Source organism: Eurytemora carolleeae, unplaced genomic scaffold (assembly GCF_000591075.1).
Source record: "Eurytemora carolleeae unplaced genomic scaffold, Eaff_2.0 scaffold124, whole genome shotgun sequence".
Classification (NCBI taxonomy): Eukaryota; Metazoa; Arthropoda; class Copepoda; order Calanoida; family Temoridae; genus Eurytemora; species Eurytemora carolleeae.
Genome location: NW_019396953.1, coordinates 1 through 72,089, shown reverse-complemented (window position 1 = coordinate 72,089; position 72,089 = coordinate 1). Strand labels below are relative to the sequence as shown.

General features: G+C 32.6%; 4 protein-coding genes and 2 long non-coding RNA genes across 7 annotated transcripts; 4 read left to right on the top strand and 2 right to left on the bottom strand.

Moving 5' to 3' along the window:
* Positions 1 to 38,208: 38,208 nt before the first annotated feature.
* On the bottom strand, positions 38,209 to 40,346 carry LOC111710466 (uncharacterized). The gene is made up of 3 exons (XR_002767055.1): positions 40,329 to 40,346; positions 39,836 to 39,910; positions 38,209 to 38,541 (listed from the first exon to the last, which is right to left on the bottom strand). It is a non-coding gene; the product is annotated as an uncharacterized LOC111710466 (long non-coding RNA).
* Positions 40,347 to 45,333: 4,987 nt separating this feature from the next.
* On the top strand, positions 45,334 to 46,324 carry LOC111710471 (VID27-like protein). The gene is made up of 2 exons (XM_023484571.1): positions 45,334 to 45,977; positions 46,303 to 46,324. The coding sequence occupies exons 1-2, from the start codon at positions 45,334 to 45,336 to the stop codon at positions 46,322 to 46,324; spliced, it is 666 nt and encodes a 221-aa protein (XP_023340339.1).
* A 9,167-nt stretch (positions 46,325 to 55,491) lies between these two features.
* Positions 55,492 to 59,179, bottom strand: LOC111710454 (uncharacterized). Its single transcript, XM_023484549.1, has 4 exons — positions 59,155 to 59,179; positions 57,887 to 58,549; positions 57,374 to 57,812; positions 55,492 to 57,238 (listed from the first exon to the last, which is right to left on the bottom strand). Exons 2-4 carry the CDS (start codon positions 58,502 to 58,504, stop codon positions 55,818 to 55,820), a joined length of 2,478 nt encoding a protein of 825 aa, XP_023340317.1. The 5' UTR covers positions 58,505 to 58,549; positions 59,155 to 59,179; the 3' UTR covers positions 55,492 to 55,817.
* A 321-nt stretch (positions 59,180 to 59,500) lies between these two features.
* On the top strand, positions 59,501 to 60,715 carry LOC111710470 (uncharacterized). Its single transcript, XR_002767056.1, has 3 exons — positions 59,501 to 59,570; positions 60,175 to 60,242; positions 60,671 to 60,715. It is a non-coding gene; the product is annotated as an uncharacterized LOC111710470 (long non-coding RNA).
* Positions 60,716 to 61,915: 1,200 nt separating this feature from the next.
* Positions 61,916 to 66,513, top strand: LOC111710462 (uncharacterized). 2 transcript variants are annotated; one of them, XM_023484560.1, is made up of 6 exons: positions 61,951 to 61,991; positions 62,327 to 62,351; positions 63,179 to 63,384; positions 64,823 to 64,910; positions 65,879 to 65,910; positions 66,341 to 66,513. In XM_023484560.1, the coding sequence occupies exons 1-6, from the start codon at positions 61,966 to 61,968 to the stop codon at positions 66,495 to 66,497; spliced, it is 534 nt and encodes a 177-aa protein (XP_023340328.1). In that variant the 5' UTR covers positions 61,951 to 61,965; the 3' UTR covers positions 66,498 to 66,513. The 2 variants fall into 2 exon arrangements, with proteins under 2 accessions (XP_023340326.1, XP_023340328.1); XM_023484558.1 differs by lacking the exon at positions 62,327 to 62,351 and having other exon boundaries at positions 61,916 to 62,016.
* A 412-nt stretch (positions 66,514 to 66,925) lies between these two features.
* On the top strand, positions 66,926 to 68,245 carry LOC111710461 (uncharacterized; the record flags this gene model as incomplete). Its single annotated transcript, XM_023484557.1, is given in 3 exon segments — positions 66,926 to 67,083; positions 67,703 to 67,751; positions 68,167 to 68,245. Coding segments are annotated over 3 exon segments (154 nt in total), but the record flags the coding sequence as incomplete, so codon positions are not given.
* Between the last annotated feature and the right edge of the window lie 3,844 nt (positions 68,246 to 72,089).

The following is a 72,089-nucleotide window of genomic DNA, read 5'->3' as shown; positions in this document are numbered from 1 at the left end:
AAATATTATAATGTTTTGAACTAGACATGTCACCTTTATAAATAGTGTAATGTTTTGAACTAGACATGTCACCTATAAAAATAGTGTAATATTGTTTTAAACTAGACATGCCACCTATATAAATAGTGTAATGTCTTGAATTAGACATTTCACCAATATAAATTGTGTAATATTGTTTTGAACTAGACATAAGAAAAGCACGTTTTAAACTAGAATTGTCACCAAATAGTGTAATATTGTTTTAAACTAGACATGCCACCTATATAAATAGTGTAATGTCTTGAATTAGACATTTCACCAATATAAATTGTGTAATATTGTTTTGAACTAGACATAAGAAAAGCACGTTTTAAACTAGAATTGTCACCTATAAGAAAAACATTTTTTAAACTAGACATGTCCTATTTAAGAAAAAGAATGTTGTAAACTAGACATGTCCTATTTAAGAAAAAGAATGTTGTAAACTAGACATGTCCTATTTAAGAAAAAGAATGTTGTAAACTAGACATGTCACCTATATAAATAATGTAATGTTGACAGAAGCTGAAGCCTATGGTGCCTGAAAGCGAACATATAAACTTTGATACGAAAATTACATTTGATAAGGCAACCACTTCCGGTTCATATATAGTATAGATAGATAGATAGATAGATAGATATAGATAGATAGATAGATTCTTGAGCTGAGTCGTGAACCATGTTTGAGATTCATCAGCAAATGAATTTATTTTACAATGGGCGCAACTAAAATTTTTGCTAGGGGGTGGGGCGATTTGCTTTACGGGAGAAGTATAATTTTTTCGATTTGATAAAATTTTTACTGGGATGGACCCCCAATTTTTTTACTATATTTAGTTCCTTTCTGATAAATGAGTGAAACCCTGACAACGGAACGATAAAAATAAACGAAGTTGACAAAAGAGCAAAACCCTGACCAACGCTGGCAGCCATGATTTCAAATTATGTTCGCCCCAAGGGAAAAAAACTAATTCTGATAATTTAATTCGGTCATTTCTTTAATGAAGACTTACTTTCACACTTATATAGATAGATTTATCAAAAAAAATGCGGGGTCAGCTCCTAAAGTTTATAGGTTAAAAACTGATGTAATATTAAGGTGTTCATCGTAAAAAGTTCATCAACTTTATGCAATAAATGTCTGCTTTAAGTTCTTGAATCTTACGCATTATGCGCGTAAATGCAGTTTCTTCTAACTTCTTGATATTTATGTGCGTAATAATGACGCCTGCAGTTTCTTAAACTGACGCATAGTAACATAAACTATGTATATTAAAACTACAATTAAATTGTTAAAATAGAATGAAACACGGTTTAGATATGGGTAATGTGACCTTGTACTTTGTGAAAATGTGCATGCATGATGTACAATGTAAAAACAATACATAACGTACGTACATTGTACATAGTTAACTGTAGATCTTAACTAAAGAAATTGATTCCTTGCTACAAACTCTGATTTTCTTATCCATAATTTTTTAACATGAACGATTTACACGATCAGGTTAAAAATTTTGAGTTTGTGGCAAAAATTTAATTCCTTTGGCAATATTTAATATTGGTGTAAAGTCCGGAAAAGAGTAAAGCCCAAAAACTAATGGTCACAGAGGGCAAAAGAAGAAATAAAAAAGCATCAAAACTTAAGATTTTACTTAAAAAGAAGGCATGCAAAGAAGACATGACACGAAGACATAAGGTGGATATTTTGTGCAGGTTTGGGATGAAGGGGGGGGGAAGGTTGTTAGGAAGTTAATTATAGATGTTTTTCTCGTCTACAGTCTTAACAATAGGGTTCAAGTCTGAAGAATAAAGTGGGTGGCGGACAGACAAATGAAGGAAAGATGAATTGTTTTTCTTATTCATTTTCATCTTCCTTCTTCCTTTCCTTCTCATTCATTTATTCTCATCCTTCCTTCTTCCTTTCCTTCTCATACATTTATTCCCATCCTTCCTTCTTCCTTTCCTTCTTATTTATTTATTCTCATCATTCCTTCTTCCTTCCTTCTTCCTTTCCTTCTTATTTATCTATTCTCATCATTCCTTCTTCCTTCCTTCTTCCTTTCTTTCTCATCCTTCCTTCTTCCTTTCTTTCTCATTCTTTCATCTTCCTTTCCTTCTTATTCATTCCTTCTCATCCTTCCTTCTTCCTTTCTTTCTCTTTCTTTCATCTTCCTTTCCTTCTTAGCCTCATTCTTTTTTATTATTTCCTTATTACTTAATTTACTTTGTACTTCATTTCAAACTCACAATGGTACCCTTTCAGCCTCGACTTCAATAACAATTAGATAAGGATATAAAGTTGTTTTTTTATTTTAAAAAAAATCCATTAGGTCAATTGTTCCTTGTTTTCGCTGAGTAGATTTGCTTTTTACTTTACATAGAAACCGCAATTGCTAAATATTAATTTTTTCAGATAGAAAAAATAATATTATTTTTACTCAGATAAAGGTTTAAAGGGTAGCCTTGATAATGGGACATGTATGTTATAACTCTTCCAATAGGGATGCCCCGGTTTAACCCCTCACTAAGGTGCCCCGGTTTAACCCTTCACTAAAACAAAGGTTTAAACTGCATCAACTCATCAGCACTCCATGGTTTCTTCGTGTCTTGTTAAAACATGTATGATCGAACCCTAGGCATGCCAACACATTAAACACTCGGCAATATTTTAAGATATATTGGAAGCAATATTTTATCGGAAAATATCGTTGTACTCATCGTTGTACACAAGGTTGTGCACAAGGTTGTACACAAGGTTGTACACAAGGTTGTACACAAGGTTGTACACAAGGTTGTACACAAGGTTGTACACAAGGTTGTACACAAGGGTGTACACAAGGTTGTACACAAGGTTGTACACAAGATTGTACACAAGGTTGTACACAAGATTGTACACAAGGTTGTACACAAGATTGTACACAAGGTTGTACACAAGGTTGTACATTGTGATAAAAAAGGAAATATATAAATATTTCAAGGATAGAAAAATGAAGAAATGAATGTATGGAATGAAGAAGGAAGAGTCATGAAATGTGTGAATATATAAAAAAAACTCTGAGCTCATGAATAGATCTGATGAGTCTAGTCGTGAGACCTGTAACAGTAAACCTATCCTGGCAAACCTGCCTTATAGTAAACCTATTTTTTAAACCCAACCTAGTATTAATTCCACATCGGGGCCCCTCTCCCCCTGTGAAAACTGTAAAACGAGCAACCCTATCAGCCTTGTCTCGTTTAATTTTCAAAACAATGGCCGTATACGTAAATAAAAGAGTTTAAATGTTTGTCATCTAATACCCCGGGATATAAAGAGTGGTTGTCTTGAAACATAATATGCCTGCTTAGAGCGCTTTCTGCAGTTTTAAAGGATTTGCAATATCATGTATTCTATCACGCGTCCCCATCATAGAACCAAATTCAAGTCCCTAACCTTCAAGGTCAACTAGATAAAGATGGGACGTGTTTGATTTCTCTTTTAAATATATCCATTCACGTCAAATATTTTGTATAATATTATTCGTCTAGACTTTAAATACCCCTTCTCCAGGCAACTGTATTTATAATACTTAGTTTTATTGTTTCGTCTATACAAAAACTTGTCAGAAAATTTGATCAACATTTTTTAAAACTTTTTTATTTATCTATCTAAGCTTTTTTTACTTAAGGGAGCCCTCCAACTGTGAAAAGTTCATACAGGTCAAAAAGCACATTTTTTGGCAACTTTTCACCATTAATATTCTTTAAAATGATTCACGGTAAACGTCTAAAAAATAAACCCGGAGATGAGATTTTGGAAGTAATCTAGATTCTCCGAATTATTATGTTTTTAAACACACTAAAAAATGCACAGAAAATAGGTTGAACATGCACGAAAAACTGGTTAAAAAATGCACACAAAATAGGTTAAAAAATGCACTTAAATTAGGTTAAAAATACTCGATAAGTAGGTTGAAAACGTAAAAAGGATTTCCCATGCAAAATATTTACATGTGCACAATTTAAATTTGTCCTGGAACCATTCTAAAGTTTGGGCACCAATATCCTGCGGCGAATTCGCAGATAATTTAGCGGTAAAACCGGCTAGTTCGCAGCATGGGGAGAATACGCAAATACGCGGATACGCACTTACTCAGGGACGGTCGCTTGGCGTCATTACGTGGGTCAAGGGGAGAGGGGGGGGAGGGTCAATAAGTCAAAGAATTTAAAGAACAGGAATGTCAAAAGGGGGCGGAGAGTTTGCGCTGCATTATTTTTTTTTTTTTTTAAATATGAGGGTTAACATGTAAAATTTGGGTGTTTTGTTTCAATATATATATTTTCTATGATATCATCAGTTCTGGTTTAAATTTAAAATCAGTTTTTTTACTTAATTGGAAATGGCTAAATGTTTAAATAACAAAGAAATAAACTGAACCCGTTCCACAAAGTCCAAAATGACATGAAAACATTTCAAACTTTGATCACTTTGTTCAAGCAGAATGCTTGGTTTGAAATATCAAAAGTCTAACGACGTCCGGTAACAAACATCTCGTGGCATTTGTTCAGTTCTTTTGCAGTTTAGTTTTGATTATGATTTAATTAAACATTATAGGACTTACTTTAGCCGGGACTTTCCATATCTATTTTGTCCCAATTCAACAGAAGTTTCAGAAAGACTTACCTAAAAAAAGAAAAAAGAAATTATTTACTAAAATCTATAGTTTAGGGTTTAGATAAATACCTACTCGTCATATATGTGCATTGAATACATTTAATACATAAAATACATTTAATGATAATAGGTATATTCAATAATTTACAAAGTCGGCGCGAAGCACCCTAGATTTTTAAGCCTATAAATGTATATGGATGATATAAATCTAAGAGGATGTTTGTGCATATCTGATTTATGTTCTGTAAGACCCATGAAGCTTGGCACCAATTTTACCCGTTTAACTATTTTTATCTAAAGTATATTGAGATAACACATAAAAATGTGAGGGTTGAACACGTTAAACGCATTAGGCTTGACAGGGTTAATGTTTACCAAGTATAAGATTGAGGATTAATATTTCAACAGTAGCCTCCATGTTAACGGTAAGTGTTTCCTACTTTAAAATGTTTTGCGTATTTTCCTGTGAGCAGTATTTTTACTGTTTCCCGCATTTCCTGAGCAAATCCTAATTTTATTCTTAGCTCACATTGTTTTGGAATACTAAACCATATTTCAAAAGATACTTTGAAACAAAATTTCCCTGACGTTGTAAAGACGGTTATATGAATCAAGATTAACCCTTTGAAAGAATTTTTTTAAGTTTAAGTTTAAGTTTTAATTTTCTCAAAATCACGGCAGAAATCCAGAAAATTCCCACACGGCCCAAAATTAAAAAAAAAAAATTCTCAACTTTTTTCAGAATTGTCATAAATTTGCTGTGACATCACGGGGATTTAAATGTTCAGGCTTACTAGAAAGTGAGTCTTCATTTTCGAACCTATTAGCTTATAAAAAGAAGAATTATTTTATTTTTCATTTTAGATATGACACATTTTAGGGATTTAAACACAAATTAAACATAACTCTATATATTCCGATAAAACCCGGGCACTTGTAAAATTTCTGGTGTCTAGGATGGTAAAACTAGGAATACAATACTATTTACAAGGTTGAATGATAAGAGGGTTGGATAAAGTGACAGGTGCGCACAGTTCAACAAATAAAGATCTAAGAAAGAATAACATTACTCCGGAGGGGGTATTGGGGTCAGAACGTATAAATGGGTTTAAATCTCAGGGTGTAACTTGAGCTAGCTTGCGTGCGCACACGCAATAATTGATTATTGAACAGAGCGCAATATTTTAACCTAACACACCCACATATTCGCGCACAGACAAACAAGAAACATGATTTGTGAAGATGTTGACGCCCTAGCAATATGGAGAATGGAGGGGGGGGGGGGAGTGGCCTTAATTGAAGGTGGGGTAATATAAAAATAGATATTATCAAGCCACTTGGTTTTCTGAGAAATACACTGGAAGTATGACTCATTTCTTAAATACAAACAATACAAGCAAGAGAAAAGTATAGATATATGTACAATGTACATGTACAGTATATAGACAGCTTATAAAGTATTAATGAACACTGTACACCATATACACTCTCCTGATATATTATTAATACTAATTTTAGCTGTTATCCGTTGCTCTTCAAATCAAACTGGCATTTTTCTTTGTAACCCGTATTTCGCAGATTTATTTTGTATAAATATTCGCATTTAAAGAAATAAAACATTATGGCAATTTTCCCGGGGAAAATTTGTCATCTTTTATAAACCATAAACCTTTCCTGGGGTCATGTTATATAGTTGCCACAAAAGAATTGGGCTCGATCGGCTTAGCCGTTTTGATGTTCATTGGATACAAACAAACTAGATTATATTGATGTATTGAACGTGAGTACCATTCAATTTTGTTACCCACAGAGATAAAGAATTGATGTTATAATCAAACTTTTTGCACATCCTTACAAATATACTTTGTATTCTCTCTCTCGCTCCACCCCCTTTCTTCTTAATATTGCAAAATCAATCAAATTTAGTGTCTGCCATCTGATTAAAAATGTATTTTTTTAACAAGCGTTGTCTTATTTACAATACTTCAGTCAAAAACAATTTTTGTTAAACAACTAATTTTTTTTACATTTGAACATTTATTTTCCAGTTTAAAGTAAATATCTTAATGTTTTCTTAAACCTAAAAAGGTTCATATCTTAATTATGAAAATTGTCATAATTGCAAAATTATGCTCATTGCAATCCTTGGATAATTATCGCAATGCAAGTTTGCAGAAAGCATAAAACCGCTTAACTCCGCCGTCTCCTTGCAGTACTCAAAAAATAAACATTCAGTTCTCATTTTTACTTTTTTCAGGCGAATTGCACCTACGCCTGCACAATGAACGGAGCGGGCAGTTTCAAGTTTTTTAATTATAAAAAGTCAAATGACAACTTTTTTAATTTTCAGAATAACTTAACCTTTCAAATAAATAACTTTTCTCCAAAATCCTTTTTTATCTTTTAATTTTGGATTCTCTCCATAAAATCTTATTATTTAGATCCTTCAATTTCTGCTCATGATAATAAAAGTTTTTATGATGGGTCCTTCCCCCCCCCCCCCGTATCCTGGTCTAAGAATGCCTGTAGCACGGTGGACATGCCTGTTTTAGGTTTCATTGGTCTCTCTGCACCATCAAACAAGAAAAAAATTATTTCAAAAATGCAACCTTTTTTAAATATTAAACTAATCCAATTAATACCTTTTAAACGTAGAACTGTATTATTTTATTATTTTGGCGAAAACATTTTTTATAAATTTCTGGTGTCGGGGAGAGACCGAAATATTTGTCCTTGACTGGTCATACATACGGCATGGGTTTGCTACTTGTCATATTATATACTCATACACAATACTAGCCGCAGGAATACAAACATAATGTACTGCAGTTTTTGGGAGTAATACAAGCAAAATGTACTGCAGTTTTTGGGAGTAATACAAACAAACAAACTAACTTACTGCCAACTACATATTATATACCCATACACAATACTAGCCGCAGGAACACAAACATAATGTACTGCAGTTTTTGGGTGTAATACAAGCAAAATGTACTGCAATTTTGGGAGTAATACAAACAAACAAACTAACTTACTGCCCACTTCATATGCATTGCAGAATTAGTACAATGTACAATGTATAGTGTAAAATGTATATATACCTTGTATATATACTTGGTCTAAATACATATATAATATATATACACGTATTTTGTATTTATGAGTATCTTATCTGTATCTATGTATTTAGACCAAGGGAAGTATATATATATACATGTGTTTATGATATATGAGAATCTAAGTGATCGAGCAATATAAAGATACGAATCATATTTTCAACATTGTAAATTTATCTATGTTCTAACCAACTACCATACTACCTATCCTCATAGATATGATCTTGATTTTAGCTCAGTAGGGGGTTTATTCCACTTTATACTCTCAAATCCAACCATCCAACTATCCAACAATCCAACTATTCAACCATCCAACCATCCAACCATCCAACCATCCAACCATCCAACCATCCAACCATCCAACCATCCAACCATCAAACCATCCAACTATCCAACCATCCAACTATCCAACCATCCAACCATCCAACCATCCAACCATCCAACTATCCAACCATCCAACCATCCAACTATCCAACCATCCAACCATCCAACCATCCAACCATCCAACCATCCAACCATCCAACCATCCAACCATCCAACCATCCAACCTATATTGACCTGTATTGACCTGTATTTAATACACTTGTTCTCTTAATGAGCATCCAAAAACGTTTAAGAGTTAATTGGATGCCTTAAAACACCCAGGGGTATAGAAGGTCAAGGATCTTCTTAATTTCTGAAATAGTTTCAACTTACTCTTTCATACTTTAATCACTTTTTAAATAGATGCCACATGAACACATGATACCTTTTCAGATTTAAAATTTTAAAAAAATTATAAGAGTTATAATAAATGTCTCAAAAAACAACTCCATGTCTCAAAAACAACTCCCCCCTCCAAAAAAAGTAGTTTTTGTAGGTTAAAGAAATCATCTCAGTTGGTCTTAATTATCAGATAATTAGATATTCATTTTATTTTATCTAATAGTTTAGATGAAAGGGGAATATTTAGAGAGGGGGGGAAGGACTTTAGTTTATAATCCCCCAACTATTTGTAAAAGGTTAAGGGGAATCTGGAGTGATCTATTAGATGTAAACTATATACAGGGAATACAGGTTCGAAATATAAACAATCTAATAAATTGTTTAAATTACATCATGTTCACCCAAAGGATTTGCAATATCATGTNGAAAAATGAAGAGGAACTTGAAATTTTCACGATGGCATGACAATAGGAATTAAGGTGGAAGGGAAGGAATGAAAAAAGTCAAGTTATTTTTAAAATATTCCGGGGGAGGGGGACGATGTGGAATATAAGAAAACGTAGAGGTAAAGTTAGATAGATAGATAGATAAATAGATTAGATAGGTAGATAAAAAGATTAGATAGGTAGATAAATAGATTAGATAGGTAGATAAATAGATTAGATAGGTAGATAAATAGATTAGATAGGTAGATAAATAGATTAGATAGGTAGATAAATAAACAATAAATAAATAAAAGCAGTGTTGGGGTTTAAATATAGGGATGGAACAGAAACCTGAGAAAATAATAACGTGCTGACAAGCACAGATAAATTGATATTCTAGAAACTAAATGAAGGCAGTATTCCACACTGTCAGTATTTTTAGTTTTTAACTAGAAGCCTTACGCCATGTTAATTTCATTTATTAAACAATCTAATCAAAAACTATGTTTTCTGAATTTGTATATTATGCTTAAAAGTTTTTTTTCATAAAAAAACAAATTATGTTTATCTATCTGCAATACATGTGCAATATTTTATAACCGTAAACATATATGTAATATGTATTTGTACGTTACTGTATGTTTATAATATTTTAGAGTATGCATGAGCATTCCTTGAGCAATCCTCCAAAAGAGCGTAATTCAGATATATATCTAGATTCTAGATATATACACATCTAGATTCTAGATATATATACACATCTAAATTCTAGATATATATATACATCTAGATTCTAGATATATATACACATCTAGATTTTAGAGGCGAAGGAATAATGGAAAAAGATTTCAAGGGAGAAGGAATAATGGAAGAAGAAGAAGAGGCAATAAAATGTAAGTGGAATAAAAGAAAGGAAGGGGAGAAATAAATATATATTTAGTAAAAAAAATATTGCTTCAAACTACTCAAACCAAACTCTAAATATGTAGAAGGGTAGAAGGGCAGTAAAGTGATTTGCTACGGACCATTAGCAACAAAGTGTGAAGTATAATAGGGGATTATAATACTACACCGCGGAACCTATTAATCCCCCCCCCCCCCCACCTGTCTCTTTAACAAACAAAACAATCTCGGCATCTGTCCCTTTAAACTTAAGTGCAGGTGGCATCAAACATTCTTCTCTTCTTCGAAATCATAATTTTACTTTTAATCCTCTAAATCTTAAATAAAAATATTTAGTTTTTCAATCTTCACATTTTAGTCAAAACAGAATTATACTAAACAAAATGTTTCACGCCTTAGGACAATCCTTGGTAATTAAAATTCTTAAAATAATAATAAAAAATAAAATAAAAGCCCCCAAAATGTCTTTGCTTTTTAGTAATTTATACATGAGATACTACATAGTACATATTGCATGCATAGAACATACATAATGCATAGTACTGTATATAATGAAATTTTTGTAAGGAAATAAGATTATGTATAATTTTACAGTGAAATATTTTGTATCTATGTTTTAAGTAACGTACATTTTCTAAATATTTTAAAATTAAACTGCTTAAAACTCTGTAATACGTTGAGTATTGAGTAAGCGCGCCAGAGCGGTGAACTTGTTTATTTGTTCAATAGAAATAAACATTTCAAATATATGTAGAACAGACATAAATATATGTATATATATGTAGAACAGACATAAAATACAACAGCAATACAATACAACATTACAGAATTTTAAAGAATATGTTATGTGTTCAAACAAATAAATGTTTTTGCATGTTTTCTAAATTCTTCAGGCTTTAGATATGAAAACAATTCAAAGAATTATTATAAATTCAGAATATTTATTTAGAAATTTCACTTTGCTTTAAAGAACATCGAATTTTTTAATTAGAGGGATTAAAAGCATGCAACCGTGTAACACCAGAAGTTCTTTTTGAGATTAATAAAAAAAATACATCAATGTATGTTGTTTTGGAAATATGCAATTGTACATCATTGGTATTATTATTTGAGCATTATTTGCTCAAATTATAAAATTAATTTCATGTACTGTACTGCACTAATACTATACTGTTACTCTACTGTACTGAACTGTACTGTTCTGTAATGTAAGACATTGTACAGATAAGTTAATCTGTTATGTAATCTATGTACTGTGCCATAGATTACTGGTTTTGAGGCAGTACATATAACTATATATAGTTAGTTAAATAGAAAGCCAGCTAGTTGTCTGGTAAATGAATTAACACTGAAAAAGTGCTTGTAATGTCCCATTTACCATCTCGTTGCTATCTTTAGTTTTTGCATTTATATATTTATCAAAATAAAACAGTCGCATCATTTTAAATCATAAGGTAACACACATTTTACAAACACCGACCCCTCTGTTCTTATATAATTCCAATTTTTAACCAAAACCACTCTACCTCCCCCCTTCCCCCCCTCCTCTCCAGCGAACACAGAAATTGAGCGGCGCGGCCCAAAGTCTTTAACTAACAAAATGATGAGTTCCGGTTTGGTTTAGGGTTTGGTTTGGGATCTGAGGTTGGACTGATTATCCGGACATACAGGGTGTCCCGCATCATATTAGACCGAGAACGGGTCTAAATTACGATTTTCGGGACTAATTAGAAAATTTCATTAGAATGAATCATTTTGAAAAATAACATAAGGCTTATATAAGAATTTTCTTGCGGAAAAGTATAAGTTTTTCGAGTATTAAGGGTTTATTTTGGTGTTAAAGATTGGAGATAATCTAATATGATATGGGACGCTCTGTAATTTGACTATTTCTAATATTTCAAAAAAAGGAAATATCGTTTATCCATTTCCCCCCCCCTCTCCCTTCCCCTCCATAATCGTATTTATGATAACAATATTGAAAGGAAACCTTGATTTGAATTAATTAGACGATGATTAAAGGAAATTAAAGACAATTCTGTTTATTGCTGGGGATAATTAAGGCAGGTCAGGGGGTGTTAATACTCTACAATTATGTGGTTACTGCAGTCTAGAGATAATTAATCAATCAATCAATAAGGCCCCTCCACACACCATTTTTTCACCATTGTCTTGTCCGGTTCCAAGGTCAGTCAATGACCAACCTATACAACGATTACCAATCCTAAAAGTACGAACGATGCTACGTTTTAAAGGGACTAGCGACAAATTTGCAAAGGAATTGAGTTTTTGTAACAAAATCAAATATTTAAACCCCAATATCTTTAGAACCCGTTGTTGTAAACCCTTGATATTTCAAACTCTGATTATTTGATTTAAAAAAATTCATAGTTTGAAATATCTAAGGTCTACAACATTTGGTTTCAAAGATATAGTGATTAGAAAATCAGAGTTTGTGGCAAAGATTCAATTCCTTTCCGTTCATTCACATGCTTGATTTACAGCAATACCCTTTAAGCCTTTTTCTGGGTATAAAAATATGATTATTCTTGAAAAATAGTTTATTCTGCCAATTTCCTTTCTAGTTTCTGTCAAATAAATCCCCAAGTCATTTTAGATAAATAAATTTTAGATAAATAAATTAAAAATGAAAATATAAAAGTTTTTTGCTCAAGCGCTTCTTTAGGTTGGAAGAGTTTCGTTGTGTATGGGGTGTTTTTAAATGAAGGGTTATATGAAATTTTGTCTGTACTCCCTTTAAAAAATAACAGAGAGCTCATTTAGATGAAAGCGTGTTCACTGTTCATGCATTGTTAAATACTGCAAGACACCTAAGCAAAAAACGCAATTTAACCATTCTTAGGGAAATTTAATCTTTTCTTATAACAAATTAAAAAACTGAAAGCTTACTTATCAGAAATTCATTAAAAAGTGCAAACTTTTAAATACCGCTATGAGTCAGACGGAGTATATATATAATCTTAGTAACAACCTTGGGTCTAATGCATCATTATACTTTTCTATGTGATATTTATATTGTATAAATTATAATCTTCGTGCAATAAATATTTGATTTGATTTGATTTGATTTGATCATACATAGACTATAGACCTTTATAATTGATTTTCTGCCCTGAATAAAATGGAGTTTACAATGAACATTCTAAAAAATCCTTTCACACGATAATTTTGTAAAGTCAATTGAGTTTTTTAATTCTTGAAATTAATGAATATAGTAAAATTGGGGGTGTTTTAATTATAAAAAAAGATGCCAGGTCGTTGCATACCACCTTCGTTTTCGTTTGGGTTGAAAAACTCGCCAGTGAACGAAGAATTTCTTTATAGCTTTTCCAGGGAAATTTAAGTCGAATGCAAAGATAAACTTTATGAATTGCAATTCTGAAAATGTATTGCATTGCGAATGCGGATAAACGAATATTTAAATTCTTTAAGTGAAAAATGTAAATACAATTTTTAAAAGTGAAAAATGTAAATACAATTTTTAAAAGTGAAAAATGTAAATACAATTTTTAAAAGTGAAAAATTCATTTTTCGTTGGACTCAAGAAAACTGAAAGCACTGCCCACAGTCCAGTTTGGCAACTTGCCAATTTTGAAGTAAATATGTTTTGTTATTTTGAGCATTTTATTTGCAAAATGCTTAATGCACAATTACGTGAAAAATGATCTATCTATCAATTTACTTACAGTTTGTCCCACTGAATATGATATTCCTAACATAACTATATATATACTTTGCTTGTCTGTCTTTCCGTCCGTTTCTATCCTATAAACGTCAAAACGGCTGAACCGATCGGGCCAAAATTTTGTGTGGGACCTCACATGACCACAAAGAAGATTTATGGATGCTCATAACTACTAAAAGTTGTTTCCAAAAAATTTTGATTTTTGTAAAATTTTGAAAATCTACGAAAAAAATTGGAAATCCGCAAAAAATTACTGAAAATACTGAAAGATTGAGCTAAACAAAACAATTAAAAGTTGAAATAGAAAATGGGCGCGACGCGGCCTGAAAGCCTAGTAATCTATATAACTATACATCTATCTATCTCTTTATTTACTTTGCATAGTAAAACTAATGACTTCATGCAAGCGCAATTTGTCTGAACACCCATTTTACTGATGCAGGATATATATAATATATACAATGCATACAAACGGAAAACATTTAATTTTACCCCAAACCTTTAAAAACTGATATTTTTAGATTAAGCAACTTCTTGCGGAAAACCCGGAATTCTGGGAGAAAAAAATTGACCATCAACGTATAAGTTTTCCCTAACTTTTTTAATTTCTTTTTTTTTCAATTCTGATTTTTTTCTTTTGCGGTTGAAGCAAGCATATCCAACATCTGGGGAAAATTTATTTTTAAGAAAATATATACCACCAGTTATTCAATCCCTTTTTATAACAAATAATAAGATTCTTTTTTTTTGACACCAGAACCTGTTGAGGTTAACGCGCTCGCGTGCGCGTATCTGATCCCTTACGAGCGTAAAATTGATTTTAAATGTTAGAGATGATAGATGCATCAGGAAACAAGAGTTCAGATAAATATGGAAAATTATAAAAAAAAATCTGCTTAGTGAACAGTAACCCAGCTTTGTCTAGAAATATTTATAACTCACCCCGTATGTTTAAGACAGGGCTAAGAATATTTCCCCAATATGCTTAAGACAAACTTTCTAATTGGTATATCTTTGCAACCTGATGGTGTAAACCTATTTTATCTGATAGAATTCATAGTTTAAGTTTAAAATATAAAAGGTCTACGACATCTTGTTGCAAAGATATAGGGATGAAAAGAAAGAGTTTGTGACGAGAACATAGTTCCTTTGAAGCAAATCGGTCAAGGAGTTCCTGAGCTGTGATCGGACAAACAAACAAACAAACATACAGAATTGCTACTCAATATTTATTGATGAAGCAACTCTAGAAATTAAAAATAAATACACATTCTATTGAGTCATTCTGATATCTATGATCAATTTATATTAAAATCTGTGCTCCTTATGTTTAATTTTTCACAAAATACCCTGCCCCCCCTCTCTCTCTTTTTCTAATGCATTTGATCGTTCTTGATAAATTCTTTAAATCATTTCCTTCCATGCCGGAGGTTCGGTTTTGTAATTATTTTAATAGCTTTAATATATTCGGCTTGTGGCCTAAATTAAGTAAAATCAAATAATTTCAATTGCCGCCAATGGCATAGTTTTTAGCAAAACATTTGAACAATTTTTAAGGAGTTTTTAGGGGGGGGGGGTGGCGGGTACCAAGTCAGCCTTTCAATTGCTTAATAACCCCCAAGGAGTTTTACCTAACCATGGGGCCGCTATTCTTAAAAAAATCCTGTTTGCATGGTAAAGATACACTTATTTAAATTTATAAATAAAACAACTTTACCCCATCAAAGAAATTGAGTCTTTGGAACAAAATCAAATATTTAAACCTCAATATCTTTAGAACCCGATGTTGTAAACCTTTGATATTTCAAACTCAGATTATTTGATCTAACAAAATTCATAGTTTGAAATATCTAAGGTCTGCGACATTTGGTTCCAAAGATATAGTGATTATAAAATCAGAGTTTGCGGCAAAAACTCAATTCCTTTCTGCATTTTTCCTGATATATAGTATAAAAAAGAAAACTTAAATGAGTTATTCAAAACCATGGCCTAACAATTAAAATTTTGCTTTCCACATTTTCCTATGTGGAATATACCCTGAACTTGTTTGCCGCCGGCGCAGAAAAATAAATAAGAAAATGAAATAATGTTTGAATCCCCTCCCCCCGCCCCCCTCCCTGGCATAAAGGGCAATAACATTTGACATAAAACTGATTTTACTCTGTGTAAAATAAGATATTTCATTTGTATGTTTGCATGCTGGTGATAAAACCAGGAGAAGTCACATTGCTTCTGATAGCCTGAACCGTAAACCTTTCCATATATGGACTTCAGTTAGATAAAGAGACCCATGAAAACTAGTAATGGTCTTAGTCCAAGAGTACGATAACCCCCCCCCCTTGTTTCATTTCTGCACACCAATGATTTTTCAGGGGGGGGGAGGGGGCACAAAGTTAACCGGGAAAAAAATCGAGATATAACTTCTAGATTAAACTTCCAGAACGCCCCCAGAGCAACTATTTTTAAAATCATTCAAAATGAATTAAGTCATGAACTTAACCATATCATTTGTCCGATCATAACTCAGGAACCCCTGGACCGATTTGCCTGATTGATTTGGAAATTAGGGTGAACCACGAGAATGTTCCCAGCTTGGTTTTGAGATTCTAGTTGAGTGAAATAAAGTTTAATATCGAAAATTTAGTTTCTCGGTAAAATCGTTTAAGTGCGGGTAAACGGCGGGAGTAACCCTGGCAGCGCTGGGTGCCCAAGCTAGTACATACTTAATTTTGTATAGTTTTGTTATATTTCATGAATAAATAATAACTTACTTACTTACTTTCTTACTTACTTACTTACTTACTTACAGCTACTTGCTTACTTACTTTCTTACTTACTTACTATATATAAATGAAGACATGCACAATGCACATTGCACAAACATATCCAGAGATGCATGAAATACAGAATTAATGCTTAATTTTTTAAGCAATAAGTCATGGTATCTTGCTTTACACGGTTACCCACACAGGATGAGAATTGAGTGACGACCTATCCATCTTAAATTAAAACTATCTAAAGGATGAACTTTGTTTTTGCCTTGGATTGTTTGTAATTTGTAAAATAAATTAGTTGGCATAGAAAGAAACAAGTTTACAGTTGCAGGGAAACAAAGACTGTAAGAAAAAAATCATTCCAAGGAAAGTCATGATCTAATGCCGCTTAATGTATGGATTAATTAGAACTTATGTCTTAAAACATTTTTTTAGAAAGTGAATATTTGCAAACTATCTTTTTTCCATCTCATAATCTGAGTTCTTTTCCCTTATGTCCATTTGACAGCCCAAATTTTTATTTTGAATAATCTTTTTGTTTGTTTATCTTCTTGTGATTTTTACATTTTTTAAAAATTTTTTATCGATTTTGATGGTTATTATATCGTTAGAACTGACGAGGGTCAACCCAGACCGAAATATATTTTCAATAAATGTGGAACTAACATCTACTTTTTTACTCTACAGAGAAGTCCATCACCATCTCTGAATTTTAAATCAAAACGCTTATGATTTCAAATAGAAGAAACCGAATGCCTTTAACTCTAGTTAGTCCGAGGTGAGAGGGGTAACCCTGTACACATAATACTAATAAATTCAAAGATGGATAAATTTTTGATAAACAATTATGACAGGGGTAATTTTTCATAATATTTACCATGGTTTGAAGCGAGTATAACCTCCCTGCTTGTCCTCCACTCCTCTACTATGTACATTCTACCCTTCCTCATCCTTGTCTATCCTCTATCCTCTATCCTCTACCCATAACCTGCCTCAACCCATCCTCAACCCTCCTCAACCAATCCTAGTCGAGGATCCGCCCTCCTCGGCCCTCAACCAATCCTAACCAGCCAACCATCAGCCTCTATCCAATGAATAAATATCCTCGCACGGCCTCCAACCAATGGGAGGCTGCCGCAGGGCACCCAAGAACCTGAGGACATCTTCTAGATCACGTTTACTATCTTCAACCTCCGAAATATAGAGGACAATTGCCCAAAACTTTAACCCCCATCCCCCTCCCCATATTTCTCCATATATACCTACGTTAATACATCCATTTCCAATATCCTCATTTTCTAATGGTTCTTGCATGTCCCCTCCCCTCCTTTCATTTGTTCAATCTCTCCCCTCCTTTCCTTACTGTGTACAACAAAGGAAAATATTAAAAGAAAGGAAGGAAAATGAAAGAATAATGAAAGAGGAAAAGCAAGCTAAGGATTGGACAAAAATTAAAAAGGTGAATGAATAAATGAATGGTAGAAGAAAGGTAAAAAGAAAGGAAATTAGGTTGAAAAGAAGGAAAGAGGGATGAAAGGTAGAAATAAAAAACGAAAAAAGATGGCTACGAGATAGATAAACATAAAGTATAAAAAGAGGAAGAAAGGGAAAAACATGAAAGGAAAAAGAGAGGTTGGAAAAAAGCAAAAGATAATGGAAGTGAAAACGAATTGAAGCTAGAAGGGAGGGGAAAATGGAAGGAAAGGGAGAAACATAAAACAAGATAAAAATGGAGAACGAAGTATTAAATACAGAACAAAAAGAAGTAATATAGGTGCGAGGAATAGAAGAATATAGGTGCGAGGAATAGAAGAATATAGGTGCGAGGAATAGAAGGAGACAAAAGAAAAAATATGATGAAAGGCTAAATTAATCGACAGCAGAAAAAAGTTTAAAGGAAAAGTTCTATAGTTTTTTATCCTTTATTTTTTTATTTTCATCCATTGCGGTAATATTTCCGAATTGAAAACATGGTTTCCGGATGTTGACAGATGATTTGATAAAGGAAATACCATGGAACGATTTATTTAAGAAAATATGTGAATTTTTAGGACAGATATCCATGACAATTTGTGAATATTTAGGGCAGATATTCATGAAAATATGTAATATTCAGGACAGATATTCAAGAAAATATGTGAATATTTAGGACAGATATTCAAGAAAATATGTGAATATTTAAGACAGATATTCAAGAAAATATGTGAATATTTAGGACAGATATTCATGAAAATATGTAATATTCAGGACAGATATTCAAGAAAACATGTAATATTTAGGACAGATATTCATGAAAATTGTGAATATTTAGGACAGATATTTAAGAAAATATGTGAATATTTAGGACAGATATTTACGAAAATAGGTGAATATTTAGGACAGATATTCATGAAAATATGTGAATATTTAGAAGAGATATACATGACAATTTGTGAATATTTAGGACAGATATTCAAGAAAATATGTGAATATTTAGGACAGATATTCATGAAAATATGTAATATTTAGGACAGATATTCATGAAAATATGTAATATTTTGGAAGATATTCAAGAAAATATGCGAATATTTAGAACAGATATTTGAAAATTTGTGAATTTGGACCTAGGACTTGAGTCTTTCCCAAAATTTAGATATTCAAAACCCTATATCCTTGCAACTTGATAGTTAACACCTTTGATTTTTCAAATTTAGGTTATTTGATCCAACAGAATTTATTGTTTGAAATATCCAAGGTCTACGAAATTGGGTTGCAAAGATATAGGGATGATGAAATCAGAGTTTGCGGCAAGATCTCATTTCATTTCAGTAATCAATTCAGACATTGCTTCTAAATTTCGCGTGTGCACTACTCTCAATCCTTGTATGGTTCGACATAAAAGTGTTGTATATTTTAGAACGGAGTATAAAAGTTTTCAATTATTTAGAACGGATCCTAAACTGTCCTATCCATCAAGGGAGGCACAAAACATTCTAAGTATATGTACATTACATACACTCAAGCTACTCAAGGCAAATCAGGTTAAGATGGAGTATGTTTACATCATCAGAGGTTTATTTTTAAAGAGAAAGTACTTAGCGGTTTAAAATAATTCCCTGTTTATAATTTTTGTCTGAAATTTTAAACATTACATGATTGCATTATATGATTACTGGATAAAAATATCTATCTTTTTTTTCTTATAGAAAGTTAAAAGATTTTAATAAGAGCTGAATAGGATTTTACGCACCATGATAAGAGATATAGGATTGTTTTCGTTGAAGAACAAAATATTGCAAAAATAACGAAATTTTTCGTGAACGATGGTTTCGTTCAGAAAAATTAACGTAAGATGGACGATGGTTCAGCTAACAAACTCATCAAAATTTTTACTGAGTAAAAAAACTAAGGTTATGGTTCGTTCACGAACGATGAACGAACGAATTGAAAAAGGAGCGAGCCCATCTCTAGTAATGAATATTATGTATAAACCTTTTTTAATTGAAAAAGTTTTAGATTTTACTTTGCAGTAAAATCTTTCTGGCAGAACTCTTAGCCCCGGAAAAGTTCGGACCATTGGGTAAAAAGTTTGAATGAGCGTGGAAGAAAAGTTTGTCGGGNGATGGTGGGGTGTGGAATGGATATGGCAGGGTGGAGGGGGGAAATATTATATTTTTCCATTCACCGTTTCCGCCGCCGAATAGCCGGTACGTCCGGCCTTTCCAGACACCAACAGACAAACAGACAGACACTAACATCGACATATAAGATTAAAAGTGAGTGCTTAAATATATTTTGGTCTGGTATTAAACAAAAAGGATAATAATAATTTTTTAAAAAAACCTTACCAATATTTATCAGAAATAAAAAAGAAAAAAATCAAAACAAACACTTCCGTTTTTTTCTTTAATTCAATTTAGATTTATCAATGGTAGAAAACAGCCGACCAGCTTTATAAGTGAACAATACGCGGTATTTTGCGCGTAAGATGAAAGCAACTATGCAATCTGTTACCCAAATTTCTTTAATTCTATTCAAGTCTCAAATTAAAGACCGCGGAAAACAAAAAACTGGATATAAAGGATAATACCCGGGTTTAAAGTCCTGTCTAGATACAGTTTTTGAGCATGTAATCGGCCTGTTTTTGCCTAGATCAAGCAGCATTGGATTCTAGGTATACAATATACCTGTCCTATACCTAGTAATAATAATATCATGGTTTAGATATACAAATTACACATCTTAAATCAAATCTAGTTTCCGTGTAAGCACTAAACAAGGTTCGTTTATCATGAATTTAAGGAAACCAATTTTATTATTCTGTTTATTAAAGATATCCAATATCATGTAAAAATATATCACATGCAGGCTATACCTATATTTTATATAGAGAAAATTATCGAGGATTTTCAAAAGCTGCTGAACATACCTGAAATTTTATAGAGATATTAATCATAGTTTAATTAAAAATTAAATTCTTGATAAAAAAGGTCTCAGACACCTATGAGTTAAAAACCCGTTTTAATTAATAATAATATTTCATCCATATCTGCCTTTAATGTTCGTGCATTTCTTACCAAAGTAATGTAAAACTAAGTAATGTAAAACTAAATAATGTAAAACTAAGTAATGTAAAACTAAGTAATGTAAAACTAAGTAATGTAAAACTAAGTAATGTAAAACTAAGTAATGTAAAACTAAGTTAAGGGGGATATTTATTTTAGAAAGTAAATTGTAATGAGTGAGATAAAAGGATACTTTTAGGATACTTTTAGATACATTTACTTCGCAAATGAGGGATATTATTTTCCTAAAATCGGTGCAGAGAGATGTGTTTCGGTGTGTCCCAATGTTTATTGCAAAAAAACTGGATTTTTTTTCAGGTTTTTTTGGTCATTATTTTCAATTCAAAATTAATTTAATATATGTAGGAAATTATTATTGAAAACATATAAGATTTCAATCTTTAGTTTGACCTAATTAAGTAGTAGATAGATTGATAGAATTCAAACTTTATAGCACGAGAACCCAGCTTTGTACGGAAACTAAACTTTCGCTGTAAAAGTCAACATTCCCATGGTTCAACCGAGTTCCCCAATCAAAATTTGAGGCAAATCGGTTCAGTGGTTCATGAGTTTCGGTCCGACATACAAATAAACAGAGATTAATACTTTATGTATATAGAAGATACTGTATCCTGTAGACTTTCACTATGTAACCCTTGTAAAGCTTCAATTCTATTTCCTAACCTTTCTAACACACATTATACAGGGTTCCCCACAAAGGATGAGACTTAATGACGACCTCTAACTCTTCTAATAAAACGGTTAAATTTAGTTTTCTGGCTGTAAAGAATGGTGCATAAAATGATTTAGCCATGGATAAAACAACTAAAACACATTACATTGATTTAGGTTCTCTAATATCCAGTACATAGTATTTAGTGTAATCTAATATCCAGTACATTGTATTTAGTGTACTCTAATATCTTGTACATTGATGAAGTGCTCTCTAATATAAAGTACATTGAATTAATGTACTCTAATATTCAGTACATCAATGTAATGTACTGTAATAAATATAGTAGTAAACCCCATATTTGTAAACCTGAACATACCTATATATATTACGTTCTAACATTATATGTACCCTAATTGCGTTCATTGATTTCTACGATTTAATTAATTACTTTCATCGCTTTAACATATACAATAGTTGGACGAATACCTTTGTCTCGTGTAGAGGGCAGAGATTCAGTTGTATCTTGTAAGATAGATACCAAGGAATACATATAGCGTCCTATCTGGATTTATACAGACCTTGAAGTAATTTTGATTGGACATAGAGTTATAGAGCAAGTTGCATCTTTACGATACATACAGAGGTTGTATCTCGATTGAAAGATTTTTGAGAATACAGAGGGTTATACCTGGATGTATACAGACTTAAGAAAAGCTATTGGAGTAAGGCATTTGGTACAGTACTATAAATCTAATGTACTCTAGAATGCGTCTAGGAAGTCTCATCCTTTGAGTTAGATTCAATCCATCTTTGAGAGCAGTTCATTTATAGATCATAAGACTATAGATATATAGACTTAATATACACGTATCTTTAATAATTTTGAAACCTTTGAAACAAAGGTCTTTGCTTGTATATACAGTAGTAAGAAAAAAAACTGTGTAGGAATTTCAACTTTATCAAATTCTGAAAATATTCTTCACTCTCTCTCAGACGAGTAAATCCGCCAATCTTTTTTTGTCGATATCTCAAGCATGCTTTATCAGACAATGGTTTGAAGGATACTGTTGTGAATCGAAAAGTCCACTCTTAGGAGATTTTTTTTTGTAACCACGTGTACAGTCCCTTTAGTAAAACCAGAGAGGAACTAATAAATGATAAAGTCTAAGAAACTATAAAAGAGAAAAACAAGATAAGAAGAAGAAACTACATCTTAAAGATATATTCCCCTTCCTTTCCCAAACAATAGAAATGGGAATGGTGCATATACATACAAAAATTTGCATCAATTTTCAAGACTGGGTGGACTTTAAAGTGTAGCAAAGCCACGGCCTTAGCCCAGATGTTACCTCAATAACTCACTTATACTTTTTTGTAGCCTTAGACATGTACAATCTACATTTAAGAACTATAAAGCACTTGTATATTGCTTTAGTTTAAAAGGAGTAGTTTGCCAAATGCTGATAATATGGCAGGGAATAAAAAATAAAAATAAATGGTTTGAAAAAGTTGAGATCGTAAAGTAATGAGGGGGGGGGGTCGATTCTAATTTTTATTTAATGTACTGCACGTTTTAATTTTTGTTCTGTTTTGCTTTTATTTCTAAATTGTTCTTCTGGGTTAAAATGTTTAAAAACATACTTCTAAATGAATATGTGGCCAAGAAACATTGTTTACATTTTTCAACTTGTTTACATGTTTGCAGTACAATTACAAACAACAAGCGGAATCAAATGAATTCCCAACCTTTCAGTTAGGAAAAATAGTTAACCCTGTACGCACAACACACATAACATTACATTAGAATTGTGTATTTGATAAGAGAGATAAAAGGCCAAATTCTTCTCTACCTACACAATATAGGGCCTTATCTTTTATTGAACTATAGTATTCCCAGGAAAATATTCATTAAAAAATTGGCGGTTTTTAATTTTCGTATCGATTCAATTCTTTTGATTTACAAAATTACACAAACGAGATTTGCTTAAATATATCGGAGCATATATTTTTAAGACTTGTGGTGGAAAATATCCTATTTCAAAAAGACCATCACAAAAAAACTTGAAAGGTTTAATTTACTTAATTACATTATTTAATTTGGTTTTCATTTAATCTAAAGTTTTGTAAAAATTAAATTCCTAACTTTTCTCATTTGAGGTTTTAATAGGTTAAATTCTTGATGTTTGTAAAAAAGTTTAACTTTGTGACATTGAATACATTAGGAACATTTTAGCAAGGGGGGGGGGCACAGTGGTGTATTAGGGGAGGGTCAGCCAAAGTGAATCTATTCCATAAACCTCTTATTTATGTCAAATTAAGCTTGGCCGCTTAAGAATTGTATTTTGAGAGAAGTGTTCATTGAAAACTCTTAAAATAGGATTTTCAACACGCTACTCTGACCAAATCAAGGTTTTGGTGTGCTACTGGCGCCGCTAAATCTTTTCTATATTAAAATCTACTTATATTTAGATTTTACCGAAACCCCTGTGCTTTCTTGTGCTTTTGCAATAAAATATATTTTTTTCTTCTGAAATACTCGTTGTGCGGGATTACAGGATCCATTCAGTGATAAATATATGGACGGGGAAAGTAATTATAAATTGAAATCATTATAAAGGAATGCTAGCTACGATTTATACAATGTTTGTAAATGAAAAGGTTATCGGAATATATTCATTTTGTCCATTCTCAACATGAAACACAAGACAAATGCATTTTAAGAGGAGTATTGTGACAAAACAGTCATCCCCCCATGACCCCCTATAATACCCCTTCGTGGGATGGGATGGGATGCAGTGGCGTCTTGAGGGGAAGCTAATGGGGTACAGCCCCCTCCTGGATCAGTAAGTGCTATGGTTTCCATATGGGGGGGGATCTTTCGAGGGTTTAAAGAAGACAACTCAAGAGTCCTGGTATAGAGAACTAGTTGAACTACAAAAATAAAGTTAAGCTACTTCAAGATAAAGAGCAGTTTTTAACCACGCTATCTATAAAATTTGGTCCCTGATTTTGAACAGGGAAGTTCACCAATATACGCAAGTAAATTGCGTAATTTAGATACTATTTAAATTATAGTCGCGAATTCAAATTCATGCATGTTACAAACTATGAATTTGTTTAAATGTTGTATGTTATCTGAAATGCGTAATTCTTATCAAAATACAAATAAGGAAATAAATGCGTACATTACCTAAATTGATGTATGTGTATGTCTATATTTCCTAAACGGAATAACGAATTCAAATAAATGAAGGAAGAGCGTAAAAACTTCCTTATTCAAAAGATGAGCAGGATGAAGAAAAATATAACGCTAATCTTATAAACACAAAAAAATTTAAAAATGTTTAGATTTTTTGGCAAAAATGGTTGCATTAAGTGTTCAAATAAGTAAATTCATTTGTAGTTATAGTAAGTATGTCTATTAAGCATTGACACTTATTGTTCGCTTTTCGTTACGAATATCACACCCTGGACCAACCAGGGCGATATGTGTCCAGTTTCTTCTATTTGAATTTTCATCATTTATTGGTCTTTAACTCGACAATCTTTAAACTTACGGAGTTTTCTTTGATTTACTTTTTCTAAACTTATCAACCGACAAAAAAGTAAAACAGCAAAAAAGGCGTAAAAATTATGTTTAATCGGTCAAACTGTGATAAACAGTGTCAGCTTAAACTGTTAAATCCGCGTGATCCTGAAACCGAGTTTGGTTTGGTTCGATTCGTCAGATCGCTTTGTTTCTTCTTAAAGTGAGTGGGGTTTAGGGGAATTGTGGGGAGGATAATCCAAGATATTTACACAACTGGATTCATTTCCCTCCCCCCCCCCACCTCCTTCCTCCCTCCCCCCTAAACAATTCCCCCACATTCTCGACAACTTGTCACTCTGAGTTATTTGTTAAATTGAGTATTTACACGGTTCTCTTCTATCCATGGGAGGGATAAAGGTTTGTTTACATTTAGACACTTTTATACTTAAGCATATCTCTCTATTTGTGATTCAAAGATTGCAAGCTATCACACAAAAAATGTTGATAATTTTTCAATTACTTCTAGGATACTAAAACTAAAATCAAATTATTTCTTGTTCTAAAATGTTTATGTCTAGGACTACAAAAAAATGAGCTAGTGAGATAAAATCTAAAGCCAAGGCGTTGCGGCACTTCAAAGTCGAACAGTGTCCGAATTTAATGAATTTAAGCCGCGTCTCAAATTCCCGAAAAACCGGTGTTAATTGAGCGCCGACTTAAATCTTAAAAAAACATTTAATACAATATTAAGTGGAACCAATCATATTTGAGCTGCGGCTCAAATTCTTTAAATTCGGTCGCTGGCCATGAAAATTTATTCCTCAATTTAAAGTAGCCTGGATCTATAGTGATAAGTTGGCATAAGCATAAATACCTTTTTAAGAAAATATATTATTGTGATGATAATGATATTTTTTTGCTATTTTATTTAAATTATATGTTATTTTTTAACAGTATTTGAGAAACCTGTCCTTAGTACTGCTCTTATTTCTTATTGTATTGATCTATCTATCCATCTCTCTATCCATCTCTCTATACATCTCTCTACTTCCTCCTCATCTTCTCATCCTCCTCTAATCTGTATGGAGATCTTGACGCTGCTGACCCTGCTGTGTAAATCGATCATTGCCATCTTTGTAATGGGTCACTTAAAAATTACGCTTACAGTCTCTTTAACAAATATATATACGCTTACAGTCCCTTTAACAAATATATATACCCTTACAGTATCTTTAAAAAATATATATACGCTTAGAGTCTCTTTAACAAATATATATACGCTTACAGTCTCTTTAACGAATATATATACCCTTACAGTCTCTTTAACAAATATATATACGCTTACAGTCTCTTAAACAAATATAAATACGCTTAAAGATCCTTTAACAAATATATATACCCTTACAGTCTCTTTAACAAATTTATATACGCTTACTGTCTCTTTAACAAATAAATATACTTCATACTTCTTGAATACATGTATTGCATTTATATTGTATACAGAGGCAAATCATAAAACTAAAAGTAAAGTGCTACTACTGGGAATTAAATCTACAATTTTAATTTAAAAATGTATGATGTGTTTTATATTTGTAGAGAATTTAAAGTGAAAATAAAGAGTAATTGATTTAAATTCTTTTTACATTTTAATATTCCTCTAGGCTTAAACACTTTAAAAGTTTAACTGGTAACCCTGCTAAATTTAAGGTTTACACCTTAAATAATCTTGTCATAAAGATTACTTTGAATAGAAAATATGCCCCCGGCCATTGCATTTTAGAATATTTAATACGTTAGTTAAGAGAATAACAGACATATTTTCAACACCTGGAAAAAAATATCAAATAGTTTACTGCGCATCGTTAATTTTATAATAAGTTTAGCATTTAAGTGTCTGCCTTAAACTATTTTCTTTGTGCATAAAAAAATCATAGTTCAAATTTTTGAACAGCTGTTTTTTTTCCGAAACAACCTCTTTTAACACTGACCGGTGTACCTTCCTTTTTTCGACCCTCTGAGATCCTATTAAAAGTTTGGGATATCGTCAATCGAATTGTTTTGAAGCTTCTTGGATGTATACAAACAAACAATCTGTCAAAGCAAAGTATAAAAATAACAACTTTTTGATATATCATGAAAAAATAACAATGTAAAATTTTGCGAATTTTCTTGTTTAAAATTGCGACTTTCCAACATTTTTGACGAACATATTTTTGTTGAGGCAAAGTTTTTAAATTTCAACTGGCCTTAAATCTTATCTTGAGTTATGTGAGGTCCTACAAAAAAAAGATCCAACAACAATAGTTACAACAGTTTTTATGAATTTAGGTTAATTGTAATAACCGCTAATGTTTATCTTTTTTAAATACATATTGTGACAAAAATGTAATAAAATACCCCTGAAAAAAAACGAAAACTATATATGTATATTCTGTTAAATAAAAAGTTGTTTTATGATTTTATTTTTAACGGTCCATTGATTTATTGAAAAATCTCGATAATAACCTGACGTAAATATGTTATAAAGTTTTAGAACTGTAGGAAAACAGATTTATATTTCAATAAATGTTTTTAAAGCTGAATTTATTTTATCATTATATTTCATTAATTTTTAGGTTGGTTTGTATGCATAGAGAATATATATATATATTCTATTCTTTATGTTTTTATGTTTGTAAAAAATATTTGTTTGAAAAAATATATTGACATGTTAACATGTCGACTCTATGCAGTTAGTCTACTATTTTGTTTATCTTAAAATATTATATTTCATAAAAATATTTTTAAAGTTTAGAAAATCAGCTGAGCCGTAAAGGTGTGTACACTACGCTATGTAACATGTCTATATTTAGACATGAAGCCAAAACAAGGTTTTTCATCAGAAACATCTGAATATGTTCATTATATGACAGTCATAGTTTCGTTATAAAGTTAATAATGATAAAATAATACAAACCTATTTCGTGGAAAACATCATAAAATGTTAAAAGATTAAAATTTTCACTGATATAAACTTGTCTAAAGTCACAACACTACTCTCCCACTCACAGTAGTATACTGGCCCGGAGCCAGGCAGTCAGGCCAAGCACTGCAGGCCCTAGCTACACAGGTGGTGACGTCATGCACTAGGCCAGTACGGGGGAGAAGAAACTGGAGAAGAAACTAACGATAAAAAGTCCCCCCCCCCCTCGCCCCCCTGCCGAATCTCGTCAATCCGTCCGTCAAATTTAACTCATTTATCATCAAAACATATTCCTCATCCAACCCCCCATTAACATTTCGTTTCAGGTTTTTTTTCCTTTCCCGCATAAAGTTATTTCCTTATTCTTATCTCTCCTTTCATTCATATCTTCTCCTTCTAATCGACTTCTACTTATATCTCCTCCTATTAGTCCACTCCTACTAATCTCTTCTCCTCCTAATCAACTCCTTCTAATCTCTCTATCTACTAATCCACTTCTTCTAATCTCTTCTCCTCCTAATCCACTCCTTCTAATATCTCAATCTACTAATCCACTTCTTCTAATCTCTCCTCCTACTAATCTATTGTCCTACTAATCTCTCGTTCTACTAATCTCTCCTACTACTAATCTCTCCTCCTACTAATCTCTCCTCCTACTAATAACTCCTCCTGCTAATCTCTCCTCCTACTAATCTCTCCTCCCACTAAATAATCTCTCCTCCTACTAATCCCTCCTTCTCCTAATCTCTCATCTTACTAATCTTCCCCCCCCCCTATTCATTCTTTTCACTTTCCTTCATTTCTCCTCCCCTCTCATGCTTTTCATTTCCCCCTCCCCCTCATTCTTTTCATCTCCCTCCATTTCTCCCTGTCCCCACTCTCCTTCCTCTCATCTGGCACCCTTGTCTCATCCTATTTCTTGTCACAACTGTGTTATTGCACCCACCCAAGTGAAAAACGAGGCCTTTTGTTCATATTTTCTTAGACTGCTATTATCATCATTATATCCCTCCCGGCCTTTACACTACATTCATCCTCCTCCTTTATCCTCTTATCTTCAAGACTGTTTTAACTTTTTCCATTTTTATCTTTTTCGTTTTTCTCATAATTCTCTTATGCAATTTCTGCCTTTTTTAAAACGTTATTATCATAAAGTGTTGACTTCTCATGATTCATGGGTATTTTGCGCTTGATAAAATCCCTTGACATCCCTGGCTTTAAAATTAAAATTACGTAGAAATTAAAAATAAATTTATGATGCCCCAAAATGAAGGTAAGATATTTTATAATTATATAATATATTTTAAAAACAGTACTTTAATAATATTGTCAAAAACTGACCATTTTTCTAAAATTATCTTTTCCTTAAAAATCTAGAAATTTTGTCCTTCAGTTTACATAATGGAACTAAAACGATACAATTTGCATTACCAAATTTTATTTGATAACATGTTTTATTTTCAACTTACGAATTTTGTGTGTTTCTGTAGTTGGAACCTCATTTTACAAACGTTTGGTAAGTAAGCCATTGTTTTTAGAGAACAGATTAAAAATAAAACCTTATAAAATCACAGAGAAAACTTTTAAAGATGTAAAACCTGCCAACCCCCCCCCCCTCCCGAAAAAATTCTTGAAGAGCCATGGATTTAGAATCCCACGCATTCTTGGTATTCTATAAAGTATGTTGCAGGCAGGAGGCAGCTGGTTTAAAATGAATTTCTGCAAAAGTGTGTCCTAGAACAATCCTAATAAAACACATTAGAGCCTAAAACTATATTACCTAGCCTTGCTCGTGGAATTTTACAGCTTTGAATTTTTTACCCATTTCCATTTAAAATAAATTCAGCTATTTTGTTTTTCAGAAATGGGAATATCAACGAAATGTCATCTAAAAGGACGGTAAGATTACTTTTAAGTGACCCTCCATGCAAAGTTGGCAATGCCCGATTCACAAAAGTACCCTAAAAAGCTTTTTCTGATCAAGTATGAATTAGATTTCATTATGTTCTTGTGCATTTCTAAAGCAGGAAAACATATGGAAATGATCAGATTTAAAAACTTTTCAATCCAGGAAAACGACATATTATTGATCAGATAATAGTTTTGAGAATATCGATGTAAATTGGGCATTGCCATATTTGCATGGAAAGTCACTTTTAAATACAGTCCCTTTAATGAGGGAAATGACATCTTTGTTACAACTTTTTGAAAAATTATAATCTCTTTTCGTGGTTTCACCCTTAAAAGTGACTTGAAGAAATATGCAGCGGAGACAGGGAAGGAAAATTGTCAAAATTGAACTTTTCCAAACAAAACAAAAAACAACGAAATACATCTTATTGATTTGTTGCTAAGGGAAAGATTTAAAGGGTATCAATAGAAATCTGGAAAATAACTCCTTAAATGTGGGGTCACTTTAATTTATGTCGACTGGCACTTTAAATAAACCGTGATTTTGCATATTTTCATGGAAGTCTAGTACATTTTAGAACACAGGGTAGATTAATCTGGTGTTAAAACTTGAAATTTGCAATATATATACACCCACTTACAGACCACAACCTGGGTATCTAACCATATTAGAACAGTGCTACACAGATCAGAGATAAAATACAAATTACACCTTCTCAACCAAACTATAAGCAATCGGATCTGGGTTTCCAACCCTACGTTTACACAGCATTAAAAACCAATTTTAATGAAGAAAAAAATATGAAATAAATTATTTTTAAAAGAGATTTCTTAATCTAGAGATTTAAAAAAGTAACTATTGCAAAACTTGTTATTCTCTTTTTTGCAAAAAAAAATTCATTGGATTAATTTAGTTATTTTTTGTAATAAAATTTATATCTGTATATATTTATCGCAATCACTATAATGTACTATCATACTTAAAGCTCCAGTGAGTATACATATATTTTTCGAATACATTTTGTCAAATTTTATGATTTATTCCCCCCCCATTCACTTTAAAGCTTATTTCTTCACATGAAACATTACAAGATTTTCTAAAAGCAAGATTAAAATTTTCTACGATTTCATTCCAAAACGTTAAACATTATATTTTGATTTTGTTTTTTAAATAATATTTCGCTAGCGCTGGATTTTCGAACATTCCTGGAACAAATGAAAATGTCGTCTTCATTATAAAAAAATCCTATATGAATGCGTTGAAAAACTATCGATGATTATTGCTTTTAATATCTGAATTATTTGTTTGGAATCAAAAAGATTTTTTTACAATCCAAGTTAAATGTTGCAACTTCCTGAATTTGTATGGACGCTAAGTTCTTCAGTTTGAGTCGTTTTTAACAATTTGCTCCTTACAGACGCAACAGATAGTAGTAAGATTATTAGCGATCAAAAACGCTTATTTTTCGCCGTAATTTTCGTGAACACTCCCCTCAAAGATTTATTTTGGACAAGATTTATATTCAATTATCAAAGGGACAAACGGACATACATAAACTGTGGCAAACAGAAAGACCTAAAGTAAAAACGAGAGTAAAAAAGTGATTACTGTAATATGATCGCTAGAAGGTAGATCATATGATCATTGGGCTGAAATGTTTTCAAAGATAAAGCGCTGTTTTATGTGCTCAATAATATACCAAATTCACATAATATTCATGGCTTGTTCTTTTGTTTTACAAGTATGTACATCCAACATCTTTAAATAAACGACATGAGTAAATTAATTAAACATGTCTTTTGTTGTATTGCAGTCCTAAGTATAGTAAGTAGTTCCTGGCAGTACTTAACTAACAGTCTTTCTGAATATTCACTGTGATCTTGCCAGGCTACAGTGGTTGCATAAAACGTGCTGGGTCGAGTCTACACTGGGTAGTCCAGACTTAACAGTACGACTGAATGCATTTATGGTACATGTCGTACCGGCTCAGATCATGCAACTTTAAGAGTGGGGTGTATTAAGTGTTCATTGGATGGCAAATCAAGTGATCACTGGAAGGTAGATCAAGTGATCACTGGGAGATTAATCAAGTGATCACTTGGGGGAAAATCAAGTGGTTACTTAGAAGGTAGGTAGATCATATGCTTACTAGGAGGTATGATCAATTGTGATCACTAGGAGGTATAAAAAGTGATCAGTGGAGGTACATGAAGTGATTACTATGAGGAATATCATGTGATCACTGGAAGGTAGATCAAGAGGTTACTGGGAAGTAGATCATGTGATAAATTTGGAAATAATCTTGATAAAATCTAAATGGTCCATCTTTCGGAAATAGTTTCTGCGGTTAGAGGAGACAACAGAATCCAATCTTACATGAGGGAATACACCTAAAATGAAATGGAAGAAAAATGGATTGGTATTTAAAAACAAAAAATGAAGAAGAAATAGTATGCAAACTTAGTTGTTTGGCGAGACATACATCATACATGCAAACATGTCCTAAATACAAATTGTTTTTAAATCCTTTTTCCGAATTAGGATTATTCTGAAACCTGAAATCTATCGGAAAGTTATGATCGTATTGAGGTTTAAAGGATACCATTGTGAATCGGAAATGCCCCTTTTTATCGTTGGATTAAGAAATTAAATAGTGAGTCCTTTATTAAAAAGAACTGAATTCAATTTTCTTTTGGGTGGAAAAGAGATATAGATTAGAAAATTTGGGAATTGCGCTAAGAGCTCAGTTCATTTTTTTCCGTAATACAATATTTCCGTAATACAATATTTGTTTTGCTAACTTGTTCCCATTAGAAGTCTCAGGGGTCATAAACCCTTCTGATTGTTTTCTCTTTATCCTTATACATTTGTGCATTTTCCTACAAAAATATAAATTTTTTTTTTTTGTTATTTGGACTTTTTCTTGCTCCTGCATCCGGTCGTCACTTCCTGTTTTTCATAATATCACTTTTGTATCAATGCACATTTTTCATCCGCTGTCTCTTCAGCACGTGTTCGTCACGTGACTGACAAAGCCGGTTCTCATGCTAAACTAGCTTCCAGCACGTGTTGGAATAATTGTAAACAATAAAAATAGATTTAGCTGCGCATCTACATCATAATATTTATATTGGAGGGATTAAACACGAGTGTATATCTTACAATCAGATCTTTTAGGGATCAAGGGGGTAAAAGAAGGAGGAGTGGGGGGGGGATTAGAGGCGTAATTAGGCCTCAGGGGAGGGAACTATGGGGGCTCAGCCCCTCCTGACCTCTGGATCAGTAAGATCTATGGTTTTCAGGTGTTTTGGGCCCCACCTAGAAAGAAAGAAAAATTAAGCGTCCCCCTGGACAAATTCTTAAACACGCCCCTGCAGGAATTACAGGGTTAAGTTAACATTGGAATAATTGAGAGATCATATAAAAACAAGGTGATATAATGTTCTTCTTATGGATCAGTAAATGACAAAACAAAGCATCATACAAATCTTGAATTAACCTTTTAAATTTTATAAGGCACGAAGAAAAAATTGTTCAATTGAAATTGTCTAAATAATTTTAAGAATGAGCTGTGCGAAATGTAATTTGAAATCACAATTTGTTTCAATTATTGGTTGTTTGAAAAAAAAACCTAAACAACGATGGAACTAACATAGCCATTGGTTAGGGTTTGTTTAGAAGCTAATCGGGATTGAAAATGAGTCATATTAGATCCGAAGTCAGAACTTGTGTGTTGTGAATCTCTGGACCCATCAATCAATAATGCATAATAATGATAACCTGCAGATTAATTTAATTCCTATTCGATTTTTCTTGGTTATCAATGCCTACTTGGATAACTTCAATTAAAAAATGCTCCTTTTTGGGTTCGATATCAAGCGTTTTGTTTTATACAATTTTTTAGATTCATCAATAAAAACAGAAATCTGCAAATGAGAAAACGCATGCCTTTGACGAAATTTTGATTGTTGTCAATAATAACAACCTTCAGATCAGAATACAAAGAAGATAGATCATACAATTTTGGGAAACTCCTCAAACGAGGCCACCTTTTTAATATCCCTCCTAGAAAAAGATTCTGTTACAAAAGGGATTGTCGGCGTTAATTTTAAATTATTCTTTGATTAAAGAGTTTATACAAGAACCCAATTTACATGTAATAGTTTCAGTATAAGTAAATATTTCCACTCACTGATGGTGCCGATTCATAACTCTAATTGGATAATGAGATAGATAGAAAGATTGATGTTACCGCTATTCCATTGGTTCAGAATGGACAACAAACACATGACTGAACACTGATTGGATCAGGCGCTAACGGACTCTGTATACAGGAGTGAACGGCCCCTTTAAACCTCTGAAGCAAATGGAAGTAGATAACCCTCTTTTTTACCGTAAAATTTATGTTTTTTTAATTGCGGTGTCACTTTTCAACAAATACATTTTTTATAGTTTCTCAGACAAAGGTTTAAAGATTTCCATTGTGAATCCGACATGTACCTCGTGCAGATGTAACTTGAAATTAACAATTCCAATAAGTCGTCTTCCAATTCTCATATTTTTCGGTCAACGTATTTTCTTCGATCTTTTCATTTGGTAATGGAAACAAATATGGGAATTAAGATGAATTAGAGAGGTTACACTCACTATAAACAAAGATTTTATTATTTTCCTTATAGTTCCCCTGACACAGCAGTATTTTCCATTTTCTAAATTAAAATATTTTTTTTAACGCATGCAGTTGAATTATAAGGTACATGAAATATATTTCTTTTTTCATCTGCTAGCTATAAGTAAAGTTGTAAATGGAAAAACATTTTTAGTAATTGGTGAGTTTTTTGTAGAATATCAAACTAAACATTTTATACTATCTATATCTCTGCGTAGATTTTTTAAATAATTTTAAACTACACAATTTATATATGTATTCATATCTTTCTGTGTTAATAAATCTTTATAATATGATAATAATAATGATATATGATTTTATTTTTTTATATATACATGCACATTTGGGAAACCTAAATGGCCAATACATTTCTGAAAGAATCACCTTGTAAACAGACAACTGAAAGTGCAGGTCAAAACTCAAAACAAATATTTAGTTTGTTACAGGAAAAAGTAGCCATTCAGGCAGTTAGTATAAAAGCCCAGTGTTAAGGGTGCTATGGGTACTGAGTATTTAGGAAAAGTCAGAAAATTTCAACAGCCTCAGACGACTCAGACCATTACTTTTTGAGTTCTGATATTTCATAGAGAAACTGCAGTAAGAAGAACGATGACGTGTGGACAGAGTACTGAAAATTAAGAAATAAAATTAGCATGAGTTCATCTCGTATTAAAAAAGGACAAAAATTGTAAATAAAATCTTTTTACCAAAATAAACGATGATAGAAAATGATAATCTGTAGTCTAAAGACGAAAGGAGAACAGGAATAGATTTTTAAACAAGATTCCAAAAACTAAACAAAATTATTCCAGACTAGGAAGAAGAAAATGCTCATGTACTAAATAGAAATATATATTAAAGAGAATTTTTAATGGAACATTAAGTAAGATATTTTGTACAGAGTTGGTTTTCAATCAAAAATGAACAGTTTTAACGCAAAACTTAAATCAATCCGATAAAAAATGATCTATTTCAACAATTTTTTGTTCTATTGTTTTCAATTACATTATGTGCGTCCCCCGAAAAGATATTAATTTAGTTGGAGTCTTTTGGTGAAAAAAGTAAAATATGGTACATATTTGTACATAGACGGTTAAGGTAATTACCACCCCCCCACCACTCTCTATGCTATTCCACCACAGTATAATTAAAATATGGTACATATTTGTACATAGACGGTTAAGGTAATTACCCCCCCCCTCTCTATGCTCTTCCACCACAGTATAATTAAAATCATGTTTCAACTAGAAAAATATTCAAAAATCAATTTTTCTCTTGTTTGCAACAAATTCTCTATTGTGGATTTAGGGATAACGAAAGAAAAGTGTTTGTATGCAAACCTACAGGGTAAATCGAAAATTGCATTTACTTAAGTCGAAGGATAGAGGTTAGCCGAAGAGGGTTATCCGAAGATGTCAGTTTCTTGTACTTAATTCGAAGAAATTGGGTTGGAAGTCGAAGATTAGGGGTAAACCGAATATTCGTATTTTTTTCTGGAAAAATTAAGAATCACGCAACCTCTTCTATTAAAAATAATAAATATTATCACACCTTTCACACATTTTACGGTATCAAAATCTAATGAAACAGGAGAGAGAAATATGTACAGTTTAGAAAAAGATAGAGCATGATAAAACAGGATAGAATTGGATAGAAATAGATAAAACATTACAGAACGGAAAAGAACCGAATAGAACAGGAGAGAGTAGAATAGAAAAGAAAATAACATAAGAACAGAATCGAACAGAATAGAATAGAATCGAACAGAATAGAATAGAATAGAATCGAACAGAATATAATCGAATAGAATAGAATAAAATCGAATAGAATAGAATCGAACAGAATAGAACTGTATAGAACAGGATAGAACAGGATAGAGCAGAAAGTAATAGGCATGGACTGGAAAGAACAGGATTAAACAGAATATAATAGAATAGAATGGAATAAAGCAGAATAGGACAGGATAGAACAGTATAGAATTGGATAGAACAGTATAGAAAGAATTGAACTGAATAGAAGCCAATAGAACAGGATATAACTGGATAGAACTGGATAGAACAGGATAGAACTAGATAGAACTGGATAGAACAGGATAGAACTGGATAGTACTGGATAGAAAAGGATAGAAATGGATAGAACTGGAAAGAACAGGATACAACTGGATAGAATAGGAAAGAATAGAATAGAACAGGATAGAAACAAATAGAACAGGATAGAAACAAATGGAACAGGATAGAACAGAATGGAACAGGATAGAAAAAGGATAGAACAGAATAGACAAAAGAACATAATAGAACTGGATAGAACAGGATAGAACATGATAGAACAGGATATATCAGAATAGAACAGAATAGAACTGTATAGAATAGGATAAAACAGGATAGAACAGGATAGAACAGGATAGAACAGGATAGAAATAAATAGAACAGAATAGAGAAAATAGAACAGAATAGAACTGGATAGAACAGGATAGACAGGATAGAACAGAATAAAGCTGGATAGAACAAGATTTAACATGAAAGAACAGGACACAACAGAATAGAACAGAATTTAACTGCATAGAACAGGAAAGAGCAGGATAGAAGAAAATAGAAGAGGATTGAAACAAATAGAACAGAACAGAACAGGATAGAACAGAATAGAACATAAGAGAAAAGAATAGAACTGGATAGAACATTATAGAACAGGATATAACAGGATTGAACATAATTGAACAGGACGTAACAAATGCTTTGGAACAGGACAAAACTTTTTGATTTGGGAAATGACTTATTCTAACTGCGTAAAAAAGGATAGAAATGGTTAGAGCATGGCTAGAACTAGATATTCAACAGAATGGTACCGGACCGAACAGTAAAAAAAAAGATAGGAAAGCTAAGAAGATAGGATGGGATACCCTAACAGGATATAATAGGATAATAAAGCAAACACTTGCTAACTTAAAAAAAAAAACAGCAAAAGTTAAATCTCAACTAATTCATTAGTTCCCATTTTTAACACTACAAATGTTACCTTTGGTTCTTTATGCTTTGGATCCATTTTATTAAAAACTTTATTAACCTCAATTTATTGATCAGCATTACCCTTTGTTTTTCATGAGGTTATCTGTAAAACAATTTTCTATTCGGTTTCTGCACAATTTAATTTGCACTTTTACCATACATATCATTTAAATTTCAAGTTCACTTGATAACAATATAAAGGTGCAGAATCATGTTATTGTGTTCATAATAATAACAGGGATAAAGTTCGAGTTTACTCCATAATAATATAAGGTCTGAAAACTTACTGAGTCAAGCGAACATTTTCCTGCAAATATTTACTTAATTCGAAGGATGGAGCTTCAAAAGGTGACATTTTCCTGTACTTAATTCGAATAAAAAGTGTCGAAAATAGAAGATACATGGTACAGCGATTATTATTAGTTTTTAATTTTACTCCATAATGAACACAGGATTTAGGTTCAAGTTTTCTCCACAGTACCAACAAGAGGAGAACCTTAGGAGAATCTTGAGGTCGGCCCGGCGTCTAAGACTAGGTTTCAGACTCTAAGATTCTACCCGGGTAGTAAATATGTTTAAAAAAGGTTTAATTCTCAAGAATTTACAAATTACGCAATGACAATTAAAAATAATATTTGATATGAATATTTGATATTTTTAACATGGACTATTTGATCACAGAGAATTTTAGTTGAAATATCACATGTCTAGAACATACGATTGTTAAAAGGAGAAAAAAAAAGGATAATGTGTCAATCTCTAAGATCTTTTCCTGGTCCCTTGCTTTATCTTCCTGTAGGGGTTAAAATTATTGAATTATAAAAAGTTTAATACTTGATACATCTCCATCCTTAGTATACATGCAACCATCAAGACAGTCTGGTGGCATGCCAAGAGTAGATTGCTCCATGGTTTTATGGTAGGAATAAGTATCCCCATCAGGCATGCTCTAAATTCAATAAGATTATTTACAAGTTGTTAATCGTTTTTAGTTTTGTTTTTATTTTTTTCTAAAAACAACTGCTTTGTTTTTAGAAAAAAAGCAATTGTCTTCAGAAACGAGTCACTCATTTTGAGCTAAATAAATTAAAAAAAAACTGAAATCTATGACAATTAATTTGAGTTTTTTTTTTCAGGACGATAAGTTTTTTAATGCCATGTTAAGTGATTTTTTTATCATGACAATTAACCTGAATGTTTTCTGACCTCAGAATTTCAGACCAAAAAAATGTATTTTATCTTTAAGAGGTTGTTAACGGTCATTAATGAAGGATTATTTTCAATAAGATATTTTTTGAAAAACTCTCGTTTTTATACAAAGATCATTTTGTTCTTTGGTTTTTTTTCTTCATTTAGCCCAACCAGTTGAAGTTAAAAACAGCTGATCTGAACAAAATGTCTTATTTTGGAAACATCTTTTTAAAGGGACCGTTCACTTATTAGGGTGATTTCAGTGAAAAACTAAATAGCCTATTCTCTACTCATTGGCATTAGTCTTCCTTTTTAAAGATAACTGTGTCTGGAGAACAACAACAAGTCCATTAAGAATTCCAGCAAACAAAAAAAACTTTGTCAGGACACTATTTGATCTTGTGTATCATCATCAGGGATTTTTTTATAATGTATGAGGAAATCTCATTTTTTTCTAAATTTTTCATGATTGCTTTAATTCTAAAAAATTCTTTTAAAACATTTGAAATTTATCTTACATAGTTTTTCAGAGAAAATGTGCTCAGACTGTAGAAGTTGAATAGTTAAGCTGAGAGTGCATTTAGCTTTTTTTCATTTAGTTAGTTTATCATTTGTCAACGATTCTTATAATTCTTTTTATTTCATTTATTCAAAATCAATTTGATTTTGTTTGTTTTCTAAATTAATGTTTTTACAGCAAAATTGATTGTTCAATAAATTTGTTAATTTGTATATAAATATGCATAGTACTCATTTTATGAAGAAAAATCAGTGTTATACAGAAATGATGTTCAGACAACATCATTCTAGTCAAAAGTTATAAAAAAACTCCCAAACACCTAATTTTATAGATAGATTCTTTAATTTTTAGCTATTTATTGATTTAGTGATTTTTATGGATGTTTCTGTTAAAATTTGTGTTTTTTTCTAAAATCATATATTTCAACACTATTTCCTTCACCAGCCAAAAAAACTTTGAGTTGCCCTTTCAGCCGTTTTGAAAATTATTAGATAAAAAAAAAACACCCGCACAACCAACATTTCTATATTACCCTTGACTGACAGCACTCCCCAGCAATGCCAGTGATGAAAATGAACAAAATAGAAAGGGTTATCATCTTGAAGACCTTAAAACATCAAAATAAACTGTTTATTACTTCCAAGGTTCTAATCGAACCAGTTGTGGAATTAAGGAACTTTTAAGGATTTTGTGCTGAAAAGATTTCATAGTTTAAGTGCAAAACTTTTGTGATTTGCATAACTTTTAAAACAGGCAGAATAGTTGGTCAAACTTCATAATTTAATTTAGAAAATGTAGTCAGAGAAAGTAAGAAAAATAGGTTCTACTTCAAATTGAGGGACAATTTAATGCTTAGTAAATGGTTGATTTTTATCTTTTAACTGGTTCGTGGAGTGGAGTAGGTATAAGTAGGCATTATTTATCGGGAAATATTATAGACTTTGGCAGCTATTGTTACAGCTTAAAGTATAAAGATGAGAGTAAGAATTATGTAAATTGCTATACATATAACTTAAAGAACTTACCAGGCTATGATCTATAAGACTTCTGACTCTGAGTATTATTGCTATGAATTATATAGGGGTTGATTATACAAAAACATCTGTTAGTGATGACTAACCAATAGACTTGTATAGAAATGTATTTGAGCCAAATTTAGCCAAAGAACCTTAAAATAATTAGTGAGACGAAGTACATTAAAGTGAGTTTTGTTTTGAATTGCAGATTATACTCAAAAGTAGAGAAGTGAGTTTTGTCTCAAAAACACGGCAATGTTTCAAATTCAGGATATGAACGAAAATGTAATACTGGACATTGTCTCGAAAAAGGTCGAGAGATTTAAACTTAAAATGTCAATTTTGGAACAAATGTCCCGTAAACTTGGAGAGGCTTAAAAGCGTAGAAAATGCCCCAGTTAGGAAATCTTATGCTAAAAGCATTTTAAACCAGAGTTTTTGAGTAAGTTAACTTTCTATACCAGAAAAAATGTATTGAATCCTTCTGCATTCTTTTGTTCCCCCTTTATTATATCACCATTTCTAAAGATCCCAAAACTTCCCAAATAGTTTACTTTGTTTTTGAGGTTTCCTTTCAAATTTCTAATTCTCGTAACATAAAATTCCTGACAAAATTATTAAATTTGTCAAGATTATTTGCAGTAGGATTTAGCGTTTTCCTTAAGTACAGTTTTTGCTTAGTTTTACAAGATTGCAGCAGACCATGTGTCATCTATGGATGTATAAGTGTATTTTTCATTGTTGAAGTATATTGCACAACAGAAAACGCATGAGGAACAAATACATGAGGGACAAATATTGACAAGAGGGCAATCATTTCACAATTATAAATATCATCGAGTTTCTGACATTTACTGCCAGTCGGGTCCCGAGTTGTATAAATTAGGGGTCTGTATTACCAGATAAACTGGATTTAATACAGGTGAAAAATGAAGTTTAAATTCGAAATGAATCCAGCTGAATTGGCAATTAGGCTTGCAGTCAACTTTTACAATCATTCTCAAATCATTTAAGGTTTTTTCTTGATAAAGAAAAAAAAATAGTGCTTTACATTTATAACTAAAAGATGTAAAGTAAGGAATAAAATTGCAAGCCATGGTTTTACTGATTAAGGTATTTTAAATATAAAGTAAATACTATTTTTACCAAAGATTATGGTTTATGTCATAATTCTATGAAAGGATGTATTTAAATTTAGGGTTGGAAATATCAGGCTTAAATAGCTACTAATCCTTGTGCAGTGTACACAGACCTATTTTAATATTTTAACATTTATTTTTGAATTTTAATTTTTACAAAATTTTTTTAAAGAGCTGTGAATTTATTCTATGGTTGTTGTATCTTCTTTTTTGTTGATCATACTTCTGTTTTCTCTTCCTCATTTGTAGATCTACACATTCTAATCTTTTGTAGACAAAGTAATAATGCATTTTGATAAATAAATCTTCTTTTGTGTCTTCTCTAATATAACCCTTATTTGCCAGAGCTGTAGCTCTCTTTTTGGTAATATTCTGTATCATAAAGACTTGAACCCTTTATTCAGAGTCTGACACTTTTAGGGAAATTGATACTCTACTTGGAGTTAAACTTATGAACGAGGGTTCTTTTTTATAGTGACACCTCAGACACCTCAGACACCTCAGACATATCCAACACCTTAACTCCAGGGGAAGGAGGCAGCTGTGGAGCAGGGGGGATTTTGGAGGAGGATGGGAGAGATTGTCAGCCACTACATTTGCAGCTCCAGGTGTACAGCGGAGATCACTGGTGAATTCTGAGATGTTGGATAATTGGCGTTGCTGACGAGCAGACCATGGCGGAGAAACACATGAGAGAGCTGATACCAGGGGAAGATTATCAGTCAGTATATGAAATTTTCGTCCTTCTAACTCAAAGCGGAAATGGCAGAGGGCAAGGAACACTCCTAGGAGTGTTCTATCGAAGGCGGAGTACCTCTGTTGTGTGGCGGAGAGCTTGGCAGAGAAGAAAGCTAGGGGGCGCCAACCACCTGACTCTTTCTGTTGTAGAGCTGCACCCACGTGTGTGTTGGAGGCATCAGTGACGAGTGACACCTTGGCGGATGGAGAAGGATGTGTGAGAGACACGGCGGAAGAAAGGGCGGATTTGGCTCTATCAAAGGCGTCTTGTAACTCCTGGGACCAGTTAAGAACCCGAGGATTTCCGGCTAGGGCATCGGTGAGAGGGCGGAGAGATCTTGCAATCCCAGGTAAAAAACGGTGGTAAAAGTTGATCATGCCTAGGAACCTCTGGAGACCATGTACATCCTGGGAATGTGGTTGGAGGAGTAGGGCATCTACATGACGACGTAGGGGAACGATGCCATCAACAGTAATCTTATGTCCCAGGTACTCAATCTCGTGTTGTACAAAACTACACTTATCCAGGTTCAACACTAATCTGTTCTGAACCAGGAGCTCTAGGACAACCTGGAGATGCTGGATGTGGAGTTTCCTGGTCCAACTGGCAATCAGGACGTCGTCCAAGTAGATGAAAACAAAGGGTAATCCTCTAAAGATCCTGTCCATCAATCGTTGAAACGACTGAGCCGCATTCTTCAGTCCAAACGGCATATATAAAAACTCAAACAATCCAAATAGAGTCACAATGGCAGTTTTACAAATATCTGCCTCACTCATGGGAACCTGATTGTAACCCTTCACTAGGTCGAGTTTGGAGAAAAACTTGCAACCTCTTAAATTGTTTGTAAAATCACGAATGTTAGGGAGAGGATACCAGTCTGGTTTGGTAACATTGTTTAAACGGCGGTAAGCGCCGCAAGGACGCCAGGATCCATCAGATTTTTGAACCATATGTAGAGTTGAGGCCCAAGGACTATCGGAACGACGGATAATCCCCCCCGATTCTAATTTGTGTAACTCAGCTTTAGCTTGAGCTAACTGAACTTGACCCAAATGGCGGGGGCAAGCATATAACGGTTGTCCTTCTGTTTCAATCACATGCTCCACGTTGTGCTCAGGGAGTTTACCANCTGGAGAGAACTTGGAGAGAACCTGAAGAGAATCTGGAGAGAACTTAGAGAGAATCTGGAGAGAACCGGGAGAGAGCTGGAAGAGAACCTTGAGAAAATCTGGAAAGAACCTGGATAGAACCTGGAGAGAACCAGGTGAGCACCCGGAGAAAAATTGGTGAAAAGTTGGAGAGAACCTAGAGAGAACCTGAGAAGAACCTGAAGAGAACCTGGAGAGAACATGGAGAGAACCCGGAGAGAACCTGGAGAGACCCTTGAGAGAAACTTGAGAGAACCTGGAGAGAACCTCGGGAGAACCTGTAGAGAACCTGGAAAGAACCTTGAGAGAACCGGAAAAGAACCTGAAAAGAACCTAAAGAGAACCTGTAGAGAATCTGGAGAGAACCTGGAGATAATCTGGAGAGAACCTGGAGAGAACCTGAGGAGAAGTTTTGAAAAATGGAATCGGGATCAAAAATAGGAGGAAACAGATTTCGCGAAATGTTAAACCAAATTTACTTAATCTGACTTTACAAAAACAGATCCAAGATTTGCGGATATCAGTTTAAAAAAAATAGAAACCGATAAACAATTTATAACTTTGAATATGAGCTTGTAAAATTTTAAAGAAGCACTTACAGGACAAATTATTCTTCGACTTAATTAAATAAACTTACGAACTCACCAGACTTTCTTGAAAGAAATATTCTTCGACTTAATTATATAAGCTTACGAACTCACCAGACTTTCTTGAAAGAAATTGCGTTTTTAGCACTAACTCTGATTTTCTAATCCCTAAAACTTTGCAACTTAGCCTTATGTTTGTTTAAGGAAGTAAACCAAAGATAGATATACAAGAATTTGTAAACGCCACCCCCCCCCCCCCATCCTAGAAGTAAGCCTTTGCCACAAACTCTGATTTTCTAAGTCTTCTAACATTGCAACAATGCAATGTCGCAGACCTTATAGCTATTTTAAACTATGAATTCTGTCATATCAAATAATCTAAATTTAAAATATGTAAGGTTTTCAGGCTGCAAAGCAATTCTTATTAAACCAAATGCTAAAAATAATGAGTAAAAATATCATTTCGTCCCATGATGGTTAGAAGTCATGTAATGAATTCTGTAAACATGCTAGTAATTTCTGATTTATCTATGTTCGTTTATCTATCTTATCATGTTTCATGCTGACCCTTAATGACCAGTACGGTCAGTTTAAATTCACCGGTATATAAATAAATTTAGTTCAATAGAATTCTTTGATTTATACAGACGTATATAGAGCCTAGAGTTTGGCTAAGAATAGAGGGCCTTGAGTTTTGGCTAGAGATAGAGATAAGTGTGTTCTCTTTAGACTTTGAGTATAGTAATCGCGTCTAGATTTGTTACAGTCAGTCTTTGCCACAAACTAGAATTTTGTAATTTTTGCAATTTGACTTTTTGATTTGATAAAGAATGCGAAATATCCACAAAAATACAGAAAAAGGAAAAAAGGATTTGCCGGAGAACTTTACCTGGATTTTTGATTGAAAGTAATCATGATATTGATAACAATTCTTTTTAAAAGACAAAAATGATTAATTATATAAATATTTAGCTTAGTAATATATAACATCTCAAATTAATCGTCAAACAAACAGAACAACTTAGAGCAAAATAAAGAGAATATTTAATTTTACCATTAAAAGACTGCTGCTTATAATGAAAATACGTGTATACAGGGTTACCAACAAAAAATGAGCATTGAGAGACGACGTACTTTACAGAACTTTTGAGAAGTTTTACTTGCAGTCTGTAAATTTGTTTTTTTTCTTAGATAAGTAATTTAGTAAACTATTTAAAGACTTTAATTGGTTCAGATACAAGACAAAATTTCCAAGATCTAATAAGAGGTCATTATTTAATTGTCTTATTCTTTGTAAATGTACAAGTCTTCTCCAAGTAAACTTTGAAGATATATTGACAACATTTTATTTATAATGAATTGAGGAAAAATTTTGCACAAAAATGTTAAAGTCAGACCATGGGCTTTCCAAAATGTGGTCTACTCTCAGTGAATTTAGGATCATTTTGGTTGTATCAAATAACACAAGAGACTGGAGCTGAGGAAGAGACAGAAGCAATGGATGAAGGGACGGGAGCGGAGGAGGAGACTGAAGCAAAGGAAGAGACTGAAGAAAAGGATGAGACTGAGGCGAAGGATGAGACTGAGGCAAAGGACGAGACTGAAGCGAAGGATGAGACTGAAGCGAAGGATGAGACTGAAGAGAAGAAAGAACTCGAATCAGATGAGGAAGAGACTGAAGCAGGGAGAGCGACCAAAGTAGGAGAAGAGACCGAAGAGAAGGAAGAGACTGAAGTAAAAGAGACCGAAGAGAATGAAGAGACCGAAGAGAAGGAACAGACTGAAGAGAAGGAAGAGACTGAAGCAAAGGAAGAGACCGAAGAGAAAGAAAAGACTGAAACGATTGAAGAGGCAAGGCAGATTAAACAGGCGGGAAATGTTAACAAAACTCAGAATGAAAGGCCACCTAGGTTGTATCACCATAATTTCTTTAAGTGCATATGGATTATTGAATATTTGATAGGGGATGGTAGAGATGGCATATTTGATGTGGGGGGGTGTGTGCCTGCCTTCATTTTTAGTTCAAATCTTCCAATTTTTTGGCTGCACGCCTAATTAGTGATCGAAATTCCTAAAATAAAATTAACTTTTAATGACATATATTGATCTCTAATGACCTAATAGGCCTCCAAAAATGGAAATGTTTTAACTATGGCTTAATGCATAACGAACGAAAGCTAAGAACCCAGGATATTATTTATTTGAGTTAATTGATGTAACAAAGTTAAAGAGTCGAAAGCTCTTCAATTTTTTCTGGGTTTAACTATACTTTTATTATTAAAATAACACTCTTTCGTAGTTGGAGGGTATTTCTGAGATCAGGGATCTTTATTTTTTGGATTTCCCTGAAAAATGGTGTATTTTAAGGCAATCTTATCATGACTTTTAGTTGGTTTTTACCTAAAGATTCATAAATGTTGCACAAATAATCATCTTATTCACAAATTCAGCTGTAAAAATATGATTTACTGCTTCGTTCAATAATTAACAAAACTGCGGGAAAATAAATGGTTTCATTGAGGGGTGGTGGGGGTGAAAATGAATTTTCCCTTAAATATACATACACCCCAACATACTTGACATTACTTGGAAAAGATCAAATTTGTTATCGTGATACAACCTACAGGAAGCGAAGCCTATGCTATAAATATAAATAATTCATCAAATTAATTCATATAAATAATAATCTGACTCATTACATTTTTTAATACACGTTACTGTTTTGTAAATTGTAAATTGTAAATTTATGTGTTTTATGTTGATTATAGCATTGGACAATTTAATAAAAATAATCAGAAACATGTACTCCAGAATTTTTTTAATACGTGTTATTTTGTCTTGTTGCTTCTTTGCACGGCGTTAGAAACTTATGATTTTTTAAAATAATATCAAAGTTGTTAAATCAAATCAAAATTTTGTAAGAGTTAAACTGATAAATTTGAGTTAGTTCTCTTTACTGAAAACTTATAAATAAGATTTTCAATAGTCAGATAGCTTATAGATCAAAGAAATAAACAATTTGTAATATTAAAAGCACTGTATACTTTAAACCTTTTTCTTAAAAATGCGTGCAACCAATAATTTTTTTTCAATTCAAACAATTTATACTCAGGTCTATTTTTTTGTGAAACTTGAATTGAGAAAATAATCAATCTTTAAATAGAAATCTAGATTAAGATTTATTCCAGAGCATACAAAGCTTTTAAGGGTACAGTTGTAGGTGTAATTTTAATGACCAAGGTCAAAAGAAATCAAATATTAAATCTAACTTTAATTCTACTGTTTTTCATTCCCATGTAGATTTTTTTGGCACAGCCACTTTTGTTCAAAAAGTTTTAACTAAAATTCAATTGGCAAACATTTAAGGACTAGAAGTTGTTTTCCTGAGAGTATTATTAACTAAATTACCTCCTATATTTAGTATCGTTAAAATGGTTAAACAATTGGACTGATAAACCTGAGGAAATAGGAAGTTGATATTTAGGCAAAGCAACTTTTTGTAAGTGAAATGATATATTGTGTGTATTGCCTTCTGAGACACTCCTTAAAATGGGGGAATGCAGGCAGCCATAAGCCACAACATTTTCCCTATATTACCATATTTCGTTTTCCGGCAAATATAGCCACAACCTTTTGGTCTTCAATGTCAAAAGATTTTATTATTTTGGCAATTATTATGTTTTCAAATGGTAAAAATATTGCCTTGAAATGAACTTAAAAAATCCAACAACGTCAAATATATTTACAAGATCTTTATATTTAGATTATTTTTATAAGGGGTATAAAAAGNGTTAACAGCGATATTCTAACTGATTTAAATCTAATAATATCAAATGGAGTCTTATCTTGTGAAGAACTAAAAATTACAATATTTTTAGGCTGTAGCAATCCTGTAACTTTTAATATCGAAACTACCAACATTATTTGCTATATAGTTATGTACTATATATTTTCTACAAGGAATAACAGACGAGTATACAATACTTCCAGATTAAAGCAATTTATTTTCTACCACACTTCCAGAATTAACGAACCCTTGTTTGTTGAATATGGAGATAGAACCTAAAATTATGTTTACTTGCAATATATAGTAATAACTTTATTGACACCTCGCGGTTGGCATTAATAATTGCAACTACCATAATAAAGGTATTGCCAAGCCAAACCGCGACGTCGCCGCACAAGGCAATTCAGCCATCTTGTGTGGATTTAAAGAAAGAAAATTTATACAGTTTGCAGTGTAAACTTCATTCTTTTCATATTAGTATAAAGCAACCAACAATGTTTCAATGTGAGCCGAAACCTGAAATATTCTTCACGGCAATGAATAGTATCATCGCTACTAATTTTTACATTTACAAAACCCGTGGAAGAAAGCATAGCCCGATTAACAATATAGTGAATTTAATAATTATATGCAACATTCCGTTAGGCGGGTTTATTTTTAGAATAAATAAAGCAGCTCAAAATCTAAATTGTCGCCTACATGATTATAACTGCATTCTCCCAATGAGTGCGGGGAAAAATATAACAGCTGATTCCGCGCAGGAATCGCAAGATAAAACTATAATACAGTGTCATAACCGTAAATGGATAAAAATACAAAAAAACGTGAACTATACTTTACTGTGCAATTACACTCTGAAATTCTACGATAATATATTTTTTCTTTATTTTTTCTTTTTCTCTCGTCACGAGAAAAAACAAAACTCTAGAATCTTAACTATTCTAAAAGACAAAACATTAAATGTTTTACAGCAGGAAATAATCGGTTTCGGATGGAGAATATTTTTTGAGATTGTCTTATTAATATTATCCTTATATTTGATTATTTCAGATACTTATCTTTGCGAAATGTCTGATATTGAAACCATGGATTATGAAGAGGAGGTGACCCTAAAGTCCCCTGCCAGTGAGACGGAGGAGTACGACAGGGATTTCCCCGTCTTCAGCGAGCGTCATGGGAAGCAGGTAGGACGGGGTTTTATTGATGATTCACTCCTAGATATGGATGAACAGGGCAATTTAATGTCTAGAGATGGTTCTATTATTGACGGGGAGGGAGAGGCTAAACCTGTTGAGGGTGATATCAATCCCCCCAACGACCCAAGTTTATCAGTAAAAGAAGTAGCACCAATGTTATCCGATAATCAAACTATAGATCTTGTGAAAGGGGAGGGCCATGAGAAAGCAAGGGAATCTGTTGATAATGAAAGGGGAGGGGTTTCAGTTCAATTTCCGGTCATGAGGCATCAGCCTGAGTCTGAGGGTAACACATTGCCTAAGCATGCAATGCCTTACCTCACGATTCGTCAAAAATTAGAGAAGGTTAAGCTCGTGCGGTCGGCTAAAATTCATAAAATCCCATCAAAAAGTGTCCCCTTAGTCCCTGATTCTTACCCCAAATCATCCCTGGTTATGTGCAACGATGGTAAAAAGGCGCTCAGTTTCCGCGTACCGGTACGCAATCCCAAACAACCCCCTTTTTACCCTTCCTATGTAAAAATTCTGGGTGGAACTGTGGGTTTACCAAACTTTTTCTGTAAAGTCGGATACACCATTACGTTTGATACAAACAGAAAGTGTAGAATCTGCAGTTATGAACATGACATCTTCCCCAAAGACAATGTCGGCGTTTTAATACTGGGGGACGCATACACCACTCCCATTGTGGGAGAAAATGGCAGGTGTATTCCGGTTTTTAGGTTGGAGAATCCGAGTTTCATCCAGATTGGTGATAAAATCAAATATCTTCTAAGAGCGCGAGTAGACCATAATGGTCAGTCCCTTGCCCATCCTAATATAATTATCATTTCAATTCTTTCATATCTGGGGGTGGTAGGACCTACTTAATACGTTGAAGAACTAATTGGTTTCCAAAAATGGATACAAAATTATATATCCTACGGAAAAGACTTCGAAACTAGGAACACCAAGGTAGTCATACCCTATAATGGAAACGTCGAAGTCTACGAGGGTTTCTCTCTCTTTGCAGCAGGCGATTATGGCTTGTCAGAATCATATGCAGTTGTAAACAGATCCTTGGATATACATAGTGCTCTAAATCCAAACAACAATATCGGGATTTTTTATAATTCATTCAAGGAAACCATGTCCGAAATTAATCAAGACCCCCCCAAAACTGCACCGATTCCGTACGTAAACATAAGCCCTGCAGAGCCTGATTTCTCAGTGTACGAGGAGGGTGAGTTACATCTTGGTGTTCCAGTTGATAAAGTTGAAACTGATGGGTCATTGTCCGGGGCGGTTTTAAACGGTTTTTACAAAAAAATTGTCAACCAAATCCGAACAAGATATTCCAAGTTGAAGCTTGAGAATCATTATAATAACCTACCACCCACATCCTACTTTGATCCTGTAACCCCAGCCGAATTAGAAAACCTCTCCATGTTAGAAAACTTTCACCCGGACTCCGGTGAACAAAGTCCAAGAGTTTTTGTAATTGGGCATTCGAATATGCGACGCCTTTCTAGGGAGCTCAAACATGTAATAGTAGGTGAAGTTATTTTTGTCAAGTATACACCTAAACTTAATTCATCCAAAGAAGAAATTAATTCGTTCTTTGATGAGCTTAACCTTCAGAAAAATGACATTGTGTGTTTTTCGGGGTTCGGTAACTATATCATTCAGGGAACTACTCACGTACTGTACCAGGGCGTCAAGCCTACTGGTGCACCTGCGCAGCATGTGGCCGAACAACTACCCCGAGGTACCGTACACCACCTAATTGGTGTTGCCCCATATGATGCCTCATACATAGACCGAATTGTACAACACAATAACCTCATAATGGAGGGCAGATTTGATTATAGGACGGCTAGGTTTGTACTTATCCCCCCCCTTCCTAGGTATCTTGAAAAATGTTGCACCACACAGGGCCATTTTGATACATATTTTAACGGTGGGGATTTATGCGCTGAAATCCTAAGATTGGGGGTATACTTATCCCGGCTACCATGCAATCGTTTTGCAGTTTGCATCACACCTGTAGATATTTGTCCTCGAGACACATGGGGGATCCGTGGTGAGATGCTCTCTAGTGATAGAGTCCATCTTACTGATAAGGGTTTTAAGATACTAAGTGGGATCGCACACAGGGGCGTTTTGTGCGTTATGAACCCTCCCCCAGCTTCCGAACCCGCGGTCAAGATAGAACAACTCATTCCGACCAGCCTAAGTTTCTCCGAATGGGTGGTACTCTTCAGAGAGAACTGTGGATATGATACTATTATGTCGACTAGTTGCGCGAAGCGTCCCAACATATTCAGTGGGGCAAAACCTAATGCTAAAAAAAGATAAGGTTAACCCTCATATCTAGGACAAGAATTAATATAAAACCCTTGTCTTGCAGTGTATAACCTGGCTCTTGTTGAGAGGATGGGGGAACCACCCTGTCTTGCTTCAAAGTTGAACACCACTTCCTCTTCCCCCCCCCCCCTCCCGGAATTTTCTTTTCTTTTTTATGTTTGCATTTCTTTCTCTTTTCTAAAAGAAAAATAATACAAAAAAAATTTACCATTTTTACTTTTTAAATTATTACAAAATTCAAAATCAAAAAAAAATGCTTCCGGGAGGATCAACCAGATATTACAAACCAATTTATTCCTTTTGCCTTAACATTTCAACTATCTCAAACCTGAGGAGTGAATTGTGGCTAAATAGCTTGAGGAAAACGGTAAGAATAAAACCTCACGCAATAGAGTTTCCTTCAAAAAAAAAAGATTTTTTTTTCGACCTAGTTTACTTTCTTTTTCATGATAAATTCGCCCAAAAATAAAATGTCCAACTTTATATCTATCTTATCTATACAGAGATAAAGAGCATGTACATGAATAGACTGCAGTAGACTATAATTTAATTTTACTCTTTGATAGTATTTCAAGAATCTCTACTATCTTCTTACTCAAAATCGAAAATCGGATTTAAAGTTTTCAACTGTCAAAATTTAACTTACTTACTCTTTGATAATATTTCAAGAATCCTTACTGTCTTCCCAACTGAAAATCGAAAATCAGATTAAAAAGTTCTCACTGTCAAAATCTAATTTTATTACTCTTTCACTGTCAAAAATTTAAACTGGATTATCATGTTTCTGAAATTTAAACTTGAAGTGATTTAATATCAAGTATATGTAATTAAAATACTTTGTTAAAGCCCTAAATCAAACGGCCCTAATTGCAAAAATTCAAGTTTTTCTTTATGCTTAGTTAAACAGAAACCTGGACCCAACTGACAGCCAGACGGATCCCGGATCTGGTGATCACGGATCTACACCTCACAACTGATATATAACGTTAAACTGAAACCTGGAAGATAAATGACTACGAGAATGACCTCGGATCTGGCAAACCTCAGAGGATCTGGCGGACCTCATAGCCGCACCTCTCAACGAAAAATAACGGTAAAAAACATATTTCCACAAGCCTGGCAGATTCTTATCACTGAATTTTAAATTTTAAATCTTTTTTAGACAGAGAACAGGGGCGTGCACATGGATCACATTGGACTGTAAAGGTTTAAACCCTATTGAACCAAAACTAATGTACTTGCTAAGAAAAAAAATTTTCAAGATTTTAAATTATCCTCAAAAATTAAAATCAACTTAAAGTCTACAATGTCAATTTTATGAATTTAATTTTTAAAAAAATGTTTTTTTTATTTTTGATTTTTGCTATTTTTGATATTTCTGATATAAAAGTTTACTACTGGAACCTACAAACTTAATGACCCCACTTTAAAAACTCGAAATTTAACCCTATTTAATCGAAGTTAAAAAAACCTTGTTTTTCATTTGCTATAAGTCCTGCTTTACACAGGTTAATATCATTTTTGTGCGACCTCAATCTTTCTATTCACCTAATTATTTAATTAATTCTAATTTAATAACCTCTTTTTGTATTACTAACATACTTTTCTGTATAAATGACCTGAATATTTAAATTAAACATCATTTTCTTCCCCAAATAAGTAATGCTACAAAAATCGTAAATATTCAGAAGTATATATCTCTCAGCAAAATCTGGTCGTATTAAAACGGCCTCGCAAAGATCTTATATATCCAACCTTAGCCTTTTCTTTTTTTCCAATTTAGTACTTACAATTAATTTTTGTTTTAATTAAAAACTATTTATTGATAATGTTCCGAAAAATATCTCTAAATAAAGAGGACTTGAGCTAAGATCTGAATTTTTCTCCTCACTCAGAATTTTCTTTTTAAAGAAATTAATTTTCTCCTTTACTAATTTAGTCTGAGGGAACTGTAACGCCTCCCGAACTGGCTAGCATTGATACAAAAATTTTATTTAAAATGTATCCGTAAATTAACTCCTATATAATTCTCACAAAATATATGTAAACAAGTGTGATATAAAACTGTCTTATTTAATCCATGTGAACTATTTTGTACAATTTTAAATAATCTCGATACGGAGATAATAAATATCTAGATCACAAAAAAAAAGGAATTCAAGTTTTAAACAGATCAAATTCAGCAGATACGCAACAAATCTCAAAATTAAGATAACCCTGAGGAATTTTAGCTTAGGTACGCTCTTATTAGAATTTGAATATATTACAGAATTTCCACCAATGGCAGTGCAGATCATTGTCACGTGATACAGACTGTATATTCCTATACCACATCTCATATATATAAGTTTTGGTATACCGTTGGCACAATTTTGTATAAGTTTCTCGAGACAGGAACATCAGAGTCCATGTAAACAAAAACTTCTATAATTTATTTTTATTTTGTTTAGAAAGCAGAAGATGTTCTCTAAACCTACAATATCTCTGACAGAGATTTCTACACTTGAAGACGGTATTGGATACGTATAAATTTATTTTTATCCATTCTTTTATGTTTTTTTCTTTCTATTTTTCTATTTTTCTACTCATTCATGCATAATCTATCTACACTATCTATATATATCTATATATCTATATTATCTATAAATAAAAAATTGTTTGTCAATTATCCTAAATCTATTTATCTATGTTGCATCATAATTTATCTTTCTATCCATGCATTTATCTATTTATTTATCTATGTTGCATCATAATTTATCTTTCTAACCATGCATTTATCTATTTATTTATGTTGCATCATAATTTATCTTTCTGTCCATGCATTTATCTATCTATCTATGTTCATTTATTTATCTTTTNCCCCCCCCCAAAAAAAAAAAAAAAAAATTGAACAAAATTCTAATTTCCAAAGGAATTGAGTCTTTGCCACAAACTCAAAGGACTGAAAATGAGAGAACAATTTTAACGGGTATTTCAGGTCATTTATTCAATTCATTTTTCGTTGTACCTTTCATCCCTTGATGCTTTTATTTCATATCAGGAATTTCCTTACGGGGGCCGCCCCCCCCCCCTAGATCTATTCATCTAGAAATTTAAATATATACATTATTTATAAAGTCGTAATCTCTTTATTGTTTGTTTGTATGTCTGATCATTACTCAGGAACCCCTAGATAGATTTGCCTCTAACTAATTGAGTCTTTGCAACAAACTCTGATTTTCGAATCTCTATATATTTGCAAACCTTAGATATTTCAAACATGGAGCCCTGATAGATTAAATGATGTAAATTTGAAATATCACAGGTTTACACCATCATGTTGCAAAGATATGGTAATATAATTTGAGTTAGTGGCCAAACAATCAATTCCTTTAGATTGGGGAACTCGGTGGAACAAGGGGAATGTTCTTAGCTTGTTATTAACAAATTTTAGTTGAGTTGGTTGGATTTTATTGCGAAAGTTTACTTTCCAGGCAAAGGCTTGGTTCCTAGAATTGAATAAGAGTCCTTTTAACGTAAATTTGTATCCATGGACTTAAAAATACTAATTTAGAAATAGGAGGATGGATTGAAAAGATAAAAGCTTCGTTGCTCGGTCTCTGGAAGTATGAACAGATCACCAGGAAAATATCTTAATACAGAACCAGTTTTTTATCAGAATACCTAACAAAAATATCTTTTTTTTTGCCTTTTACCCTTCATGTCAACTAACACTATTATTGTGTACCCATCTAAGCAAAACCTTTAAATATACCTGTAAACATACCTTACAGACTTTAAATAAACTTATTTTACTTTTGGGACCCCTTCATCTATACTTTTATCTTGTAAAATTACTTTTTTTAAATAGATAAATCTCTAGGTTAAAGTTAAGACATTCTTTGACTTGAGTGGAATGATGACCATCTGCAGAATATTCAGAGACTTTAAATCTCTTCTCTAACAATCAAACAATTTTGCGGATAAATCAGAAATAACAAGTTTTTTTCACAAATTGGTAGCATTTTCATTTTGTTTTTTGTAATTGTTTGAAAATGTGTTTAATTTTAATCAGGAAAAATGACAAATAAAAAATTGTGAAAGCTTTATTAATTGCTGGCTCTAAGGAATAGGAAGTTGATTGTTAAAGTTCATTAAACGTTGCAATAAGATATCTATGTAACGTTACCTTTTTGTTGCGCTTTAAACTCTGGCAAAAATTTCCTAATAAAAGCCAGAAAATCAACATAATTGTATGAACATTTATTAAGTATAGTAAGTTATATAATTCTATACATAGTTATAGTAAACATTATTGTAAAATGTGTTGAATAGCTCCTCTGCTATAGTTCTGACCAGTGTTCAGTGAAATAGTTATGCATTCCAAAACATTATTGTAAAATGTGTTGAATAGCTCCTCTGCTATAGTTCTGATCAGTGTTCAGTGAAATAGTTATGCATTCCAAAACATTATTGTAAAATGTGTTGAATAGCTCCTCTGCTATAGTTCTGATCAGTGTTCAGTGAAATAGTTATGCATTCCAAAAATTTCATCTTCATATCTTGAATAACTTCTAAAGTGAACATGCAGCCACAAACAATTCAGGTTTGTGTTTATGTACAAATGCATCAAGATATTTGCCAATCCTTCTACTCTCAGTCATGTATATAAGATGAATATTGTTAGCAATTAACTCTTCTATTTCATCATAACTAGCCTTGAACACCACACCTCCCTTTTGCGCTATAAAACTCCGAACTGAACAATCTGGTTCTAGTTTTTCCTCTAAAGGTGGAAGTCTCTGTCTTCTCAGTTCATCCTGGAATAGTTTAACTGCTCTATCAGCTGAACTAGTTCCATCTCGGGCTAAAACATATTTCTGAACCTTTTTCTCTAGGAGTAATTCCACAAGCTTTCTGTATAAAGTCGGATTATGCAGCTGTGCTTTAATTGTAAAATAACCTTGACCAGACTCTTTTATACTAAGAGGCTCGCTATGCTCCATATATGGAACTATAAGATATGTAGTACCGCGAAGAATTCTGGAATCTTGGTCAAATGTAAACTTTTTAAGAAAGACAATCAAGGTAGTACACTCAATTCCTTTTGCACGATTATAATTCGTGATTAGACATCCTTCTTTTGTCTCACCAAACTCAGCAAGATTCTTCTCATCTCCCCTTTTATTGTACATGAATTGTTTTATTTTCTTTCTGTTAAGTTCCTCAAGAAACCTGTCGGGGTCAAAACCGTTATCTTTAAGACAAACAAACTTTCTACTCCTTTGACAAACCTCATCAAGTATTTTACTGTAAAAGTCATCTCCAGTATTGAGAATACAAACTGGTGAAAGGCCCAGAACTGTGGTCGGTGAAGCACCATTCATTTGATTCTGACTAATCGCTTGCTCATAGCCATAAATTGAGGCAGTGTTTCTCATAACACTTTTTAAGTGTAAACAAGTATATCCTTGATCTTTGAACTTCTCTGTTTTTATATTGCAGCGAGGATGCAAGGAAATAATGATCTCTGCAGTTTCAGTCTTAGCTGAGACCATACCATCATCATTAGTTGTTTCCAGTGATATCTCATCACTATCAGTTATGAAGTCATTTTTAGCTTTAGAATCTGTAAATATCTGAGCCAAGGAACTTGTTGCACTTAACAACAGATGGCTATAATATTCCATATCATCCCCATATTCATCCAAAATAAAGGATAGATTTTCCTCCAGTTTCAGTTTCTGGATAAATCTATCAAGCACATCATAGAAATTCTCCAATTTAACATCAACCTTCATGAAACGGCAAATTTCCAGTGCACTGTAAAACTTACAGTTAAGTCCAATTTGTTCAATATTTTTTCTCATAAGAACTTCATAAATCGGAGGAAGTTCTATGTAACCTTCATTGGGGAGCAGGCAGGATATGAAAACAACCTTTTGCCCTTTATCTGACAAGAACCTCATTTTTTCAGTCAGCAACAGAGTTTTTCCTAAATTAAATAATTAACAATTTCCATCCAAGTGATTTTTCTGTGATACAGAAATTAAAAGATATATTAGAATTAGAATTAATTTATGATCAATCATACAAACTTTACAAAAAACGAGGAAAAATAATTGTTTACCACTTCCAAATTCCCCAGATATGATACATCTATGAACATCTTGAAATAAGAACTGTGCTTGATCCTGGTTCCAGAAGAGTATGCTGTTCAAGGAACCAACAGGAGCTCCCTTCAAACTAGAAAACGTAACTGAGGTTTTTGAGGAAACTGGATTGGTAGACACTCCAGCACTTATATCTGGTGTTTCTGCTCCAACAAGCTTGAGTTGAGTCTCCTGAATCAAATCCTTTAAAGAAAGTGACATTGTTGATGTTGGCTTGGCACAGTTTGCTGAAGCTAAAAGAATCTTAACTAGTTTCACATAAGATTCATCAACTTTGACCCTGTCACCCAACTTCCCTTTAAGCAAATCCTCCAAGTTGCTGTAAATATTCAACTCTTGCTTTGAAATGATCAATCCTTTTGGGTTTCCAGCTAGAAATGATTCCCATCCTTTTACCTAAAATATTTCAGTTCAAATGCAAAAAATGTAGAATTTAATTAAAGTTTGTTAATTCTTAGGAAACATATCACCTTGGTTTCGTTATCAGCCATAGGAAAAGCTCCAACAGGTATATATTCCCAGTCTTTGTACTCATCGCCTCCAATTGCATCTAGAACTTCATCATAAAATTTTTTTCCTTTCTTTAACTGTTCAACCCATCCTTTTCCTCCTCTGTTACCTGCCTTGACCTCAATGTGGACAAACTTCTTAAATTCAGCAAAGATGAAAAAGAAATCAAATTCTTGGTTATCTTTAACTTCAACATCTTCTGTACCAGTAAACTGGCGAAACATCTTTACACGGTAGTTATGAAGGAGAGCTGTTGTTGTTTTTAAATTTCGTTGTAGATATTTCCAAACGTCATATTCCGCATCAAATCCTGCATAATGAGTGAGAAATATATCAAACAGGGTCTTTTCCTCCTTAGACAATGATTGTGATGTTTCTTCTAATATTGTTGTATCAGTTGGACACTGTGTTTCAAGTTCTAAATCTATTTTTTCATTTGGAAATCTGACACTGACTTGAGTGAGGTCTGATGGAAGATATTGGTCTGCAAACCAGTTAGCAACTTCCAGAAGTGTACACTCCTGTATGTCTCCCCCTCCTCTAAGATGTTGAACTCTTCTCTCTACCAATGAAGGCATAATGTTGGGAACTGTTCAGTGATGTTTACAAATCCATTTTGGCCACTGAAACATTTTGAAAATTTGTATAACATTTTCATTAAGAATTTTCTCTTTTTGTTTGAAGAAAATTTGTCTAGTTTCTAATACAGGGTGTCTCTGAGTTAAAATTCTCAATTCTATCAATTTAAATTTAATTTTTTTTGAAAATCTTTAGAAAAGAGACCGAACACATTTTCGAATATTAGACCTACTTTTAAAGGTTTAAACGGCATTTAAGAGACACCCTGAACATATTGGGGAATTATCAAATAATGTAGTCAATTAGTTTTACACATAAGATCCATAATTGTTCTTCATTTTATGTATATCTGTAAATCTCTAATTTTGAATTGTTTTAATGTACAGGATTACAACTTACAGAACTTTTGTGAGGTAGAATTATTAAAGTCCTCCTGATCTGTAATTATTACAACTTTTGCTCGTTTTCACAAGAAAAAAATCATAAAGTTGGAAAAGACTGCTGTTGCAGCTTTATCTATATCATCTATATAGTTTTAGAAGTTCAATTTATTCTTTGAAATAATTTATGAACATTCTTTAAGTAGGGAGTAATTAGTTCACTTATTATAGAATTGCCTAGATATATTCTAGATTTCTAGATTATTCACCTTTTTTAAAAACTGAATTATTTTTCTTCTGTTTTCTCCTTTATCTTTGTTTAAGAACTAATGAAACAATAGTATCCAATAAACGTCAAAACGTCTGAACTGATCGGGCCCAAATTTGTTATGAGCCCTTGCTTGACCCCAGGGAAGGTTTATGGATGATTGAATTTTCACAAATATGCCTCTAACAAAATTCGATTTTTTGTTTGACAATGTATTCAAAGAGAAGATGTTCACAATTGAAATAGGAGATCCAAATTTTTTTTATAATTATAATTTTCTAAAACGGAGAAAAGTTTCGCAAACCATTTTTAAAAATGCATTAAAAAATCTAGTTAATATTTGATGCAGGTAAGTTGATCCTGGAGAAGATTGTTGATCATATTCAACAAGTATCTGACTGTTTAAACAACAGCAAGGTAAATAGTTTAAATCTCTTTTTACAGGATTTTATTTTCTTAAAAATTTGAATTCATCATTTTTTATTCCACAGTAGGGGCGAATGTCATGAAAGTCCATTATGGCGTTTATAAGATTGAAGCAAAATAACAAGCAGACAAGGCACACATAATTACTATCTGTACATCTAAAGTAGTAATCTTTGTTTGTCTGTACGTCTGTTTGTTTGTAAATCCGATAATAGTTCATGAAGCCCTTTAGTCAATTTGCCTTAAATGTTGATTTGGAAGTTGGTAGAACCTGCAGGAATGTTTTTAGATTGGTTTTAGAGTTTAAAGTTGGCTTTTAACTGGAAATGCTGGGTTTCAAAGTAGTCTATATAAAAAATATATGATTATGTTGCGTATAGCCGGCCAAACGGACTGAAATTTTGTGTGGACACTCATGGGTAGCCTCGGAGTGTCTAAAAAAAATCAAAAAATTTGTTTTCAACATTTTTTTTCTTCAATTTTTTTTTTACATTTTTTCCACGGGCAACGCCGGGTCCTCCAGCTGGTATAGAATATGGATGGATCTTGTATACAAATATATACAATATTTAAACTTTTAATTAATATATTCTAGATGTTTGAGGAATCTGCCATTCAAGTATTTTCACATCTAGAAGTTCTCTTTCAATCAGTTTGGCCCAGGTTCTTTCTTTTTAGGAATTAAGCCTTTGCAACAAACTCTGATTTTTTAAAACTCACATCTTTGCAATCCAATGTCAAAGGGTTTACACCATCAAGTTGCAAAGATATAGATCTTTCAAAATTTTAGTTGGAAGCAAAAACTTTCTTTACACCAAAGCAAGAATGTTGTGATTTTAAATGACCCTCCATTGAAAGAGTGGCACACCCGATTCACAATGTGGAAGATATCGTCGTTTTTAATTCTGACCATTTCATCCAATACTTCTTCTGCAACAGAAATCCGCAATTCAGTAATATAGAGAAACCATATTGGAAAGTGATTAATTTTTCAGAAGAAAAACATGGATATCTCATGCATTATTGTTCCGACAAATCTTTGTATTCAAACGGACATGTCAATCTATAAACTAATTGAAACCATTTTTTAGTTTTCATAAAACAGTGCTTCCAGAACCTCATATTCTTCCAAAAAAGAAGTAAGTATTTGTTATGATCAAAGATATTAGGGATAAAATATTAATTTTGTTAAGGAAAAATGGAAGGGGGTATAGGTTGCAACCTTAACATTATAAGGAGTTTTTCGCGACCTATATGAGTTTGATGTTACTGTCTCGAGAAATTGATACATGTGGCAACGTTATACCAGAACTTGTGTATATGAGATGTTGTATTATAGGAATTAAAGTCGGGTTTTTCGCCCCTGTAATCCCATTTAGTAAATCTCAATTGCAAACCCTCAGAAATGAGATTGGATCTTTTGTGCGAGGGAGTATGAAAACTACAATAAACACGGTATATAATGCAATACATCAAGGAGGCTTAGGAATGATTGAGATTGAATCCTACATAAACGCGATCAAGGTTGGGTTTTTTAGGAAATCAATCAATAATGACGATTTTTGGGCAAAAGAAATTCAAAGTTTCAGAATATCTGAAGATTTCCCGTTTCATTTTAAAAACTCAATAGCAACGAACACTCCTTGTGGAGAATTATCAGTTTGTGTTAGGACATTTTGTAATGTTTTCTGGTCGACGAATGGTAATTTTCTTGACATGAGAATCTTTGATAATGACATAGCAAGATTGGAGTCTGGTGAGAAATTAAATATAAATCATTTCAGAGAAAATCTTACACCGGGAGAATTCTGAGCGATTTATCAAGTTTAGGATAAAAACAAGCGAAAAAAGTAAAAAAAATTGAAAATTATTTTTTGTTAAAAAATTCAGTAAATTTTTAAGAAATAACCTGGATCTGGATCCATTTTTTTCCAGTGCGAATCCAGGATTCGGATCCGGATCCGCATTATAATTAAATGGATCCTAAGCACTGTTTATTTATAGTTTCACTGTTCAATCTTGTTCTGGATCTGATAGATTTTTGATTATATTATTTTTAATATTTGTCATTTTTGTTTTCTAACCTGACAAATGTCTATATTAGACATTGATTAAATTGTTTGATGAACCTCATAAACCCAAATTATTGTAATGACTTGCTTTTCATATTATTGTGATTTCATATTGTGTCTTCTTATGTCTATATGATTTTTTTACTCTATTTATTTAAATCTTACAACATAAATTCAAGTGAAGGGTTGGAGTTTTTTGTTAAGCAACTCTTACATATAGAATACAAAATGGGATCAATAATCTTAAAACTTGAAATTCCTTTGATAACTTTTAAAAACTTAAATTACGATGTTTTTGATAGACTAAGATTAGAATGGATTTGGAGTATGTAAAATTTACATATTGGGAGGATGAGGAGATTAAGGTAAACTAGGATTAGAATGTATTCTGTGTATGTAAAACCTACACATTGGGAGGATCAGGAGATTAAGGTAAACTAGGATTAGAATGTATTCTGAGTATGTGAAACCTACACATTGGGAGGATCAGGAGATTAAGGTAAACTAGGATTAGAATGTATTCTGAGTATGTGAAACCTACACATTGGGAGGATCAGGAGATTAAGGTAAACTAGGATTAGAATGTATTCTGAGTATGTGAAACTGACACATTGGGAGGATTAGGAGATTAAGGTAAACTAGGATTAGAATGTTTTCTGAGTAGTTGAGAACTACATATTGGGAGGATCAGGAGATTAAGGTAAACTGATTATGGAATGGATATTGATTGAGCTTAAGTGTCAATTTATTAACTGAACGGCTTGGGAACCTAGCGCTGCCAAGGTTACTAAAAGTTACTCCCTTTTTATATCTCAATCTATGGTATTTTGTTCGTAATTGTAGTAGTGTCAGTATGGATCCGTAGCAATTTTATTTTTGAGTTTCTTTTGAGTAAAGTATCACAATGAACTAGCGTTTATTTATTTTGTTTTCCTAAAAGTCTTTTAGGTACTTTTTGGGGAAAGCAACTAATAAACAAATAAATATTTTAATAATTATGCCTTTGACTATTTTCTCTCTGATGAAAACAATGTCATTTTATTAGTTTTGATTACCCCAAGTTTCTAATGCAAGGATAGTTAATTGCTTTCGCGTATACTCTGCGTACATATTGAAAACAGTTCTCTCTGGGCGGAATTTGTAAACAAGAATAGATGCATCAGTGTTTGTTAAGTATCCGAGGAAGGTAAAAGCATTTAATTTTGATAATTTTGAATATTCACATAATCAGGACCAAAATATTTCATTGATTATTTATGTGAAAGATGGATCCCATGTAAGGCTTCGACATCCGTCTTGTGTTTACATTACCGCCCAGAGACAGTACACTGCGGTACAAAAGATGCATACACTTCTGAAATGACACCTTGCATTATAATCTTGGATTACCCGGAGTAATCTTTAGTTTTTTCATAAGTTTACTATTATGACAGATAAATCTGCAGTAAAAGGAGAAAGAAATTGGCCAGCTTAATGAATTAAAAGAGCTTTATGGAATTTTGTTTGTTTAATTCATTTGTACCCTAGGCTGCAGTTAAAGTTGCTGTTGAAGAGATGGGTATAGAAAATCTTGAATATATTCACGGTTCGTCGGGATCAGAAGAAGATGAAGTGGAGTCTGAGAATCTGATGGATGATGACATCATTGAGGAGATGGAAGATGAAAATATTGATGAAACTGGAGAGATGTCTGAAAAGGAGGAAATCTTGAGGAGTTTGGAACTACGCTTCAGGTTTAGATATTGTTACATTTTTCTCATGCATAGGGATTCAACTTTAGGAAAAAAGTTTAAGTTTCTGCCACAAGCTCAAATTATCCAATCACTATATTTTTGCAACCTGATGGTGTAAACCTTTGATATTTCAAACTTAAGATTGTTTTATCTAACAGAAAAGCTCTGCGACATTATGTCGCAAAGATAAAGTGATAAGAAAATCATAATTTATGACAAACAAGATTTTCTAGTCCTTGTTATCCCTTATCTGTACTTCATGCAAGACGGCTTTTGCAAAAATTTCATTTTTTTTAATTGGAAAAAAGTGGCATTGAGACTACAGAGGGTTATAGCTTTTTCCTAAAAGGTTTCCTAAAAATCTGTACTCAAAGGAATTGAGTCTTTGCCACAAACTCTGATTTTCTAAACACTATATCTTGGGAAGCAAATGTTGCAGACCTTAGATATTTCAAACTATGATTTCTGTTAGATCAAATAATCAGAGTTTGAAATATCAAAGGTTTGCACCATTGAGTTCTAAAGATATTGAGGTTTAAATATTTGATTTTGTTCCAAAGACTCAATTCCTTTCTGGTTGCATAAAGTGAAGTAAATCAAAGTTCTTGTCGTCATTTAAATTTACAATCGCTTAGATTTTAAATAGAAACCCTTACTGCAGTGGTTATGATCAAATTTAAATTAGGAAGCTCTTTTTACACCGAAAATATTCCTGTAAAACCTCAAAATTAAACTTACAGTTCACAGTTCATACTTCAGGTTTTCTCGTCCGAGCCACATTCTCCTCAATTTCTCGTCCGAGCCACCTCAAAATTCTCGTCCTTTTAATATTATTTTTTTAAGTATCTCATCCTCCCAGATAAAACTATGAATCGGGCCACGTTAGGGCATTAAAGAAATATCGAATTTTTGTAAATCGAAAAAAAAAGTTTCAGTTGAATTAAAGTTTTCAAGTTTAATGTCTTTAAAAATGTTAACAATTTTTACGCGCATTTTTAGATATTCCTGGTAAAGAATGCCGCAAATAATTCTGAGTTTTAAGTTTTACCTAAATAAAGTTTGACATCATTCTCGTGGGTTTGAAGGTTCCAACATGATGCAATCATTGCAATACTTCAGTCTATCCATATTTTAAGCCCTAACGTGGCCAGATTTTAAAAAAATAGTTTTATCTTAGAGAATTGGAAACTTTTTAACACATAATAATCGAAGGACGAGGATTTCAAGGTGACTCGGACGAGAAAATGAGGAGAATGTGGCTCGGACTAGAAATTGATGTGGCGGGCCTTCCTTCCCTCCCCTGGTAACAATATTGGTATTTGATATTCACGATTCCCATCTTTGAGGTTAAAATGGAACACAGTTTTGTGACCCATATTTTGAGAGTAGAACTCTAACTTAGAAAGCAATAAATCCACTAAAATACTGTACTTTATAGCGACGAGACTTTGAATGAGATTGATGAAACCAAATTCAAGGATTTAGTTCTTCTTTTCAGAGGTCTCATAGAGATTTCTAGCAGCCAGGTAAATATTTTCTTCACTGGGTTTAAATTTATTGCAATTAAATCTTTGACAGGGGCATATATTACTTAGAGGTAAAATTTATCTTTAAAGTTTTTAGCACAAACTCGGATTTTCTAATTCAATATCGTTGCAACCCAATGTCGTAGACCTTTGAAAATTTCAAATTATGAATGCTGTTAGATCAAATAAATATCAGGTTGCAAAGATAAAAGGATTATAAAAATTGAATTTGTGACAAAGACTGTATCCCTTTGATTTTGAAAGTTATTCATACTCCTTGACTTCCACACTGATATTAACTTTGTGTCCAAATGTTATTATGAGGAAAAATTGATTTTTGTAAATTGGAGGATAAGCAAAAAAATGGATTTTAATTAAAAAGATTTTTTTCTCCTGTATGTGCCTCTAATGGGTATTTTTCAGGGAGTAAGGAATAGGAGGGAGATATAACTGACGCGGTTCGCCCTACCATATGATTATACATGCTTTGCAGACGGGTACGGGTACATTTGAATAGGAAATATTTGTCTAATGTACATTTACCGCGTATACAATAACCTATTCTGAATATTTCATATACAAATGGAGTACCCGTCTGCAAAGCATGTATAATCATATGATAGGGCGAACCGCGTCAGTTATATCTCCCTTCTATTCCTTACTTCTTGGTATTTTTAATTACAGTTTCATTCTCCACAAACACTATTCAAAAATAAATATATGTGTTCAAAGAGTTTGTTTAAGGTTTTTTATCGTTAAATTGGAATTCTTACAAAGAAGTAAACAGTTCAAAAATAAATAGATAATTAAAGAGGGGGGGGGGGGCTAAAATGCTGAAAGTATAAACCTCCACAAAAGTCTCTTTTGCAATCATTGTAAAACGAGTTATTTGAATATTGTTAAGATTTCTTATTTAGAAGCTTGATCTATTATTAGGTTCAATAGAAAATTCCAGTTCTTATTTTTAGGGTTTAAACGAGTTTCTAGAACAGAGATTAAGGTGAGCATTTTTGAATTTTTGTATTTTTTTTGTATCTTATTCTATCTTATTGTATCTTATTGTCTTCTATTGTATTTTATTTTATCTTATTGTATCTTATTGTATCTTATTATATCTTATTATATCTTATTGTATCTTATTGTATCTTATTGTACTTTATTGTATCTTATTGTATCTTATTGTATCTTATTGTATCTTATTATTTCTTATAATATCTTATTGTATCTTATTTTATCTTATTATATCTTATTGTATCTTATTGTGATTGTAAACATTTTTTGTTGATTTTGAAAAATATCTCAATTTATTTTGGAATTTGTCAAGCAAATGAAAAAAATTGTTGCAAATTTTCTTTTCTTTTTTAAAATAATTTTTGCTAATATTTTAGGAAGTATATTTTATCCCAACCAAAAACTTATTTTTTCTTCAGGGATGACAGTATTGTAGAGTATGTTCTAACCTTTATCAATCGTCTAGCCGTTTCCAGCGAGGCATTAATTCAAATAGAATATAATCCCATGGTATTTATTTCCCGTGAAAATCACCGCCCCCCCCCTCAAAATAATTTGTTGATACTTGAGAGGTGATTCTTTATCTTCTATCTAGAGATGTTGAAAATATCTTGTGGTTTGCTATATATATTTGCTATATATATATATTATATATCAAATGCAAACAAACTTCTGTTTTCTTCATATTTGCAGTAATTTATTTAGAAAACGTATGTATTTCCCATTTTGTGCCATTGTTTAGATTTTTAGGAGATTACTCTAAAATGTCCTTTACCTATGATTTTGTTTATCAATGAATGAAAGATGTGTTTCGTAAAAACTAAATTTCCAAATCTGTGAAATATTTCTAGTTTCAAATGTCCTTTCAAAGAAATGTTTCTATATTTAACTTCATGAGTATCGTTAATTAACTTCGGGCCAACCACTCAAAACAACCAACCCTGGTTAGGCGGGTCCAAACTGCATAATAAATTGTGATTGCATATTTTTAACATCTCTTTCTTTGTAGTTGAATAAAATTATGAAATATGAAATAAACTTGGTACTTTATGGTCCTAAACAATCGGGAAAATGTTTCAAAAATACTTCTTTTTAACTTTATACCAAATTAAGAAGATTGTTAAAGGCTGTTGAAGATGGAAAACCTGTCTATTGAAACAAGGAAAATATATATATTTAAACGGACTGTAAAAATTAACCCTCTCTATAAAGATTCACAAAAGTACCTGGTCTCAAAACCTCAGATTCTAGCAAAATTATAACCTTAATGTTCTATTGTGGTTTCTTTTCAAATCACGGGGATATATGCAGAAGAAATTAGAAAGGAAGTTGACTTAAATCAACGCTTCTGAAGAGTGAAAAACGATGAAATTTTCTTCTTATTTTGCATTAATTTATCTGGCATTTAAATCTATATATAATAATAGCTTGGGAACCCAGCGCTGCCCAGGTTACTAAAAGTTACCCCCCAGCACTAAGACGATTTTATTGGGAAACTAAATTTTTGCTATGGAAGTAGACCCACTCAATTTAGACTTTAAAAACCAAGATAAGAACATTCCCGTGGGCCACCCGAGTACCCCAATCAAAATTTGAGGCAAATTGGTCTAGGTGTTCATGAGTTATGATCGGATAAACCAAAAACAGACAGAGATTACAACTTTATAAAGATTACTTCAAACCATGTAGGCAGTCCCTTAAAAGAAAATTACTGATATTCCTAAATAAAAAATAAGATTTCATGGAAAGTAAAATGTTTAAATTCATATGTTTCTGATCAGTTCCAGAGTGGAAGAATTTGTACGAGGGTTTGTGGAAACTAGTCTAGAGGAAAAATTTAATTTTTTTTTTAATTTATTATCTTCATAGTTTTCATAATATTTTGTAAAATATGCATATTGCAGCAAAGGAACTGAGTCTTTGCCACAAACTCAAATTATATAATCTATATATCTTTGCAACCTGATAATGTAATTTTTTTGATTTTTCAAACTTAGATCATTTTAATTTATAGTTTGAAATATCTAAGGTCCACGATATCGGATGCAAAGATGTATTAGAAAATCAGATTTTGTTACAACAGCTCAATTCCTTTAAGGCTAAAAGGATCAACCGTACCTAGAGATCAACTAACCATACCTTGATGTTCAACTTTCCAAACCTAGTTAAACTATCTGTACCTAGTTAAGTTACTTTTTGATATTCCCAAATTCCAACAATGAAAAAAAATTTATTTAAATTAAAGGACTTGTATGATTACCCGACTCCAACCCGTGAGATTGTGTTACTCTGTTTGGTAATCTTCTCTCAGCACTATGTCATTGGTAAACTTAGTATTCAAATTTTTAAAAAATANAATTAAAAAATCCCCCCCCTCCCCATTTAAAAGTCATTAACTGTCTTAAGCCGATAAGTTCAAAAGTGAACTTCAAACATCCCCTATAATGGCTAGACATGGATCCTATGAGACATTTTTATGGTGTAAAATTTAAAATAAGAGTGTATAAAGTCGTTTGTAATATTTCACCAGTTGTTTCAGTCAGCAGAAGAAACGTTTTTTACAATTATTAAATAGACTCTGTTTAGGAACATTTTTCTTAAAAGAATTTATTAATGAAAGCTAGTGTAGGACCGCGGAATCGATTATTTCATTATCATCAATACCTTTCCTGTTTCTATACTTGTATTCGCAGATTTCTTCAAAATGTCGTCTTAACAATTAAAATAAAGAAAATTTCCAACAAGCGACCCATGGGCTGAAAGAATTTGCATAAAACCTTCCGGTCTAAAAATTGTACACCGTAAAAATGTCTCTTTGGTATAAAATGAATCCTAAAGTTTTTCTCTAGAATACTGCACTCATGCACCTCTACCCCTAGTAAAAGTAAATTCAACCTATATGAAGCATAAAGTCTGACCGTGTCAACCTTGTTGCAGCGGCTAGTCCTGTCCATAGAGCAATGAACAGTATAAACTGGGACCGGAAAGGTTGACCCGGCTCGGAAATTTAAATGTACTGCCCGTGCACTTTCAGATCAGCTCATTTTGAGCAAGTCTCTCCCTTCAAGTATAAATTTGATGTCAACAATTAATATGTGACATTTATTGTATATAAATAAAAACTTCATAAATATACTGCAGAGACAAATACAATTAACTATTTTAATTCAATCATATGTTAAAATTATTTACTTAAGAGAAAGTAATTGAGTCTTTGCCACAAACTTTGATTTTATAACCCCTTGATCTTTTAAGCCCAATGACGCAATGGCTTAGATATTTCAAACTATGAAATCTGCTATATTAAATAATATAAGTTCGATATATCAAAGATTTACAAGATCAGGTTGCAAAGATTTAGGGATTAGAAAATTTTAGTTTGTGACAAAGACTCAATTCCTTTTGGGAATTTAAATAATTCTTATATCTTTGCATCCCAATGTTGTAGATCTTATATATTTTAAAGTGTTATTCTGTTGTATTTAATAATCCAAGCTTAAAATATCAAAGGATTCCACCATCAGGTTGTGAAGATACAGGAATTAGACTGTTTGAGTTTGTTATATGCAATTTCTTTATCGTCTTTTTAGACAAAAATGCGCGAATAATGGGTTGGTAATATTATTTATCTGTATTCTTATTTTAAATCTTAATCGAACCTGAGCTCTGTGATTAAATGCGAAGCAATTTTTATCTGTCAAGGCATCTTATATATATATATATATATATATACTTTGCTTGTCTGCCTGTTTGTTAATTCACCCTGTATACCGAGTCCATTAGCGCCTGATCCAATCAGGGTTTAGTCATGTGTTTGGTGTCTATTCTGGAATAATTTCTTTAAGAATATTAATTTTCTTGAATATTGTCTTTGATAAAGACAGCGAATTTATTTAGAAAACGTATGTATTTCCCATTTTGTGCCATTGTTTAGATTTTTAGGAGATTACTCTAAAATGTCCTTTACCTATGATTTTGTTTTCAAATCTTTGTATTCAAACGGACATGTCAATCTATAAACTAATTGAAACCATTTTTTAGTTTTCATAAAACAGTGCTTCCAGAACCTCATATTCTTCCAAAAAAGAAGTAAGTATTTGTTATGATCAAAGATATTAGGGATAAAATATTAATTTTGTTAAGGAAAAATGGAAGGGGGTATAGGTTGCAACCTTAACATTATAAGGAGTTTTTCGCGACCTATATGAGTTTGATGTTACTGTCTCGAGAAATTGATACATGTGGCAACGTTATACCAGAACTTGTGTATATGAGATGTTGTATTATAGGAATTAAAGTCGGGTTTTTCGCCCCTGTAATCCCATTTAGTAAATCTCAATTGCAAACCCTCAGAAATGAGATTGGATCTTTTGTGCGAGGGAGTATGAAAACTACAATAAACACGGTATATAATGCAATACATCAAGGAGGCTTAGGAATGATTGAGATTGAATCCTACATAAACGCGATCAAGGTTGGGTTTTTTAGGAAATCAATCAATAATGACGATTTTTGGGCAAAAGAAATTCAAAGTTTCAGAATATCTGAAGATTTCCCGTTTCATTTTAAAAACTCAATAGCAACGAACACTCCTTGTGGAGAATTATCAGTTTGTGTTAGGACATTTTGTAATGTTTTCTGGTCGACGAATGGTAATTTTCTTGACATGAGAATCTTTGATAATGACATAGCAAGATTGGAGTCTGGTGAGAAATTAAATATAAATCATTTCAGAGAAAATCTTACACCGGGAGAAACAAAATTGGTTAGAAAACTAAGATTCATCAACCTAGTTGACATACTCAACAGCGATACTTTCTCAGAAAATAGTCTAACGTTATACCTTGGGTTCCGACCTAACTTATTGGAATTATTTTATCTAAAATCGGTGCATAGAAGCGTGAAGAGGCAGTTTTCAATGAACAAAGACAAAGTTTGTACACCTATCGTTACCTTCTTTAGGAAAATAGTTAGGGGCAGTGTTAAGATACGAAGGATTATGGATAAGGTTGAGTCAGAGTTCGGGCCGACGCCTGGCTTGCGTAAGCGAGTTGCCCTAACAAATTACATAAACGCAAATCCTGAGAGAGATTGCAACTTCTATAAAATTTTTAAGATCTCAAAGTTGAAAAATAACCTACGTAGCTTTATTTTCAATTTTACATCTCAGACTCTATATCACAACGCAATGATTGCACACTTTGTTCAGGATCACAACCCCTCATGTCAACCGTGCGATTTTGGAAAACTTAGACCTGCACCGAGAGAAACTATCTCCCATATTTTCTGGGATTGCCCAAAAGTTTACGATATTCTAACTGATTTAAACCTAATAATATCAAATGGGGTACTATCTCATGAAGAATTAAAAATTACAATTTTCTTAGGCTGTAGCAATCCAATATCCTATAATATCGAAACAACCAACATTATTTGCTTTATAGTCATGTACTTCATATTTTCCACAAGGAATAATAGACGAATTTACAATACGATCAAATTAAAGAAATTCATCTCTTTCCACACGTCTAGAACTAACAAACCCTTGTTTGTCGAATATTGAAATTGGATCAAATTTAAGCTTTCTTGCTAAATATAATAACAACTTTATTAATACCGGGCGGATGACAATAATAATTGCAACCTCCCTAGTCTTGCCAAACCAAACCATTACAATACTACTCATGGCTAGTCAGCCATTTTGTGTGAAACTCAATAAGGAATATATATTCGAATTACAGTGTAAGCTTTGCGTACGTTATACCAAAATTGAGCCATTAATAGTTTTTAAATCAAGATTCCTTAAGAGTCCATCCTACAAGGATAATTCTGACGAATCGTGTTACACAAACCTAAAGATGCTTAGGAACCCTGCATTACATCTTTACGTTAATCATAAAAATATAACCTTCAATGGAAAACTTTATTTCGTCCTATTTCTGGACAATCTGAAACAAAACGTAGCGTCCTCACTGGAACGCAAGAAAAGTAAATCCTTCAAGGATATTTTTAATTTATTTGAAATTTTTGTTTCAAAAATATATGTCTTGAAAAAGAAAGAAAAATACACCACAACTCAAAGAGATTGTGGTGATTATCGATCCGTTAAGGATACCATTCTCCCAATGAGTGCAGGGAAAAATATAACAGCTGATTCCGCTCAGGAAT

Coding starts and splice junctions, on each gene's coding strand:
- LOC111710462 (XM_023484558.1), top strand. CDS start 61,966: ATGGATTTGGAGTATGTAAAATTTACATATTGGGAGGATGAGGAGATT. Junction 62,017..63,178: donor GGGAGGATGAGGAGATTAAG/GTAAACTAGGAT, acceptor TTTGTACCCTAG/GCTGCAGTTAAAGTTGCTGT. Junction 64,911..65,878: donor TAGAGATTTCTAGCAGCCAG/GTAAATATTTTC, acceptor TCTTATTTTTAG/GGTTTAAACGAGTTTCTAGA.
- LOC111710471 (XM_023484571.1), top strand. CDS start 45,334: ATGGGCTTTCCAAAATGTGGTCTACTCTCAGTGAATTTAGGATCATTT. Junction 45,978..46,302: donor TCAAATCTTCCAATTTTTTG/GCTGCACGCCTA, acceptor GTGTATTTTAAG/GCAATCTTATCATGACTTTT.
- LOC111710454 (XM_023484549.1), bottom strand. CDS start 58,504: ATGCCTTCATTGGTAGAGAGAAGAGTTCAACATCTTAGAGGAGGGGGA. Junction 57,813..57,886: donor TGGCTGATAACGAAACCAAG/GTGATATGTTTC, acceptor GAAATATTTTAG/GTAAAAGGATGGGAATCATT. Junction 57,239..57,373: donor ATCTGGGGAATTTGGAAGTG/GTAAACAATTAT, acceptor TATTTAATTTAG/GAAAAACTCTGTTGCTGACT.